At 45.8% G+C, this 70,228-nt stretch overlaps 3 protein-coding genes across 5 annotated transcripts in view; 1 reads left to right on the top strand and 2 right to left on the bottom strand.

Moving 5' to 3' along the window:
• The first annotated feature begins 13,423 nt into the window (after window positions 1–13,423).
• On the top strand, window positions 13,424–31,666 carry NAA30 (N-alpha-acetyltransferase 30, NatC catalytic subunit). The gene is made up of 5 exons (XM_041476585.1): window positions 13,424–13,551; window positions 13,830–14,753; window positions 22,125–22,248; window positions 24,275–24,330; window positions 31,320–31,666. Exons 2-5 carry the CDS (start codon window positions 13,833–13,835, stop codon window positions 31,455–31,457), a joined length of 1,239 nt encoding a protein of 412 aa, XP_041332519.1. The 5' UTR covers window positions 13,424–13,551; window positions 13,830–13,832; the 3' UTR covers window positions 31,458–31,666.
• Window positions 31,667–52,058: 20,392 nt separating this feature from the next.
• Window positions 52,059–64,627, bottom strand: CCDC198 (coiled-coil domain containing 198). Its single transcript, XM_041477176.1, has 6 exons — window positions 64,414–64,627; window positions 61,505–61,581; window positions 56,255–56,341; window positions 53,518–53,616; window positions 52,974–53,139; window positions 52,059–52,291 (listed from the first exon to the last, which is right to left on the bottom strand). The coding sequence occupies exons 1-6, from the start codon at window positions 64,607–64,609 to the stop codon at window positions 52,059–52,061; spliced, it is 858 nt and encodes a 285-aa protein (XP_041333110.1). The 5' UTR covers window positions 64,610–64,627.
• A 4,566-nt stretch (window positions 64,628–69,193) lies between these two features.
• Window positions 69,194–70,228, bottom strand: part of SLC35F4 (solute carrier family 35 member F4) — a 114,340-nt gene continuing 113,305 nt past the window's right edge. For all 3 annotated transcript variants that reach the window (XM_041476896.1, XM_041476887.1, XM_041476905.1), the window contains exon 8: window positions 69,194–69,487. In XM_041476896.1, coding sequence (XP_041332830.1) covers window positions 69,246–69,487 — 242 coding nt within the window. In that variant the 3' untranslated portion in view covers window positions 69,194–69,245. The remainder of the gene's footprint in view (window positions 69,488–70,228) is intronic.

Consider the following 70,228-nt stretch of genomic DNA (forward strand, 5'->3'; position numbering starts at 1 on the left):
AAGGGGAGCCAAGGGTGTTTATTCCAGCTCTAGGGGTTGCTGCCTGTAGATACTGTGTTTGGCCAGCCAAACTGATCTAAAAATTCACTCCTGTTGTCTGAGACCTGCTGTAACAGAACCACACAATCATTAAAGTTGGAAAAGACCTACAAGATCATTGAGTCCAGCCTTTGACTGATCACCACTTTGAGCCCTGAGTGCCACATCCTGTCATTTCTTGAACACCTCCAGGGCTGGGGACTCCATCACTTCCCTGGGCAGCCCATTCCAATGCTTGGCAACCCTTCTGTGAAGAAATTCCTCCTGATGTTTGACCTGGACCTCCTCTGATGCAGTTTGAGGCCGTTTCCTCTTTTCCTATTCCTTGTTCCCCGGGAGCAGAGCCTGATCCCCCTTGGCTGTCTCCTCCTGTCAGGGAGTTATGCAGAGCCAGAAGATCCCCTGGAGCCTCCTTTTCTCCAGGCTGAGCCCCTTTCCCAGCTCCCTCAGCTGTTCCTGGTGCTCTAGCCCTTTCCCCAGCTCCATTCCCTGCCCTGGACACGCTCCAGCCCCTCAATGTCCTTCTTGTCCTGAGGGGCCCAGACCTGGCACTCAAGGTGTGGCCTCAGCAGTGCCCAGAACAGGGGGGCAGTCACTGCCCTGGTCCTGTGGCCACACTATTCCCAATTCAAGCCAGGTGCCGTTGGCCTCTTGCCCACCTGGGCACATCTGGACTCATGTGCCAGCAGCCCCAGGTCCTTTCCTGCTGGGCAGCTTTCCAGCCATTCTGCCCCAGCCTGGAGCACTCAATGGAGATGTTGTGACCCAAGTGCAGGACCCAGCCCCTGGCCTTGTTGAACCTCACGCTGTTGGTCTTGGCCCATAGATCCAGCCCGTGCAGATCCCTCTCAGAACCCCCCTGCCCCCCAGCAGATCAGCTCACTGAGGGTGCAGTGAGTCCATCCAGTGAGTCCCTGAGCCCACTCAGTGATTCCATGAGTCCATGCAGGACCACGGACACCACTCAGCTACCTGGGAATGACTGCTCTGAGCGTGGTTTGGTGTCACATCCCTTCAGCACCAACCCCTATCCCTCACTGCAAGTGCTCTGCTCTGCCAGGGTGCTCTGAGTCTGCTTGTGCCGGTTTCTGCCAAAAGTAGGAGGTGGTGGAGCAGTGAGTCAGTGCTGATGGCTTCTCCCTCGGCACAGATGGGCAGCCTTCTGCAGCCAGCACCAGCTGCAAGGCCCAACACCGAGGGGTTTTTGTGCAGGGGCTTGGGAGCAAAGCTCTGAACCTTTAAATTCACATCCAGACCAATATCAGTGACTGCTGACTTCCACAGGGCTGGGAATTCCCACAACACCCACTCCATCTGGAGGGCTCCCAGCGAGGAACCGAGGAGCCGCATTTCTCTTCACAGAGAAAAGCAAGGCACAATTTCCCAAGGACTTTGTCCTGGATTGCCAAGCAAATTTTATTCTATTTACCATCTGTATGGCAGTTGTCTTCTGTTCAGTGGGCAGTTTTCCTGATCTCTTCCACAACCACTCCTCCCTCTGGGGAGACATCTGCTGATAACAGGCTATGGAATGTCACTGCATGACTGATAAGAAGTACAGCATCCACTGGGAGATGTGAGCCCAGGGGAGGAGCCAAGCATTCCTACCTGGATAGAATCTGGAGTCTCTGGAACACCAGCACGGCTTCCTGCTCCCATATTTTTTTGTCTGAGAGCCCCTTAATTTAAAATTGATGGCAATTCAGAGGCAGGGGGTTTTTACATTTTCCATTTCAGGGGAGGCTTCTGCCTTCCCTAGCAGGCACCTGGCTTTCCAAATCAAGACAGATATTTTCTGGGAATCACAGCGAGGAACCTCAGAGAAAGAAGAAACAATTCTTATCTAATTTGCTGGTCATGTGTTTGTGCCAAAGGAGAATGCAATATGGAGATTGTTTACCCAAAGTGATGGGGTTTTGTTTCCTTGGCCTGTCAGGGCCAAGCGCTGTCAGTCAGCAGACAGTCACGAGATTCTGTTCAGTGGAGCTGAGTGCTTGTGCAGTTTTTCAGTTTAGATGCAGTGTAAAATAGTACAGAATAATATAGTATAATGAAGTAATTAATTAGCCTTCTGTATAAATGGAGTCAGATGCACCATTCCTCCCTTCGATGGGGGTCGGTTTGAATCCTATAGAGCCGAGGTCTGGTTTGGAGCTGAGCGCTCCCACGTCCCTGGGAATTTGGGTGGAGCTGTTTGGGAGCCACTGAAGGAATCAAGCCGAGCTGCCAAGTCTTGGGCTTGGTGTGAAGCTGATCTCCCTCCCAGCAAGGTGATGGGGAAGCTGGGTTGGGGCTGGCAGCAGCTCCTGTCACCTTCCATTTGTGAATGAAGACCTAACTCTGCCGGCAGCTGCCATCTGCACCAGCTTGGACACGGCCATGGCTCCACACAGCATCCAGGAAAAACAGGACAGCCAAGACAAATACTTGGTTCCAAAAGGGCTCACAGCTGACATATTGCTCATCTGAAGGCCAAGGAACCTCCTGGTCACTGCTGACTGCTCCAAAACAGGACCAGTGACCAGCCCTACCTCACTGCTCACTGCTCTTGATATCACATTTTCTTGCACAAATACATGGGAGATTGGAGCATGTGAATGTTCATGCTGTGAGAATATTAGAGCAGAGAACATTTTGGAAGCTACCTGGCTACTTAAAGTCTATTAGTAATTCAGACAGTATTTTTTAAAAAAATAAATAAATTATTAGGACATAGATTTCTCCTTCTCTGCCTAGTGGTTTATTTATCTTCTTGCATTTTGCAGGAATGAAATTCTTGTCTCCATGGAATTATCAATACTCCCACCCAGATTTCTTTCCTGAGCAGGTAATACCCACCAGAGTCTATGATTACATATATATGGTTAATTACTCTTTCCCATGTTTATTATTTGGAACTTACCAAGACAGAATTTCCCTGGAGTTTACCCTGCAGTCACCAGGAGTGGGGACCCATTCTCTTCCCTTGACTCAAATCTTTAGGTTAAACCATCCCACGTAATGTTGTGATCCCATCAAGCTGTGGTACCTCAGAAATCCCCTTCTTTTCTGGTCAGTTCCTGAAGAGTTTATCTAGACCTTTAGGGGATCCTGCTTGATAACCCCTCTGCCGTGAAAAATGACCATTGTTTCTGTATTTTCTCTCCTTTCTTTAAACAATTAGAAATCCTTGACAGGGCTTTCGTCTTACACCATAATAAAGCAATTTCTTTTTAAAATGATTGCAATAAAACTGCTGAAAATCTTTCTGCAGTGTCTGATCTTCCAGAGTCTGCAGTATATCCAAGTATCCCAGGGAATCCCTGCCAGTTTGCCTCTACAGAAAGAAGAGCTGCCAGGCTGTGGTTTCCAGGGCACCTCCTGCCTCTCCCAGCCCCACAACCACACTGATCCAGACTCACCCAAGCCACACTCGCTTTTTGTCTTGCCTCCAGCACGGGCCAAAGTGAACATGTAGGAAAAGTACAGGAGCAGGATGAGCATGAATTGATGTTTCCTCTGATACTCTCTCAGACTCCAATAATTTTCCTCTTGGGAACTTCTTGAGCCAAGTACTTGCAGATAGTTGGACACCCTCAGCTGCTGCTTCCCTCTGGTTCTCTTGAACACACATAAACAGTTGTCATTCCCAATTCCACTTTATCTGCAGACTTTTGCCAGCCCCCTTTATGTATATATGTACCCTCCACATCCATAAAGGAACCAGAACTGGGGTACCCAAGAAGGATTTATGAGTTATGGATTTCCATCATGACACAACAGTGTTAAAATCTGATGCCACATTTACCACTTTCCATTCCTCTGCTAAGTATCACCACATCCAGGAGATTTCTTGGTTACACTTCTGATGCTTATTTTTTTTCTCTTTAAAAGATTCAAATTCAAGCAGTTTGACATTTTCTACCCTGAACATTTCAGAGGATGCTGGAAAGCATCCAGTACTCATTTTATCACTTTACTTTTTGGCCAGATTTCAGTGTAGCCTTTTTTTCTTTTGCACAGAATTAAAAGATCACACAACAGGTTAGTTTTCCATATGTTTCATTGTTTTAAATTATTAGCTTAATTTAGGCTCCTTTGGTGTTCTCCTTTCACAGACTTTGCAATCAACGTGTTTACTAGCAAGTGAAGACATCATGAATGTATGTGTGTATTAGAGGGTAAATGCAAAAATTACATTCTGAATTCACTGACACGAGCAGTCACCCCTACAACACAGTTTTGAGAGTTTAATCAAGAAACAAAAACTTGTGAGCCCAAACAAAACATCTTGACTTTCTCATTTCAATTGCTAAACACTCACCCAGGCTGCATGTGAATGAATTACCGACCCCAAAATTATGTGCATAAATTATTTGGCAAACAAGTCTGAGTAATGAACAAATGTGGGTGAATTGCTGTGTTGGGGAAGAGAAAGTGAGGCATGATTCATGCAATCACCCACTCGTTATGGCTGAGTCCCCAGGCTCAAATTAGGCAATAATCAAGGATCCTTCAGTGCAGGGGCTGGAGTGAGCTCAGCTGGGCTGTCAGCCTGCAGACACAGGATTTGGGAGTTCTGTGTGCTGGGGCCAGTGTCTGCAGCATCCAACACTCATCCATAGTGCTGAAGTGCTCAGCCAGTCCTGATGCAGCCACTTGGACACCCTTCATGGATCAGGAAATTGCAATTCCTGATGTCACTGCAAAATCACACATCTCTGGGCCAAATAATGGTCAATCCATGGGCTAACCAGTCTGACTGTTCTCATGTAGTGTAAGCAGGGCTCACATTGGCAGAGAGTAGGATTAGATTGGATATTAGGAAAAAATTCTTGGCTGTGAGGGTGGTGAGGCCCTGGCACAGGGTGTCCACAGAAGCTGTGGCTGCCCCTGGATGCCTGGCAGTGTTCCAGGCCAGGCTGGATGGGGCCTGGAACAACCTGGGATAGTGGAAGGTGTCCCTGCCCATGGCAGGGGGTTGGAACTGGATGGGCTTTAAGGTCCCTTCCAACCCAGGCCACTCTGTGGTTCATAGGAATGAGAAAAGCTCACCTTGTGCCATCACTGATTGTCAGTACTTACACTGGGTATCACCACCTGGAAGTGTGGAAATGATGCCCACACCGAACTGGATCCAAACCTGCACTCCCATTTGTAATTGTAGAAGAGGTTTGAGTTCTCTAACTCTTTAATTAGGCTGGCTTCTGACCATTTCTTCTTTTCCACTCACACTTATTACTCCTTTGGGTTTTGAGGTTTGCATGGGACATCTGTAAACCTTGTTCTTGATGAAGGGTCTGACAAACTTGTGCCCAGTGTGACCAATATCCAACAGCTGCTGTCCACCCAAGCATGCCCTCAGCCCCACCTCCTGCCCTCTGAGCCAACAAAACACACAAAGTTCAGCTTCCCAGCTCCCCAGCTGCCCTTTGCCCTCACCAGGCTCATGTTCAGACCTCTGATGTTTTGGGCAGAAGCATTGCACTGCCTGTGCTAGGTGGTCACTCTGTGCATGCACAGAGCAAAACCAGCATCCAGAGATCATCCAGGAACCAAGGACCAACAAAACATCCTCTGTCCTGAAGCTTTGTGGTTAAAGCCTCCCCAGTCAGACTTTTGAGAGAAAGAACAGAGTAAAAGCACTCAGAGCAAAAAGTGCCTCGTTATTTTTCTTTGGCTTTGCTGAGCATCAAAAGTGCAAAGGTGACATTCCCAGGGAACTTTTATTCCAACCATCCTCCTTCAGCCACTCCTGATTTCCAGAGTATCACTAGCAGGTGGTGCAGAAGACACTGCCAAGGCTCACTTGGAGGATATTTTTGAAAGTATTAAAAAAATTCCCTTGAACTATTCTGAGCACTGCAGGCAGCTCTTCTCTGCCTCAGAAGGGAGTGTGAAAACTTGGGTTTCCTCCCCAAAAACAAAATACCTCTGCCTATCCCTGGCCCCACATGAGCCAGCTGAGCCTCAGTGTAGAATAGTCACTGTGAGCTGGATTCCTCCCCTGGGGAAACCAGAGCTGAGTTATTGTTCAGTGGCATCAGGAATTGATTCAGTGTGAATGGGAGAATAAAAAATCCAGGCAAAACTATGAGATTCCAGCCAGCAATACACTTAAACCCACATCTAAGTTTAAGGTCATGAACAGTCCCAAGTAAAACACCAGGACTGGATGTACTGGCCTTAAGTGCATAAAAATGGGTTTATGCATGCACAGTAATACATTTTAGCAAGGATGGCGTTTTAAGTTGCCTAATTCCCTGCAGCACTTTGGAGTTTCTGTTTCTGGTTATCTCAAATATCTATGCCATGGTGAAGGGAGAGTGACAGGCCCAGCACTGGTGCAGGAGTTTCACTTCCCAGGCCAGTTATTTTCCCTCTGCTTCCTGAGGGAACACTGTTGAAAGGGGAATTTGTCATATAAGAGAAGAAAGTAACAATTTGGTACACCACTTTACACTGGAGCACTGATTAATACTCAGGCAATGTAACTTTTACTAAATTAGACTGGCAGTCACAAAATGCTTTGCTAATTCTGTTTTCAGTGACATTAATGTGAGTGATATGGCCTGAGCTTCCTGTTGCACACGTGATTCTGTGGTGCAAAATCCACTTCAGACAATCAAAGGTTATTTTATGGCTGGAGTTTTACTAGAAGCAGAGTACAAAAAGACCTCAAGAACCTTCTCTACTCTGTTCCTGTGTAACAGGGCAAAATCTGCTGAGTGATTTTTGTTCTTGAGAGCTTTCCATGATAACTTACCTCTCTAGGGGCTTTATTACAGGACTTCACTGTTCAAACAGGTCACATTTTTCAGAATTCTCCTGGCCAGTACACATCTCTTACACCTTCCTGGTCAATCTCTGAAACACTTTGCACTCAGCTCTTTGTAACTCCATATTTATAATATTTCCTTGTCTTGTTTATGTGTTTCCCAACAAAAGTCTAACTAATGTCAAGACTCACAACCTGAATATTTTCCCCTCTGTCCCAAAGCCTGGTACTGTGCCATGGAAGGAAATGAGGTTGATTTGACATGATTTGTTCTTGACAAATCCATGTTGACTGTCTCTAATCTCCTTGTCTTCTCTTACATGCTTACAAGTTGTTTGATTATTTGCTCCAGGATTTCTCAGGAAATTGAAGGTAAACTGATGTGTCCATAATTCTCTAACTCCTTTCAACCCTCCCCTTTTTTACTAAATTTCCATCCTCACCTTCAGTTTTTTAAGGTACTTACTCATCAAATATTTAATTCCTTAGAGAATCTATCAGCAAATCAGGAACTAGCAGAGGACATTCTAAAAAGATGATCATAGTTTAATGACTTAAATTGCTACATGGTATTTTAATCAGTTTTAGGCAGATTATTATGGGGGTTTGGGTTTGGTTTGCTTTTTTTTTTCCAAAACACTACAGTTTGGGTCTGTCTCTATTGTACAGCTTTCAGCAAGCTCACTTACAGCATCACATGATTTTTTAATATGCTGTAACTGTTCTCCTTGACAGCTATAAAGCAAAGCCAGCCAAGTGATCAGACTGAGCCTGACACTGTTGCTGGCTGTTACTACAAGAAAGAAGGCCTGAATTTCCTGCCACTCTGCTCCTTTCACACCATGAAGTGGGGTGGGTCACAGTGTGTGGGTGAGCAGTTCATGCAAGGAGATCAACATATTGGCTTGCCCAAGTGCAAATCCCTCCTTGTGCAACGCTGGGAGCAGGGAACAATGATGGATGAGAAAGGCAGACATGCCCAATTCTCACAGCATCATCCCTGCTGTGCCAGGGCTGCTCCCAGTGCAGCTGGGTCCAGCTGGGATCAGCTGCCAGCATCAGCTTTGCAGCCATACATTGAGCTTTCCTGGAAGTCACACTTGCACCTTCCCCCAAACTCTTCCTTCTTTCCCCTTCTCAATTAAGGTTTGGGAAGAGGAGAGCTGTCTCCAGCTATCCACAGTGCAGTGCATCATTTGAAATTAATCATTCTCTATCAGCTTTCCAGGCCAGATGCCAGGCACAGTGGAGTCAATTCTCTTCCATGAAATCATCTCTGAAGCAGCATCTCTGCTCTTAAGTGCATTTTCACTTGGTTTCTAAGCACACATCAAACCTGGGTTCAACAGAAAGACATTTTCTCTGCTCTTTGCATTGTTTTTTCCAATACTATTGAAGGGCACTGTGTCCTCAGGAGACAGGGAGAAGTAAAAGTAGTCTTGGCAGGGTAATAGACAGAAGGAAACTTCCTGAAAAGCTTAAGAGCACCTTATCAGAAGGAGAATGAGGTTATGGACACACCTTTTCCTCCTGCTGAGTCATGATTTCTTTCTGCCACTGACAGTAGACAGGGAAAAAGCAGCCAGCTCCCAGTCAGTGATCAAAGACTCTCATGATTTCACTTACAGGGTGAAAAAAGAGGTAAGACCAAGAAATGAAATAAATGTTGTCATGATTGACTCATCCTTCAGACATCTCTGGTTTGTATTCCTTTTTTTTAACCTGTCAAACCTCTCTCACTGTCGTTTCACACTTGGTTTCAACACAGCTACAGAGGTGGAGATGGCAATTCTCCTGCTTATTGATCTTGACATGACAAATCCTTGTCTCACACGGAAAAAAAATGTTCCTGCTGTCAAAAGAGATGCAGGCGGTGACTTTTGTATCTTCCTCTGGTAAAACAAACTTGGATTATGGCACGGGGTCAGTGCTGTGGGAATTGCAGATGCTGGAGTGCTGTACAACACTCCCCTCTTGTGATTTCTCTCGTTACAACACTTCCCAAACCGCAGCCTTTCCCCATTAACCTCTTTTACATGGCAGATTCCCTCCCTGAGCACCAGCCCTGCCCTCAAACAACCACTTTCCTCAGTGGGAACTGAACAACACTATTTGAAGCATACACACACATTTTGGTTTTCCTGATTTCCTCATTCCCTGTGCCTATAACACTGTGTTGTTTTTTATATTCTAAATTCTTAGAATTTAGAATAAATTAAATGTTATAATTTTAAATTACAAAAAATTCTAATTTTTTATATTTTAAATTATCTATTTGCTGCTTCAGAAACTTGGACAGGTCTGGTATTCCCACCTCTGCCAGCACACGTTGCATTTCCTTTCCAAATGCAGAATTCAGTGCAGAAATTTCAGATCTGCAGGTACATCTTTGCTATTCTCTTGTATTTATTGGAGCTGCAGAGGATCAGAGCCAGGCTGCTTCAGTGGAATGACAGCATCTTTGCCCACACAGTGCCTGTCTCTAAATTTTGAAAGCATCACAAAAAAAAAAAAAAAAAAAAATAAAAAAAGGAATCAGTGCAGTGCAGGATTCCTGCTCACCATGGCGAGGTGTGGGCTCGCTCTCAGGAAATGGCAGAGTTGGACACTGCTCCAGAAGGGAAGGGAAGCTGGGGACTGAGCGTGGCAATGAGGTGGGAGGGGTGGAGCAGGTGAGGACACCAAGGTGGCCTGGCTGTCACAGGCACAGCCCAACACAGCTGAGCAAAGCAAGCAGAGACACCTTGGTGACAGTGACCAGGCTCAGCTGAGAGCCCAGATGGCCCAAAAAGTCCATGGGGAGCACAAGGTGAAGCAGGAATGGTCATGCTGGACCTATCTTGATGCCCCAGGTTTTAGCTTTTCTATTTTTCAGATTCTGAGCTGCTTTAGTGTGGAGTTCTGAGCTTCACATCAGGGGATGGTGAGCTCTGTGCACAGAGCAGGGAGACAAAACAATTCCTGCTCCAGCTGGGGACCAAGGACAAATGATCCAAATCTCAGCCCAAGAGCACAAACCTCATGGGCTGGAGAGAGAAAAACAAGGATGGGACTTGATGGGCTGGAGCTGGAATTGGACAATGAACTGCAATGTGCACATGGACCAGAACTGATAAAAGTGAGAGACCCCGTGAGCTGTCATCCATTTTGGGACCATTTGGGTTCATCTTGGCTGCAGCCCTGGCTGGGCTCTTGTGCTGCCCAAGGTGGATCCATTGAGGAGATCCTTTGAATAAATCCCTGCTTTATTCTTTAACCCTGACCTGTCTCTGTTCTAGGTCAGCCTTCACAAGGCATCAATCTCAAAGCTGATCTTGACCCCAAATGGGCAAACCCCAGGAAGGGGGATACCCTCAGGGCCATAGCACTGACAAGTCCCACAAAAAATTTTACTTGCCCATGTGAAAAAGCAGATTCCAAAACATATCATTTATTTTTGATTTGGACAGGTTGAAAGGAAAAATACACTTAATTACTGCTTTGCTGGTGTGCTCAGAGCTCAAGTAATGCAGTCACCATTAGGAGTAACTTTTTAAAAGAATGTTTGTTAATAAGTGAAGAACAACAGAGAACTTTTCAGTTCTATTTCCATGTTACACACTCATGTCAAACTACTTCCCCTTCTTTGAGAAAAAAACCCAACAACTTCTTTATTAAACACTGACCTGCTCCTATATTTTATTGCCCAGACTAAGCACAGCTCAGTATTTTGCCCCCAGCATCCTTATTTCTGGTGCAGCTGGGATGTCACTTTGTTACCACAAGGAACAAAGGCAAGTTTAGATGTATAATTTTCTATTATAATAATACCTTGAGAGCAACTGTGAAATTAAATCCAATGTAGGTACTTGCCTTAAGCACTGAAGAGAAGAGGAAGGCCACCAGCAGCTCCCTTTCTTTTCACAGATACTGGAACTAAGTTTCCAAAGTTTGCTAAGTCGCTGTTTTCTTAACAAATTAACCATGGACACCTCCAAGGTCACAGAGTTACTGAACAAAGAACAACAAACAGCAAGGTCTGCGTCTGAGCCCCATCCCTGCCTCAGAGCATGTGGTTTGTGATGGGCAGTGTGCTCAGGGCTGAGTGATGTTCAGAAAGCAGTGAGAGGAAAACTAAGGAGCAAAATGTACCTAAAATTAAGGGGAAAAATAAAAAGGTGTGGCTTCTGGTTGAGAACATGCATTTTCAAAGCAGCTGTTTTCATAACAGAGAGGAGAATTAAGACAACCTTAAGCATAGCAGGAACTTAGACTGAGCATATCTCAGCAGTTGCAAGAAAATCATAGAACTGTGGAATGGTTTGGGTTGGAAGAGGCCCTAAAGATCTTCCCATTCCAACCCCCCTGCCAGGGACAGGAACACCTTCCAGCAGACCATGATCATTTAGATCATCTTCACCCTCTCTAATGATGTTTCCTGGCCTGGATTGTCTTCTTCACACAGACATCACCCTGACACATGGCTCTGACTCTCCCATAGCAGCTACATGGCAAGTGAGAGCAGAATTTGGTCCAGTCCTGCACTGACATTTGTTTGTTCTTTCTGTTTAAACTACCCCAGGCCAGTGAACTTGTGCCAGAGCAATTCCATCGGGCCCACAAGGGTCCTCTGGTGCCTGCTAAAACACACACAAAAATAAAAAGGAAGCCTTTGAGCACAGTTTTGTAAGTGAGCACCTCTGTGGAGCAGAGAGAAGTGGTTAAAAACAGATCTGCAGAGCACAAAGCCAACATGGATAGAGATAATATGAATTAACCTTTCTGAATCGTAGAATAATCACTGAATGATTTGGGTTAGAAGGGACTTTAAAAATCCTTTTGTTCCAAGCCCCCTGCCACTGACAGGGACTCCTTCCACTAGAGCAGGCTGCTCCAAACCCCATCCAACCTGGCCTTGGGCACTTCCAGGGATGGGGCAAAGGAGACTTGGAAAAGAAAAATTAAATATAAAAGGATTCAGATACCCATTTCTTTATCAAAATTTCAGTCTTTCCATAAGTAATTACTTTGAATAAAAGCCTTTAATTCCCTCAATTTCCAACAAGGTCTTTTACTCTTTTCCCACTTCAGCATTAAGCAGTTAATAAACAGGAGGCTGTAACTCCACACTATTTATTCTTCCTAATTAAAGAGTCCTGTTAGGACACGTAGAGCAGTTCCTGGATTTTACTTTTAAGCCCAGACCTGTCATCTCCTTGAAAAATAACTGTAGCAAATGAAAATGAGCAAGTCTTAAGAGGGCCCTGAAAAGCTTCATATGAGAAAAAGAAAAAAACCCACAATTTCTTTGCATTTTGAGGGGCCTTGTGTGCACATCAATATAATATTCACATCTAAAGGACTTGTTTGTTGCTCTGGTATCCAGTATAATTCTTAAAAGAATTTATGTGAGGCAGAAGAGCAGCAGAGAGTGTCTTTCAGCCTTGCTGAATTTCCACTGTTACCAGCCACACAACGCAGCCCAAGCCTTATCCAGGCAGGAATGACATCCCTCGTGCAGCTTTTGGAAAGAAAAGCAACAACTCCTGAGCTCTGGATCTGCAACAGAGTGTCACCCAAACACCCCTGGCCCCTGTCCCCAGACTAAACACAGCTGGGAACGTCCTTGTGGGCAGCGCCTGTGCCTGCCCAGGCTTGGGCTGATAAACAAAGCCCAGAGCAGACAGCCACTGTCCCTTGTGCTGGGCACTGCTGAGGCCACACTGCCAGCCCTGGGTCCCTCCATCCAAGGTGACATTTAGGGACTGGAACAGGGAAGGGAATGGAGCTGGGGAAGGGTCTGGAGCTCAAGTTTGATGAGGAGCAGCTGAGGGGGCTCAGCCTGGAGAAAAGGAGGCTCGGGGGGGACCGTGGCTCTGCACAGCTCCTGCCAGGAGGGGACAGCCAGGGGGATCCCGGGAACAGACAGGACAATGGGACATATTCTAAGATGTGCCAGGGGATGGTCAGGTTGGATGTCAGGAAGAATTTCCTCACGGGAAGGGTGATCAGACATTGGAATGGACAGCCCAGGGCGGTGCTGGAGTCACCATCCCCGGAGGTGATGAAAGCAAAAGACTCGGAGCTGTTCCACGGGATCCAGAGGAGGCCACAGGGATGGGGAAGGGTCTGAGGGGCCTCATGAGGACACTTGGTCTGTGCAGCTGAGCAGAGGTCAGAGCTCAGAGCAGCCAAAGCTCCCTCAGGAGAGGCAGGGCACGGGCTGATCTGGTCACTCGGGGTGACAGCAGCCGAGGGAGCAGCAGGAAGCTGAGGCACGACAGGTTTAGGTTGGATATCAGGAAAGGTTCTTCCCCCAGAGGGTGTTGGGCTCTGAACAGGCTGAGCAGGGAATGGGCACAGCCGCAGACGTGACAGAATTCAGAACGCTCTCAGGCACAGGGCGGCATTGTCGGCGTGTCCCGTGCAGGGCCGGGCGTGGGACTCCACGATCCCTGCGGGCCCTGCCAGCTCAGGACACTCCGAGCCTGTGAAAGACTGGATGTGTTCGGCCATCGGCTGGGCTCAAGGACCTCAGAGGGCTTTTCCAGCCCAGCTGGTTCCGTGATTCTGTCACCGATCCCGTTCCCTGTCCCGGTCCCCTCCCCGCTCCCCGCCCCGCGTCCCGTCTGAGGGCTCCGGCCCCGCCCCGCCGTCGCCAGGCACCGCCGCCAAGGGAGGAAGCGTCGTAAGGGCCGACAGGAACTGGCCGCGGGTTTTACGGCCGCGGCGGCCGCGCTTGGCGGCGGCGGAGCGGGAGCTGCCCAGACGCGGCGGTGAGTGGCGGCGGCGGGGGGACCCCGGGCCCCGAGCGCTCCGGGAACGGCCCCGCCCGCGGGGGGAGCGGGGCAGCCGCCACAGGGGGCGGCGGGGCGGCGAGGGGCGGCCCGGGCACCGTGCGTGCCTTTGTTCCCGCCCCCCCCACTTCGCTCCCCGCCGAGCGCGGCCCGTGAGGCCGCCGCGCCTCCCCCCCACCTTCCCGGCGCCCCCGGAAGGTTTGGCGCCCTCCTCCTCCTCCTCCTCCCCGGTGAGTTTGTGTCGGTCTCTCCCGTAGGATATGGCCGAGGTACCGCCGGGGCCTAGCAGCGTCCTGTCCCCGCAGGGGGACACGCTCTCCCCCTTCCCCGGAGGAGGAGGAGGAGGGGGGGCTGCTTCCTCCTCCTCCTCCTCCGCCGCCTCCTATGCCGCCGCCGCCGCCGCCTGCACCGGCGCCCAGGACGAGGAGGCCGAAGAGGAGGAGGAAGAGGAGGGACCCGCGGGCGGACGGGAGCAGCAGCAGCGAGGAGGAGGAGGAGGCAGCGACGGCGGCAAGGGGGGCCCGCAGCACCGCCACCATCACCGCCACCACCACCACCCCCCGCACCACAACCACCAGCTCAACGGCCTCATCAGCCCCGAGCTGCGGCACCTGCGGGCCTCCCTCAAGGGCAAGATCCTCGGCTCGGAGGCAGGGGCGGCCCCCGAGGGGCTGGAGAACAAGCGAGCCAGCAAAACAATGGGCTCCGGACAGCAGCAGCCGTCGCCCCCCAGCGCAGCGCCCTGCTCGTCCCCCCACGCCAACCACCTCCCTCCCCAGGGAAGGACTGCACCCTCTCCTCCTCCTTCTCCCCCGGCTAAAGGGGACAGGAGCCAGCCTGCTGCCACAACCACGACTGCTGCTGCTAAGACTGCAGCCCGCAATGGGCTGGCAGGAGAGACTGGCTTGGAGGAGGAAGAGCAGGAGGAGGGGGATGAAGGAGGGGAGGAGGAGGAGGAGTCCCTGCAGCTACTCTCCGGGTCCTTAGCAGCAGCGTGCAGTTTGAAAGGCTCGGGAACGGACTGTCAGCCCGAGGAGGACCTAACGATACGATACGTCCAGTATGAGTCAGAGCTGCAGATGCCCGATATCATGAGACTGATCACCAAAGATCTGTCTGAACCCTACTCCATTTACACTTATAGGTATTTTATCCACAACTGGCCACAACTTTGCTTTTTGGTAAGTGCCGGAGGGAGCAGGGAGGGCAGGAGTTGGGAGTGGTTTGGGGCTGGGGAGGAGAGGATGGAAGGGTTGGCGTTTGTGGAAATACTTTTAATAGTCTTTTTGTGGGTAAGGCCAAGGTTTTTTGGAAATGCCTGTCCCCCTGTGACCCGTGCAGGTACAAGTAAAGCACGTGCCCGAAGTTCTACATTTGTTAACACATGTTTTAAATGGTGGGGAAAGGGTTTGAGCACAGGGCTAGGATCCAGGAATTCAGGGCTTCTAATCTTGGTTTTGACATTGACTTTTGTGACCTTTGGTAGCTCATTTTATGATTGTCTCAGTTCCTGAGCTTGGATTTCAAAAAGAAAGTACTTAGTCCACTAGTGCCTTGTAACTGCTTGCTAATTCTTGCACAATGGTTTTAAAACTGACTGAAGCAGGGTTGGCACATGAATGTTAAGTGATAGGTGGAGAGGCACTGTGAAAGGTTTAGCAGACTTTTTGATCTGTGAGCTTACTTTGACAAGGACAAGTCCAGCTGTGTTGCTTTTACAGGTGTGAGAGTGCTCGCAGCATGCAGGAATTCTCTCGTTGGCTCCCTGCACTAACAGCATATTTAGTGTTGTATTCTTCCCAGTGCACTGTTGAAAGGCTGGTTTAGCTGCCCCCCTGCCTTCCTAAATGTTTGGCACTTTTTGTGTCTCAGTTGCATGCTTTTAGGATGACAGTGCATCCACAGGTAAAGGAAAGTGAGCAGAAGCTGGCCTGAGGAGTGTACGTGCATAGCAAGAGCTTGGCTGTGCTTGATTTACTCACAGGAACACTCACAGCTGCAAAACAGAACGTTTAGGGGAGTTTGTGGCACTTCCTTGCTAAAGAAAATGATGAATTCTTGTCTCTTGATGTTTTAATTAACCCTCTGAAAGGTGTGATTTAGCCAGAGCCAGGACACCCTCCAGTTGAGGGGTAGATCTGAGATTTTGATAGAATATGGGTACAAGAGGTGAGGCTAATGGAGTCCATCTGGCCTTCAACTTCCTGAATGTTCCTGGTTTAGGATCTGCTAGAATTTATAGTAGGATTGATATGGTTCATAGGAGCATTTTCAGAACTGTACAGAGGGAATACAGTAGGATTACAGGAAGTTGAGCAAAGCAAAATGTTGACCTTCTGGAACAAAACAGAATATGAAAATATTGGAGAGCATTGTTGGATGCAAAGTCATGTTTGCTATTACAAGGATGCTGATCAGAGCACAGTGATGTTCAAACACTGAGCTCTGCCTGTGACAGATTTACCTCATACTGAGAGTAAAATACTCCAGAACTACAAAAGTCCATCCTTTCAGCTTCAGGTGTAGCCCTGGAAATGCCAAGGAAATGTTGGATACTCTTAGATCACAATGCATTTGTTTAGACTTTCTCTCATTATGGGTTTTTTTGGTGAGGGAATAAGTGGAGAATTTTGTTGTGAGAAGAGCAGTGACAAGTTGTTTGACAGAGAACTAAAACAGATGATTTCTAATAAGTGCATTTAAAGAGTAAGATATCATTCAAGGGAAAGAAAGCTTATTTTGTAGTGACAGCTTCATTTTTTGATAGCCCTAAAGAATCAACAAAACTTTTCTTGAACTCAATGTATTTGCCATTTTTTTAGAAAGGTGAAACAATGTAAAGTACATAAAAGTGTAGAGAATAATATATGGCTGTGAATGTCTAAAGCCAGCAAATTGTTACCTGCTTAATTATTTGAAGATCTTGCAGCATGCTGAGTCAAATTCATGTGTGGAGAGGTTGGGGTTTTTTGTGACTGGTTTTAATATTTTTGAGGTTTGTTTCTTAGAGGATGTCTTGAAAATTTTCTGATCTATAAAATATAATTTGTTCCTGCAGTTAATTGACTCCTGAACTACTTCTCTCTAATAAATCACTTTAAAATATTTATCTTCAGTCAGGGACTGCATATTTCAATTAGCAACAAGTGTCAGGATGGTGAACGTGAAGTTTGGTGCCTGATCTCACAGAATCATTTGATTTAATGCATTGTGGCCCCATACCCTTTTGCTTTCAGGTTTTGGCTGGGTTTTGAGTGTTTTGGGAAGAGGGGGTTAGCCTGTGATTTGACTGTATTTGGAAAAAGATCTGCAAGGGTTCAGCCAATTCCTTTGCTGAATTTCACCATCACCATTTGAAAACTCTTCCAGGGCACATTCACCTGTCTTCCCTGTGCTGTCATGGCACCTTTCCTTTCCTCTCCCTCCTCTCCCCGTGAGGGGAAAAGACTGACACCACTGAAATTGAAGATGGGATGTGTATTTCCCCTAAATAAACAGCACTTGTCTCTTTCTGGTGGGTTATTTGATGAACCTCTAAACCATCATTTCCCTATTCTGACAATGCAAAGCTGATTTCTGGGGACATTATTAACTTTACTGCATGGATTTGAAACTTGCTCAATTTTGGTTTGGCCTTCCCAAGCTGCCCAGTTGCTCTAAAGGCTGGTGCAGCCCAGGCTGGTGCTTGTTTTCCCTTTCTCTTCAACTCCCTCTTCCTGCCTTGTGCCAGCCCCTGTGTTGCTGTGATTTTGGGAGCAAAGATACCCCTCTGACCAGCATATAATTGTAAATGTGTTTGTATTTAGCTGTTTTAGGGTCTTGCTCTGTTGGTTTAGAGCTCCAAATCTATTCTTGTAGGATGTCCCAGGCACTGGTACAAGAGAAGAGGTGGGAGTGCACAGCTGGAGGGAAGGCAGAGACCAACCCTGACTGGTCAGTACTGAGCAGTTTTTCAGGCTCAGAGCACTTCCTACCTGCACACTCAAAGAAGAAGTTGATATTCCACTATGAAAGGACCTGGAGATACTGGAAGTCTTAAAACCCTGTTAAATTCAATAGCTAATTTATGCACATAACTGTTATCCTGACTTTAGGGGTAGCAGCTTGGGAATACTGCTCAGTGCTGAGGTGTCCCACTGCAGCACTCTCTGGACTGTGGCAAGGTAATAACGTTTTCCTCCATAAACTTCCAGTGGAAGGTGTCCCTGTCCATGGCAGGGGTTTGGAATGTGATGATCTTTAAGGTCTTTTCCAACCCAAACCATTCTGGGATGTAAAACTCCAGCTGTGTGCTTCAACTCATGTTTTGCCTGTCTTCAGAAGAGCAGGTTTGCCCTGTGTGTTAGGTGTGGGTGCCCAGTAAATGCCTGGTTTTTACTTATTCTCAAAAGTTCTGTCAGCCCAGTTTCTCCTCAAATGATACCCACTTCTCTCTCAAAGAATGACAAGGGGCAAGGGGCATCTTGTGTTTCATGAGAAGTATTTTTAAGCAGTGTTACATCTTTGTCCCCAGATGGATTGTAAATGCATTTTCGACGTTGTAGCTTTCTTTCAAAGTGGTTTTGAAGCTTCTAGTCTTAGCAGTGCTAAAGTTCTGAAGCTTTCATTTCAGACTGATAAATTAAATATTTCAGAAAATTGTTTTCAAAATCCTTTAGCGTGGGAGAGGTGAGCTTAGGAAACCTTGCTCTGTGCCAGAGTTTGGATAAGAAAAAATGTAATAAAAGGCTGAGTGTTGTAACCTCTCCTGTAATTCACTGTACCACTCAGCTGCCTTTTAAGAAAAATCTAGAAAATCTATGCTTTTATTGGGTTCTTAACTTTGCCACCAGCTATAGCAGCATTTATAATTTAAACTTTCACAAGTTTAAAAATAACCTATTAATTCCATGTAAGTGGTTTTAAATGTGTTGTAAATCCTAAATGACTGCAGTTAAGTCTTGTTTTATACTAATGCTTTGCATTTTTTGAAATTGGATTTGATTCAAGAGTCTTGGTGTGTTGAAATTAAGACTTGTAAGACATCATCCCTGTTCTTCAGTTGTGGAAGACCTGGGGCTTAAAGGAAGAAAAGTCAGGAGGTTGTCTGAGAAGTCTTCCTGTTCTCATGGCAGATGTAGGAAGAAGTTTTGAAGGAGAATTTGCAAACTTTGTATTCCAGTTTGTTTTTAGGAGTGATCACACTTTCAGTCTCTCACTGAAGTCCCTGCAGCACCTGAGCAGGTGACAGCAGCCAGGGCAGCTATTCCAGGGACTGTTCCTCACACAGGAGGGAGTTGCTGCTGTCCAGGTTCATGGAGGGAAGCAGAGGGAGGTGGGGATTCGCCAGGAACTGGGAAGAGCTGTGGCTGAAGTGGCAGAGTGAGGTTAAAACCATTACCCTGAGTGTATTCTCTAATGGCACTCGGTAACACGATCCCTAAATGTGAGCCAGCTCCTACCCAGCTGTGCCTGGGATACTTTGGGATGGACTTTGGTGCAGGTGTGAAAGGAAAAATGCAGTGCAGCAGTGCAGGTTCTGCTGTGTTTGAATTGCAAAATATTTCCCTTTTGGGGCTAGTTGGCTGTTTTCATCTCCTTTAAACAAAATTCACAGGATCTGGATATTAAATGCATACTCAGACTGTGGCTGACAGACATAATGCCATCTTTGATAATGAAATTAATACAAATTGATTAATTCTATGAAAAGTAATGTTCTTGCTGATTTACAGACATTTCTCCACCAGCTCTTCCAGTATATTAAAATCTGTTTGTTTTAAGCATTTAAACTTATTCATAGGAACAAAGATGATGCAAATATTGGATTTGGATTCATGTATGTTAATCCTGCTACTAAGAACCTACTATTGGAGTAAATCTTACAGTACTCTGTGGAGTTTATAATATATAATACTGACTTAGGCTGAATTCTGTTTGTAGAAAATTGCATGTTTAGAAGTACTCTTGCATACCTGAAAGGAAAATTTGGCCCATGGTTATCTTTTCCTAAATGATGTTGTGTGGGAGCTACTTTTCTTCCCTCCTCACAACTCTCCCTATTTCAGTCTGGGTTTTTTTTTTTTTTTTATTCGCACAGTTTAACCTTCTCCAGGAAATTAAGTTGCAAAGTTTTGCATCATTTTTGTTCAGGTTCATTTCTAGCTTTAGATAAGGTTGAAAAGAAGGAGAAAGGAGAGGAAAGGCAACAAAAATCCCTCTAAATGAGGTGGAAATGCAGCACTCCCTTTGTGAATGGAACAGCTGTAGATTCACTGCCAGACTTACCTGCCTTAAGACAGAGAAGTAGATTTAAGGGTTTGGAGAACTGGTAACAGAGTCATTCTTTATTCAGCTCTCTGGCAGCAGTGGTAAAACCAGTGGGTATTTGCTTCTTTGATCACTGAAACAAAATTCTTTGCTGTTCATTTAGCATTTTAAATATATGATTCATGAATATAACTTTTCAGAAAAGTGCCCTGGAAAGAGGTCAAGGTATGAAGAAAGAGCTCAGATGTGAAGTGTCTAGATTGCCACTACTCCTGAAGCATGGAAAAAAAATAAATATATATAAATATATCCTAAAAATTGTCCACATAACTGTTTGGATCAACAGTTTGCACGTGTTCACTCCAGGGCAAAGCACAACTATAACATTATAACATGCTAGTTTGTGGTGTGCTTTTTTTTTTTTTTTTTCAGTGAGGTATAAGATTACATCTAGGTACTCTGCATAATTATAGCAATGTTCTGAGCAGTTTGTCTGATGATACTCTTTATTTAACTCCCTGCTTTTCTCAGGTCTGAGCCGAGATACAGAACTTGCCTTGAGCTGAAACTTTGCATGCACTGTTTGAGTATGGGCACAGCTCCTCTTTTCTGTGCAATAACCTGTGTTTTGGAACAAATAAAAGACTGCTTAGAGGCTCTGTGTTTCAGTCCAGTTAGATCATGCTGGAGATTTTGTTTGTTATTTTAAAAACCACTCGTTAGATTGTTCAGGGTTGTTCTTGGATACTGCTGAAATGTGTTTTCCTGCCAAATAAAAACTTAGCAATAGTTATATTTGCTTCAGCTACATTAGAAATGGGGTTATAATCATGCTGTATCATAGGGCTTTGATACTGCAGCTTATACTTTTTTTGGCTGCTTCATTTCACCTTTGCTGCAGCTCCTGGTTGACAGCTGACTTGGTTAATAACCCACATCCAGGTGGAGATGCTCAAAGACTTGATTCTTTTTGGGGTGAAGAGACTGTGCCTGCAGTATGACCTGCAGGAAGGAATCTCCTGTCCATGGAGCTTCAGCCTCCAAGCTGTGCACGAGGGTTCAGGTGGTTGAGTTTATACCACAGGCTTTGGAGCAGTGAGCTCTGGCTTCACAGGTGGCTGCTCTGAGGCCTGGCAGTGCTGGCTCTAGCAAGTCCTTTTCATTTGACATGTCTTAGAGTTGTAAATTTGGATTATCTACAGCTCTTGTGGCAGCACATGCTTGTGCCAATCATGTGCTGTAGTCCTGGTTTAGCTGCTGCACTTGAGCCCAAGGCTGGTCCTCCCTGCAGGTCTGTCAAAGGCTGTGGATCCACTCACACAGCCATATGTAAAGTTATGAGTTTCTTTTTATCTCTGCCCATCTTTCCTGAGTGCACAGGAATTTGTTTTCCCTTTGGATGCTGTCCCATTCTGCAGCATTACTCAGTTTTACTGCTGCAGGTTATAATGTCATTAATCCCTTGTGCTGCCTAATCCTTCAGTTAACATGACTTAGTTTTCCTTTCTCTCATGATAAAATTTTGGTGAACACAGTGGGTGTGCAAGTGGTTTGCTGAGTGTTTGAGGAGGAGTTGGGTCCTTTCCTTTTTGGGGTTTTTCTTGTTAATATTTCAGGATGCCTACATCTCCTTGACCACGGTTACTGTGACAATGCCACTGGGATTAACTGCCAGTGCATAGCTCTTGACAAACAAAATCCCCCAATAGTTAAAATGTGTGAAATTAACTGTGCTTTTTTGTTTGTTCTCTGGGTGTCATATGACTGAAAACGAGTGTCTGAAGATTAAATGCAGCAACACTTTTCTCTGATCCTTTGTGGCCTTGACATTAAAACCAGACAAAAATTAAGCATGTTATCTAGCACAGCCCTTATACAGGAAAATTCAGAGCACTATAAAACAGGAGTGGACATTTTTCCTCTGTAGAAACCCATATGAAAGGATAATTTATGCCTTAACCTGGTCTTTTATTTTATTTATTTTCCCTTTTATTTATTTATTTTCCCTTTTTAATCACACGTGTTCTTGCCTGTAGACTTTGTGAAATGATAATGTGGTTCTCTCCAGGAGTAATTCATTGGTTGTTAATTTTCCTGGAACTTTATTGGAAGGTAATAAAGCAATTAAGTCTTTTAATCATAGTAATACTTTTGGAACACTTTTCAAATTTACGTCGTTACCTTTTCATAGCTTTAACAAATTCTGTGTGGCTCTTTCACGTGAAAAATGAAGTGGTTTACTGCTTTTGGTAGCACTGTGGATCCCAAACTGAGAATTCCATCCGTGTATGTTTGTCTTTAAGGCCATGGTAGGTGAGGAGTGTGTAGGTGCCATCGTCTGCAAGCTGGATATGCACAAAAAGATGTTCCGCAGAGGTTATATAGCCATGTTAGCAGTGGATTCCAAATACAGAAGAAAAGGAATTGGTAAGAATAGCCTTTTTTCTTCTTTCTTCTTTAAATCCTCTCTGGCTGGGATAACTGTAGCTGTCATAAAGATTTAAGCTGAACTGAACTTCAGGATGTGGTGCTTTGTGTGTCATCCTCGCCTTACTCAACCACACGAGCTCCCCAGTGGCTTTTCTGATTTTGTTAAAATAACCTGAAATGCCCTGTGAGGTTCACACCTGGGATCTGATAAGGGTAAAAAGAAAGGCAGGCAGCAGCCCCTTACCTCTGCCTCTACCACTGCCAAATAACAGTGGGAACTGCTTTGTGGTTTTATGTGTGCCCTCATCACTGTATTTCCATGTTGTGTTCAGGCTCCTTTTTTACAGTGAACTTATTTCCTGACTTCCCCCTATAAATTATGCATATATTACCCATCAGGGAGAATGTATGGAGCTCATTATTGTATTAATCAGGGAAGAAAAATAGCTGTGTACTGTTACTTGAATGATTGAAATGGAGATCTGTTTTGTTGGGAAGGTACGTGGTAAAGAAATCACTCTTGGCAGGGAGTTTGCCCTTTCTCATTAATCAGTTTTGCCCTGGTGAAGGGATTTTCATTCTAACTCCAGTTAGCCAAGTTGGCTTAATTAAATATCTGTTCTTATGGAACTTAATTTTTTCATGCTGGTTATTGTGAAATTACATTGTGTAAGGTTTTTTTTTAACTAAATGTAGACGTCAGCTCCAAAGCTTAGAACTGTGCTTCACCACTCATCCACACTGAACAGCTCATGCTTCTGTGATTAAAGACAGAAATTACTTGCAATCAAAAAATACAGTGATCCATTGCAGAATGTATCATTGTGTTTGCTTTCTTCCAGAAAAAACCCTCCAAAAAAACACATTACCACAACTGTTCAAGCATGTGCAGATTTTTTTCTTTCCCCAGTGCAATTCAAAAGCCATTGTTGGTTTCTGTAGTGGAGCAGAGGAAGAGGATACTGAGGAATCACTGTCTCTCCTTTCCTTTTAGCTGAGTCATGAAGGAGTCTGCCATAATTTAATTGCAGGTGCTTGGATTCAGAAGTAAATAAGAGCTAATGCTGTTATTATGAAGATCACTGCAAGACTTCTCCCTCACTTTAGTCAGTTTGTTAAATTAGAAATACATACATGGAATTTGTCTTTAAAGCCTTGCTTACTGTAGCATTATATATGTTGACTTTTTTCCTACGTTTGCCACCTTGCTGTTTCTCAAAGTGTGCTCTTAGTCTGGAGACCTGCATTAAATGTAGAACAGTTTTATCATCACATTCAGTGAAAATCTTTATTGATTAAAGTTTTGAGAATATTTTAAAACATTCTGTAGATTCCTTGGGGTTGTTTTTACTTTTCCATAGCCTTCTTATGGAAGTGAGATTTATGCAATTTCACTGAGCAGCAGTTTTTTCCACTAAAAAATTTGAAATCAACTTTCAATTTCACCTCAATTCTACAGACAGGTAGGGATATTACATTTGTAGAACCGTGGTGAAATAGATGAAAAATAATTATTTCAAAATTAAACTAATGCTTGACTTAGGGGAAGGGATGGGCTTCAAGAATATTATTAGATACTAGCAAACCCAAATGGTAGTGAGCCATAAAAACAGTGGTTTCATAAGTTCTGTTACTAATACAAGTATTTGTTTTAGTAAGAGGAAATTCCCATGGAAGATGAATGTCCTTCAAGCACATGCCAGCAGATTTTGACTTCAAATGCAACTAAAAGGAATGAATCACATCTTGGAAAGCTATATTTAACACCATGTTGAGCAGAGCAGCCAGTTTCTAATATCCTTGTGTTACAAGAATCTTGCACTTGAGCTGAGTCTCTGGATAACTTCACAGATTATTTTAGTGTTCAAACTTGAGACTGCAGCTTGACTGCAACTCCTTGTTTTTCTTTCCTCCCTGCTTTCCCCAGGTGTCATGTCATGTAGGTAGCACACATTAGTCATATATAAACTGGCATTTTTGTTTTGCACTGCAACTCTGACACTTACTGAAATCTGTGTTTCAGGTACAAACTTGGTTAAGAAAGCTATTTATGCTATGGTTGAAGGAGATTGTGATGAGGTAAGATTTTATAATCAAAACTTTCATAATGTAAATGGTTTGCACTCTGTTGTATGTGGATTCATTTCACTGGTTTTTCTTCTACAGGACTTTTTTTAGGTGGGAAATAAGTTGGTAAGAAGCTCCTTTATATTAAAAGGGGAAACAACCCCAAAAAATAAGTATGGCACAAATAGGAGATGAACTTTCTAAATTTGTCCTAAGTGCTGAAATTCAGCAATTTACATTGTGAAGCTGCCTCAGCCTTCACTCAGTCCCATTTTCCTGCGAGGGCCCCATTTGAGGTGCAGCTGAGCAGTGGGATGAGCGTGTCCTGTGTGGCCCTTCAGAGTACAGCCAGGCACAGAACAGTGTGTGCTGTGCTGCTGCAGAATGTGGATTTATCACAGCCACTCATCAGGCTGTTCTGACACTGCACAGGGCAGGGCTGCAGTGGGTTTAGCACAGCAACACAGACATGCAGGGAGAGTGACTGAAGCACTGGCAAACTTCCCTGCCCTACAAGTTGTTACTCTTTCACCAGATTACAATTCCTGCTGCTTTTTTTTTTTTTTTTTTTTTTTTTTTTTTTTTTTGAATATAAATATATACCTAAAGCAACTCTGTTGTTATATGCCTTGTTTAACTTGTGAGGAACTCTTCCTCCATCCATCCATCCATCCATCCATCCATCCTCCTTAACCGGGTTATCTGTCCCTTTAACTTCCAGCTCCTTGGCACAGTGCAGTTGTTCCTGATGTGTGAGCACTGTCATTTCAGTGTCACAGTTAATGAGCCTTTGATCTCTCTGTTATCTCACTTCAGCTGCTCCCTGCATTGTCCCACTGCTCCCTCCATTGTCCCACTGCCCCGTGGGGAAGTTTCTTATGCAAAGCTACAATTGGTGTCACAGCACTTTTGGCACACACTCCAGTTTATTTTTCCACTTGTTGTGTTTCTCTTCCTGCAGCATCCCTGCCTGTGCTCTGGCTTCATTCATTGGGAGATTTATTCTTCCTCTCAGATCCCTTCATGCCTCTGCTTGCTGCTGTCTTCTTCCCCCTCACCTTCTGATTTATGTTGTAGTTGGGCAGTACAGTGCAGTCTGTAATGCTTTTAAGTTCTTTATTTTGGCTTCTTGCTTCTATCCTGGTTGCTAAAATGCTTTCCTCTAATCTCTTTTACTACTTGTCTACACTGAACTAATGAACAAGAGGTTGGTTGGTTTGTTTTCCCCATTGCTTTCCACTATGGTTTTGGGTTGATTTCCCATTTCTAGACTAGTCAAGATTTTCAAAGAATTGCAAAATACTTGAGGATCAGGGTTACAGTGTTCACACCACAGCTGCAGAAGTGAGATGCAGAGAAGGGAAGTGAATTACCCACTGTTATTAGAGAGTCAGGACTAGAACTGGATGTTTCTACTCAAGCTCTGAGTTGCAGTAATTACTGTATAATTTCTGAATGTCTGTGTGCTACTCATGTAAATTCATTTCTAGATTGGACTATCTAACAGGTGACCTCTAACAGTAACCTCTTCTGTGTCTGTCTTTTTCCTCTACCACTGTTACATTAATCCAAGATCCCTTTTTGCTGTTTTTTTAATCTCCATAAACATGAAATAAATGTGGTTAAGGGTTGCAGGTCTGCAGTGAGGTCTCATTAAGTCTTAGTCACAGATTTTCCTCTCTGGTGCTGTATAAATGCTTTGGACCAGGGGCAGAGGGCATTTCTCAGATTCCCTTTATTCAAAGGCACTGTAATTCAGACTCCTTGAATTGTGTGCTGGATGGGGGCAGCCATGGTTTTGGAACTGCTGTTTCTAGAATGATTATTCCAAACTCATCCTCTGCTTTTTGGGAGTTTTTGCACCAGCTGAGTCTTGTGCTGGCACTAAATTTTAAAGTGGGAGCCCTTTAGGGAGCATGGAATACAAGCAGAATTTTACTGATTATTTTTCTGCACCATCAGCTGAGGCATACCCACACTTATTTATGTTTTTCTTTAACATAGGTTATCCACAACCAAGCAGCCAATGTTCTCATGGTTTTTGGTTTTTTTTTTCCTTTGCCACCAAGTAGGCTTCTTCCACATACCCAAAATGGTGCAAAATAAGGATGTTTGTTACTTGTACTACATGATGGAGTGCTGAGCTTTCAGTCAGATCAGAATCTGAAAAATCTAACTAGGCACCCATGAAAAGCTCTGCCCAACTCTTGGGTCTCACCAGTTTTCACAACAGTTGTCAGGAGATCAGTTTCTGATTAATTGATGCTTAAAGCTCATCAAACACAAAGTAGTGCATCACAATAATTTGTCTGTGTGAGGCGTAGAAATAATCATCCCTGCAGGTTTTAAGGCATTTTTCTACATCTTTTAATGAAATCAGAATCCTGATGAAAATAAAAAGATACTGCTTTTTGAGATAAGATGGAGTGCAATTAAAAACAAAATGCTATTTTCTGAAACTTGCTTGGAATAGGATTAAAAACATGAATATGCAGCTGTGGGTGTTGTGAAAAATTTCCAAAGGCTGCTTGGAAACTCTTCCCTTCAATCTAATTACGGAATAGATGCAGTAAATAGACTTAATTTTAATAATTTGTGGCATATAATCTGATAAATGCCTCACTCAGTGTGTTGCTTTTCAAAGTATCACAGATTTGGCTTTGGAGGTACCAGCACTGAGTCCTGAAAAACAAAGGATTTATACAACACCACAGATGAAAATCTTGACAAATCACAGCTGATAGGTGGCATTTCAAAGCCTGCTGCAATGTTCTGGTGTTTAAGGACATTTTTTTCCCCTGTGGGCTGTTTTAGTAGGAATAAACCAAGGCAGGCCTATGGAATGAGTGGTTTACAATGGTCAGCACCTTGCCTGAGAGGCAGAGTCTTCCTCAGGGGTGTGGAAGATTTTCCCTGGGAAAGCTGTGGAGTGAGTGAGTGAGGAGGTGAATTGACTGGAATGGAATCTGTGTGCAGGGGAGGAGCTGGCCATGGAGCTGGCCATGGCCTACATTAGAATAGAAACCAGGGAAGTGATCTGCTGTTGGGGGTGGGTGCTTGAACCAGAAATAACCTTCAGGCCTGGAGAAAGCACTCACACAGCAGCTTCCAGCTGGACTGTCTGCATATAACATTACAAAACTTAGGCATCTCTGATTTGTGGGGTTTTTTTTTTTTTTACCTTTGTGACTTTCTCAAGTATTTGATGTTCATGAATTCTGATATTTGGGGTAGTGAACTGTACTGGGCTGAGTTTCCGGTGGATCACAGTGATTTAGGATAACTCTGGGCTGGTTGCATAGAAAAGGGGAACTATGGAAATAAATCAGGTGAAGGTGAATAGTTCTACTTTCAGCTCCAAAGTTTTGGAAGTATTTTTCTTCCAGTTTAAAAAAGAAAAGCATGTGCTGACTGCAGCAAGGTGGGTGTCTGGCTGCTTTTTGTACTGTTTTTGCTGGCAAGTAGTTTCCCAAACCTCCACAGCTGAAGACCATCCTGTGGAACTGTTACATCCCTTAATTACAAGTAGAAAGGAGGAGTTGTTCATATGCAGGTTTTCCATCTGTAACAAATGACTGAGGAATCTGCATCCATTATATGTATATATATATATAGATACAGTAACATTTATAATATATATTATAAATGAAATATAATATATATTATAAATAATATATATAATATACATTATAAATAATATAGTATTTCAGTAATATGAAGTGAATGGATCGGTAACTAATGGTGAATAATGAAAATCAGACTCCAGTAAGTTGGACTTCAAAGACCTTTTCTAAATAAAAAATGTAGAACATGAAAGGGAACCACAGATTCTCCTGGTACTTCCCATTGGAACTTCAGGGTGATTTAGAGTGGGGATTTTGACCACACTAGTAGGTGTGTCATTTCAATTCAGCACCACACTAGTAAAAATGAAATGTGTATTTTTATGGAATCCTATTTGAAATCATTACATTACTGATATTTTTAGTTTCTCCTTAATCTACAAAACATAAAAAGTACGAACTTTAAATTTTGGGTAGTGCCTGTCTTTGAAAGTTGAGGCAGTTAAATTGATTAAGGACATTGGACAACCTCTCTTGAGTCTGATGATCTGTCAGACTTGAAAGTAAGAATAGCAACCTCCTCTGTGAGTGCTGAGACAACTTTCTTCATTTGATTTGGCTGTATCCATTCCATGACTTGGGTTTTAAACTTGAGTTCCTTCCAGAGTTTGAGCTGAAGAAGCAAGAAGGCTTGACCACTCCAGTTGGCTTCAGTTCAGGAATAAATTAAAGGTGTGAAAATGTAGCAACAAGGAATATTGCACTCCACTCTTAATATAGAAATCTTTTTGCTTCTAAACCCAGTTAATGTTAGAGTTGAGCTAAAATTTTTGGTTTATGAAATTTAAGATAAAAGAGAATGTCACAACCTTCAGAAAGTTGCAACTTGAGCAGAAAACGCTGTTAAATCTAATCAGAGCTTTGCTGCCCTTCGGGGGGGGTGTTGCTGTGTTATCAGAGGATTTAACAGGCATATGTGCACAACAAAATCGACCACAAGAGCAGAAATAAATGTAACAATTGAAGGTTTGGAGCTTGATTGAAAAGCTCACACAGGAAGAGATGCATTCTTCACCAAAGGAAGCTAATGAAATCTGAATAAAATATGCCTGTGTTTCCTTTTCAGATAACAGGAACATGTCTTCTGCTGCAGTATGTTGAGATCAGGGAATTACTTTTCATTGTGCTGAGACTTCCTTAGAAATACCAGAGCAAATCTCTTGCATTTGCTTTCAAGATGAGCATTCACTCAGGTAGTGGGATTCCAACAAACCTGTATTTCAACATTTAACCACTCCCTTCAGCTCAATCACCTGCAGTGCTGGAAGTGTTTTAGCATTGGCAGGTGTTGGTGCTTGCAGTTGAATAGAGAGTTGTTACATCACTCTGCCAGGTTACTGAACCTTAGAGAGAGTGAATGCCCTTGGTAGCTGAGAGTTCAAATAAATAATCCTCTGCACAGGTCAGATTCCTTCTTTGGCGTCAATGTTTTGTTTAAATTGGAATTAGGGAGTTGTACAATGTGTAGAAAATAGCCTTCTCCAGCAAAATGATGGTGCTCCCATAATTTCTTACAGACGGATAGTTACCCATTTTAATGGATGAAGGATGTTAGGAGTACTCCATCAGCCCACAGGACTTGCTAGTAATGTTCTGGGAAGTGCCAAACAGAGAAATTCAATCTCTCATTCTTGTCACAAAACTAAGAATTGAATTAGGTTGTCTTAAGTGTTCAGCTGCAGCACTGCCCTGCTGTAATTTAAGAACTCTGATGATTAATATTTCAATGTGTGACTCTTAGTTCCTTTTTGTAAAACTAACTGTTTCCAAGTCTCATATTCTTCACTGGGTTGTTATCCCCAGCTTTATTGTTCTTTCAACATGCTTACACTGAGAAACACAGGTGGAATTGCCCATTGGAATGTGGCAGCCAGAGGTTAGACTGGAGGTGTCCAATAAGATTTTAAAATACTTTTAATGTATATATTTGACTCAAGTTTCAGGCCACTCTAACCACTGGCTGCCTCCTCCTTTCACACTGGCCTAGCCGCTCCTCAGACTGCAGAAAACAAACCCTGTGGAGAGAAAAGGGAAAGGTTTTCTTCCAGGTGGCTTTGGAAGGAGCTCAGGGACAAGCCTTGAGAGCTGGCAGGAGAGGCCAGGGGGAAAGGAAGTGGGAATGTGTGCCTGAAGGGAGGGAGGCCACAGAAGCCATAAAGTAGATGGACTGTAACTGCTTTACAAATCCAGGCTGATATTTGGTCCTCTGTTTTCATTCTATGGTCTTTCTACAGTGACCATCAGCTCCAGTTTAATATGTGGGTGTTCACTGCCAGGGGTGTATGGAGCCCAGGCTTTTTTAGTTCAGTCTCTGTTCTTGCTAACAGCAGAACCTTAAATTATTGAGTTGGACACCAGTCAAGAGGCAGAGTTAGTTTTTATTGCATGGAGGCGATGCAGGGCTTGTCAGTTATGGCAGAACTCTGTTCAGTGCATGTGGAGAAAAGAGAGAGAGAAACAACTCTGCAAAATTCTGAAGTTTTGTGAAGTTGGCTTGTTAAGGCCAGTGTAGTTTTTTGCCTGTGCTTGAGAGTTCTGAGACAATTTTGAGTCTTTATTTGGGCTACAGTTGGACTTGGGTTTGGTCTGAGTTACTTCTGGCAGGTCTTTCTGCAACTGAGATCTTACCAACAGAGGGGGAAAAAATATGGAAAACTCTGCTTGTCCTTCTGGTGTGCACTGTGATTTGGGTTTAGGGTATTTGCTGGTACCAAGTTGGATCAGGCTTGGAGCAACCTGGGATAGTGGAAGGTGTCCCTGTCCATGGCAGGGAGTTGGAACTGGATGATCTTGAAGGTGCCTTCCAACCCAGAGCACTCTGTGATTCTTGTGCTGAGCACAGATATTCACTGCAAATGTTGGGTTCCACAGCTGGTGTCAAAGCTTTTATCTACATGTAACTCCAAGGAGTCAGGGGTCAAAGATATTAAATCATTTAATCCTCAAGTGCCAAGTTCTTGTGACATGTAGAAGTTCAGTTACTCACTCAAAATATGTTCTGGACCCTAACCTGTTTGGTAGCTTGGGTTTTGGGGGAGGATGTTTGGGATTTGTTTGTTGATGTGTGTTTTACCCTTGTTTTGAGGTGGTGAACTGAAATACTGTTTACAGCCAAGAACTAAAATCTTGAACGTTGTTTACAATTACAGTTGTGGATGAACTGCTATATTATATATTTTTTTTTAATGTGGAAATGGATGCTTAATGTGGAAATATTGCTTAATTAAGTAAAGATAAGAAGAAATTAATTCCATTCACTGGTAACAACCATACCTTTAAATAAACCTTTGGAATTGGTTCAGCAATCGTGTACTTGCCACTGCCGACTAACACGACACGCTTTTTTTTCTTTCTTTTTATTTCTTTTCTCCCTTAAAGGTTGTATTGGAAACAGAAATCACAAATAAGTCTGCTTTGAAACTTTATGAAAACCTTGGTTTTGTGCGAGACAAGAGGCTGTTCAGATACTATTTAAATGGAGTGGATGCCCTGCGTCTGAAACTGTGGCTGCGTTAGGAGACCCCATCCCAGCCAGCAAGCGACGTCCCAGCAGCGCAGAGTTGTCCTTTGCATGCAATGCAATTTGTCCCAAATTGCTTTGCAAGGTGGACTTTTAGTACTTTCCATGCAGCTCTTAAACCTGTCAGTGTCCCATTGAGTGTCGCACACATTCGTTGCACTTTGGCATGGCGCATTTGTTCCGAATTAAAGCCGATTGTCTCAGACTCCGAGTCCTTTTGGTACCAGCCAGATGTGCCAGGTGATAGCCAAGATATGTTCATTCATTTGCAAGTCTGCTGACTCTTTAGGACATCCACACAGTGAACGTTTTAGCAGAGAAAACCTGGATGGGAACGCCGCTTTTGGTTCCCGAAAATTCAAAATAAAGCCAATGTAGATTGTAAAATTCTATAAGTATACTAACATTTCATACAAAAATTGCCATAGTTTTCTGGGGAAGAAGAAGAAAAAGGAAAAAAAAAGGCTTCAATTTTAGGTTTTATTTTTCAATATTGAATTTTTCCATTCTTAAATATTGGTACCTCAGTGATTAGTGAATGAAAAAATGTATTGTAGGGTGGGGTGTGTGTTACAACAAGTAACCATTAAATTGCGTCTGCCAGTGCCTGTATAGATAAGTATATTTGTCTTCACCTCTAAGTTTGGAGTGCATGCTTTTATTCTTTTACTTTCTTCAGTTGTCTTTGCAAGAAAAAAAAAAAAAACAAAACCTGCTTTTATTTCAATTCTGGATTTGATAATAAATTATTTCAGATTTTTATAATTCGGATACTTCTCCCAAACAAGGGTTTGGAAGGCCCTTCTTAAAGCTCGAAGTGTAAGCTATTTTGAAAACCTTGAGTAGCTGCTAAAAGAACCTGGTGCCACCAGTGAATCTCTGCTGGGTTTGGATGCACTTTTGTCATTAAAAGAGTGAGGGACTTCTTTTAAAAGAAGAAGATACAGAAAATTAATGTAAATTGGTATGATTTTTATTTAATCAAAATTATTGCTAGAAGCTCTGAGAAACAGCTATTTTAAGATAGTTGGAACAATTTTTTTTTCAGATTCAGATTGCTTTGCTTCAGTGTTCTAAAATGCTTCAGTCTTTGGTTCTTGGTCTTGGAAGTGAATTTCAAGGTGTATCATATTCATTTTCAGCTGCTCTCATTTTCTCAACTTACATGAGCTAAATTATTGGGGGAATTTTCCCCCTCTAAAATCAAAGCAGCGGGGAAGGAATTCTGTCTCTCTTTCTTGCATTCATTCTTGCTCTGTTTTTCTTTCTTTTTTTTTTTCCTTTCTTTATTTGGGCTTGCATAGGTTTTACCAATACCCATCAATTTTTTCAGTAATGACAGCGTCAAGGCTTTCTTGTTCCGTGTGATTCCATAGCCCAGGTCTATGAATCAGTTGGGTTGGGTGGTTTTTTTGTTTGTTTTGTTTTGTGGGGGTGTCTTTTTATTTTGGTTTTTTCGGGGTTTTTGTTTTGTTTGGTTTTTTTTTTTTTTTTTTAAAGACAAGAATAAAGGTATTAGGTGACTTGTGGAAGCACCTCTGTAATCAGAGATCTCAGAATATTCAGAGTTGGAAGGGACCCACCAGGATCAAGTCCAGCTCTGAGGTGAATGGTCCTTACAGGGATCAAAAGGATGAACTCTCAATGAATCCACTCTCATGGAACCGAGCGAATTCTCCAGATTTGCCTTACTTCACTTTTGGTTTTTTTCCTTTTTAAACTTTGGTTTGAGTCATGGGGTCTGTTAGGGGCAATGAATCCACTCTCATGGAACCGAGCGAATTCTCCAGATTTGCCTTACTTCACTTTTGGTTTTTTTCCTTTTTAAACTTTGGTTTGAGTCATGGGGTTTGTTAGGGTTTTTTTTTTGTTTGTTTTCATTTTTGCTAATTACTGTACACTAAAAACAAAACCAACAAAACCCCTACCTCCAGTATCATTTGGAAAAGAGCCCTGTGCAGGAAAACTGGATTTGAGCAAAGCCGCCTTTTGCACAGACCAATCGCACATGGTGATGGACGTTTCTTGCCATGTACAAATCATGAGTTGTATTTGAAAATAAAGATTTTTAATGGAAGCTGGCCCTGCTGAGTTTTCTGCTTGTAGAGACACCATCTGTGCTGTCGAGGGGCTCTGTTCCCCTCAGTAAAGAAAACTCATCCTTAAAAGGGTGCCCAAGACAAATGTTGGAAGTGGGGTCTGTTACTCCCAGGACGTGCTGGAGCTCATCCTAAAGCCTGTGTGACACCATAAAACCTCTTGTTACCCTGCTCCCTCAGGGCTGCCAGTTTTTCTGGGTGGCTTTTCAGCAGTTTTCATCAGTGTTAAGGCTTCAACGTTGGTCGCCAATCCCTTGAGTCAGGTTTCCCTCAGCTGTGGTCCAGCATGTAGGGACTGCCCTGGAGCTGGATCAGGGAGGTTTCAGACCTTGCAAGCAGCTCTTGGGCTTGTTTCACAGATTGCAAACTGGGCTGCCTTGTGTGTCTTGCTGGGGTTTCAGTCTGCAAAGCCAGACAGACAAGTTTTCTATTGGTTAATATTTAAGCCGTGGGTGTCTTCAGATTCAAAAGCCGACTGGCAAGTGAGCTGAAATCCCTCCTCACTGCCAAAAAACATCCCTCTGGAGCAAACTTCAAATGCAATTCTGGTTGGTTATTGTAAGAAGTGGTTGCTGCCATGCCTGTGTTGAAAATACTGAGCAAAATAGGTGTAGATCTCTGTTTTTTTGTTTTTCAAAGAGCATGTGGCCTGAAAGGTTCTGCCATGGCTGCTGTGTCACAGTTCACTGCAGGAGACACTGAGCTGCATGTGCTGGGTCCTGCCAAACAGATTTGTTCTCTGTGCTGCTTGGGATTAGGAAATCAAGTGGGAAGCCTTGAATTTGCATAGGTTTTCAAAAGGAGTCTAGCAAGGAAAAGTTGGTTATTTCTCCTGTCTCTTGCTAAACACAGTTCTCTCCCCCTCGCCTTTTTGCATTGACAAATCTAACTAAGGAGTTGATTGCTTTTATATTTAAATTTGCCCAAATGTTGCTACTGGCTGACATGTCGGTCTGGATGTTTGCATTCATTATGTTGTTTTTTAAGAAATGATCAGGTTCATCACCTTCAAGGCATCATCAGATTGGTGTTGCAGAGTATGTCACAAACTATTTTTCAGGGCACTGCAAGACATTGCTACAACTCAGTGCTGTGTTGAAAAAACTTCAGGTCTTGTATAAACATTGCAACCTATGTTGGAGTTCAGGTATCAGGTGGGCATCTATGAAAATAGCAAGTGTATCTCAAAATACTGGACTGCTGTTTTGAGTGGATTATATTCTTCTGTCCCTTTATCCTTTTTGATGAGAACAAAACCAGTGGGGTTACAAAATGTACAAGTTGTCTAAATACAATGCAGTCAAAATAAATGGTTACGTTGTTTATCTATTTCCTTTTCAAGGGGAATGTTCTAATGCTTGTTTTGCTTTGTCTACAAAATACAAACACACACAGTTGCTCAAGGCCAGGCTGGATGGGGCTTGGAGCAACCTGGGCCACTGGAAGGTGTCCCTGCCCATGGCAGAGGTGGTCCTGAAGGTCCCTTCCAACCCAAACCATTCTGGGATTCTGTGACGGAGAAAATTTTCTGTGGGGAAAATTTTACAACACAAAACTGTCTATCATGACTTGATTTAAAAACTGCCATGCCTGTGTCAGGGGCATCTTGAACACCATTTATCTGAACAGTGTCACAGCTGAACTGAAATGGGTCCTTTTTTATGGCTGTTAAGTCATGACTAACACAGACACTCTGGATTTTCCTGGGTGGTTAAGGAGGGGGGTTTCTTATTTTGGTTGCAAGTAAGCAAGAATTGAGAACTGCTTGCAGCCCTTGCAATGCTGAGAACTCTTCAAAGCACACAGGAGGAGTCCTGTATGTACTTAGAAAAAATGTACTTTCAGAATTCTCTCAAAAGTACTTTCCATGTACTTTGAGCTTTATTCCCTCTACCATTTTGTGCAGGCTCCTAAAACCCTGGGAATTTGCCAGCAGTTGTGGCTGTGTGCGGTGTGCAGGTGACTGAGGGCTGTGACCAACCTGCCAGGGTCTGCTGCTCATCTGCCAGGAGCTCCAAGGCTTTCCTCCTTCCAGTTTCTCCTATGATTCCTTACAGCTCCCAGTACCTAAAGAGGAACTTTTTAACAAGGGCATGGAGTGACAGGAAAGGGGGAATGCCTTCAAACTGACAGAGGGTGGATTTAGGTTGGAGATGAGGAAGAAATTCCTGACTGAGGGTGGGGAGGTCCTGGCACAGGGTGCCCAGAGAAGCTGTGGCTGCCCCTGGATCCCTGGAAGTGTCCAAGGCCAGGCTGGACAGGGCTTGGAGCAGCCTGGGATGGTGGAAGGTGTCCCTGAACATGGCAGGGGGTGGAAAGAGATGGTCCCTTCCAACCCAACCGTTCCATGATTCTGTTATTCCAGTGAATCATTCCCCAGCTGCTCAGCCCTTGCAGGTGGCTGCAGGATGTAACCTCCAGGTGGGAGACAGATTGAAATTCCAGCTCTGCATCCACCACAAGTTCCACCCTGGATTTAAGAAATTATCTATCACAGTCAAAACTGAACCCTGAGAGCATCAGCAAAAAATGCCCTAAACAGCTTCTTAGCTTCTCTGAGAGGTGTTTTTCCTGTTTTCTGCACCAGCTATTGCCTTGATTTGGGGCATTTTCTTTAAAAAAAAAGAAAGCAAAAGCAGGAAAGGAAAATTACTTTCTGCTGAAGTGAATGCTTCTCTCCAGGTGTCAAAGACTGGGAGAAGGTGACAAAGAGGAAGTAGTGGCTAAAGATTGAATACAGGAGCTTAATAACAACTGGTTTTCTACTTTCTATCTGTAACAAGATGCCACCTGCTGCTGTCTTTTTTTTTTTTGTTTGTTTGTAAAATACCAGTTAAGAAGGTTGAAAAAGTAGGTGACCAAGCAAGAAAGATTTATGCAAAGCTGAAGTTATTACTCATATATAATAATAATAATAATAATATTATAGACTTGTTGAATAACCTGAGTTGGAAGGGACCCATAAAGATTATTGTACTCCAACTCCTGGAAAAAGTAATTATATATTATATTATATTATATTAATTATATTTTATTCTAGTATTTTATTATATTACATCATAATACATTATAATACATTATAACATATTTATTTGTTATATTTATTATATTTATTATATTAATTTTATTATATTTATTATATTAGCTATATGTATATATATATATTAGCTATATAACCCCTGTCCAGACAGTACCCTTACAATCCCTGCCCTGTCCACGTGAGCACTCTCCTTTCCATGAGTAATTTAGAGCACACAGTTAATTGAATACTCTGGTGCTGCCACAGCTCCCTCCCAAGGGATGGAGAAGGCTCTTAGTCTAAATCAAAATTAGTCTTTAATATCAGCAAGAGCAAACAAAGGAGCCCTTGGAGTTGGGTGCATTTGATGAAAGGAATTGATGTGTCACTCCTGAGCTGGGCTGAGTGTGCTCCAGCCCCATTGACTCCGAGCAGGAGGCTTTGCTGGAGGAGATAATTACAGAAAGAAGAGAACCAGCTGCTCTTCAGACAAATTAAGGATGTCCTTGTCCCTCATCTCCCTCTCCACGCTGATCTGGGAGTCCTGCAGCTCTCCAGGAATTAAGAGCAGTTTCAGGCTCAGCCCTAATGAAGGGCTTGCACCATCCGTGGCTCCTGCTGCAGGTCAGTCATAGAATTCACCACAAAATGGGATTTTTTTTTTTTCTTTTCCAGCCATTTTTTTACTTGGGTGACTTGATCCAAAAGCCTTTTGGTATCCCCAGGTCCGAAGTCTCTCCTGTGGCTGGCACAGGGCTGTGTTTCTTGCAGCAGTAAACTGAGCTTGTTAGGGATGAGTGAGCCTGAAAATGTAAACAGCTCAGAAGGTAAATAAATTGGGAAGTGGTTCAAGCCACAAATGGCAGTCAGAGCCTTTTCCTGCAAACAGCAGAGATTTTTATCTCGCTATCTGAAAGTGACATTCAAAGAATTGCTCTCTTGGGATTGGAAAAAAAGTTCTTCATTACAGGAAACAGGTCTGGATATGATTAAAAAGCTAAAGTGTTCTCCTTGGGTTTTTTTTTTTTTTTTTTTTTTTTTTTGTTTTGTTTTATTGAAGGGAAATTGAAAATCTGGTGATCTCAGTGAAGCAGAGATTACTCCAGTGGCTCCATTTATGAACTGACAAATGGAATATGGAGCAGACATTTACAGAGGTGCTGCCTTGCATTGGGCTCTATAATCTCAGTATTCTCAGTCCCTCCTACTGTGTTGAAACAGGCCAAAAAATACATTTATTGAAATGTCAAACTTCAGTGTTCTGGCTCTGTTCGTGTGGATAGAAAATAACTTTTGTATCTCTCCAACAGGAATTTTGTAGTTCTCTGTGAGATTGTTTTGCAGTTTACTGTGTGTTCTTGGAAAGTCCTTTGGAAGAAGTGCTCTCAGAAAACTCTCAGCCTCAAAATCCCAGGAACATTTTGAACCTACAGAAAAAGCCATTTTTATTTTTTTCTCACAGATCCTGAGAGTGACTTCTCCTGATTTTTCTTCACCAGCTGAAGAGCTTAATCCAAGTGTGGAAATAAAAATCAAATTCCGGAAAAACATTTTAAAATATCTTCTTAATGATCTTTTGCCAGCTTCATCCCTCTTCCCCTCCTGTAAACTTTTAGTTTCAAGCTGTTCTGACACTCAAGGGCCGGATTACTGTGGGTAAGTTTTCCTTGGTAAATAGTTTCCAGGGAGATTTAGATTTCTTTAAGCTGCAAATTTCTGCTCCTTGAAATGCAGAGAGAATTTTCTGGGATTTTTTTGGGTTGTATCCAGCCCCAAAACTCCTTTCTGCCAGCGTGCATTGGGTGCATTGTCAGTCAGCACTGGGCAAACTGGCTCAGGACAGGGGAGGAAAAAGGGGAAACTGAGGCAGGAGAGGCTGGGTATGCTGGAATCCTTTGGATTAATGAATTCTGGAAATCAGAACTTGCTGCTTCTTCATGCCTTGGAGTACATGGATTGTCCAAACCTCATACAGATGGGAGGCTTGGGATGTGCTGGACGGGTGTCCTTAGGAAATCTGCTCATCCTCCACCCTTTTCCTCTCTCTGTGCAGACAAGAATGGCCTGGGCAAGCATTATCCTGCTCAAAACAGCGGCTCACATGGCAGGGGAAAGGCACAGGAAAGGGCAAAGCCAGGATTTGCTGTGGGAGTTACCATTTGTCAGCACTGGGTTGTTACAGGAGCCAGATCTCATGGACTTGAGCCAGAGCAGGTTTTGCTGGGGACTTTCTGCAGCCACAGGGTTAATCCTTAAAGCTGGTCCTGACACAGGACCGGGATGGGGCCTCTGACTCTGTGACTCAGTGAGGCTCCAGGCTTGGACTGCCTCGCTTCACCAAACAGAAACTGAATTTTTCCATAAAATTAACACTTAAGTTTTGTATTTGTGGGGTTCTTAGACGAAGGAAGGAAATGATGAATTTGACTTTATGTTCCTAGAAGGTTAATTTATTATTTTATGATTTGTACTGTATTAAAGAATACTAAAGACAGAAGGTTAGAAGATACTAATGAAAAACTCTTGACTCTTCCTAGAGCCTCGACACAGCTTGGCTGAAATTGGCCAATAAGTCAAAACAATTCACATTAAACTAATCAAACAACCAGCTGTTGGTAAACAATTTCCAGCCACATTCCAAAGCAGCAAAACACAGGAGAAGCCAATGAGATAATCTTGTTTTCCTTTTTCTCTGAGGTTTCTCAGCTTCCCAAGAGAGAAATCCTAAGCAAGGGGATTTTTCCAGAAAATATGATGGTAACAATGAGGGGGAAATGGTGAACCACAGTAGGTTACAGCTAACAAAGCAGTAATAAAGCAAACCAGCTCCTGAAACAGCAGCTACACCAGAAGCTGTCTCAGCTGGGGCAGCTCTCTGAAACCCCTCTGCAACAGGCAATAGATTTTAAGTGGCACTTCCAAATCCCTGCTGCCCATCACAGCCATCCTGGTTGTCACCCTGCCTTGGGACACGGCTCCTCTTCTCCAGCAGCGAGAGCAGAACGACCTCCTGGCCATGGAACTACAGCCACAGTCATATCCCCAGGTATGCCGGGCTTTTCCCACATTTCTCCTTGTTTAGCAGCAAGAATTTCACCCGTTTGCCTGCAGGCAGTGAAGGCATTGATGGGGTTGGCATCAGTTTGGCTGTGAACTCTTGGCTGGGGGCCTTGACTCCTCCTGGTCTCATCTCCCAGGTCACAAGGGACAGGAGGAAACAGCCCCAAGTTGTGCCAGGGGAGGTTGGGTTTGGATACAGGTGAAAAGTTCTTCACTGAAAAGATTGCCAAGCCCAGGGAAGGGATGGAATCCCCATCCCTGGCGGGATTTCAAAGCCACTTGGGGACATGGGTTTGTGGTGGCTTTGGCAGTGCTGGGGGAATTGGATGATCTTAGAGGGCTTTTCCAACATAAATTATTCCATAATTCTCCACATTGTTGCTCTGAGTACATGGTATTCACTCAAAAATCCCATGATACAGGCTGTACACAAAGGATTAGTATTGTATTATTTTTCAGAGAATGTGAATGTGACAGATTAGTCTTTTCAAGAGAAACCTTGCATCCAGAGCAAGGTGGAGCCACAAAAAGTGGAGCCACTTTTTGCTCCATGTGATCACCTGGGCACCTTTGGAAGTCAAAATTTACAGCAAGACTTTCCTCCTTCTGAAAGGTTCTGTAAAGCTTCCAGCTGCTTTTCCAGTCCTCTGGCTCCTTCAGCTGTGCCCCCCAGTGCTCTTTATGTGGCTCAACAGGTATCACCAGGCTGCTTCCTGGAGATCTGGAGCAGCTGCATCCCACCTGGATTCTGCTGGGAGCCTGCTCCACCACTGCCTGGGTGATCCCACTCGTCTGTGCTGGGAGAATTATCTGCAGCAGCAGCAGCAGCTCGGGCTTGCTGATAAGAGCTTTACACAGAAATGAGGCAAGAGAAGGTTGGGATGCCCAGGTCTGATCTCTGCAATTGGTTTTTAATAGGAAATGTGGGGGGAAGCAGGGAGGCAAGGCTGTGCTGATGGATGAAGCTGGGCAGAGGGCACAGAACTCCTATATTTTTTATATTTTATAGTTTATATTGTTATTTATATTTATATTTGCTTTACACACTTGAGGCAAACCAAGCCTGGTGAAGCAGATTCTTCCTTGACAGTAACTGCCTCAAACAGGGTGGGGTAACAGAGGTGTGGAGAAAAGGGGTGAGGGATAGGAGGAGAGGGAAGTGCCAGGGATGGGAAATCTGAGGTGTGAAGCTCGTGAGCTGTCCCCAGTGTCTCCTGCATGCACAGAGATGGACACTCTGGGGGGTTGGGAGGGGGATTTCACAGATAATTTGGGGCTGCAAAGCATGCCAACAAGGTGATGCCTCTTGCAGAGGGATCAGGAGGGTCTGCTCTGAAAGGGCAGCACCTCATTCAGCTGAGCAGTTCTGCGTGGCCAGAAGGAGATGCCTGAACAGGTTGAGAGGTGGTGAACAGAATGAGCTCCTGGTGCAGAATGGGCTAGCAGAGCCCACAGAGAGACAGAAGCAGGGTGGAAGAGCAGCCCTGTCTGCAGCCAGTGTGTGCCCTCCTCTGAGATTGTGTCCCCCAGCAGCAATACACACCTGGTGATGTGTTTCTGCCGGGGTGATAAACTCAGGCAGCTCCCAGAAAGGTTCAGCTAGGAGAGGAAAAGCTGGGAACAAGGGCAGGGAGAGGAGGACCTTGGAATTTTGGCTGCGAGAGCAGCTCAGCCACAATAAGTGACCGCTTCCAGCTCCCAGCTGAACCCTGGCAGTGCTGGCTGCCCTCCCTGGGTGTTCCCCCAAGGAGCAGCTTCCATCTCAGTTATAAAACAACCCAGACTGAGCCCTGCTCTTGTGTCCATCTCCCCCAGGAACACAATCAACTGCCCTTCAGCCTCTGCCTTTCCAGCCCCTTCTGATTAATTTTTCTTCCTCCAGGCTGGTGTGGCAGTGAGGGCTCTCCCAGAGGAGCAGGAAAGCAGAGGGAATTCTCCAGAAGCTGCTCCCCGCCAAACCCCTGATGCCTTAAGTTTTGGCTTTCATATATTTCAGATTCTGTACTGCCTTAGTGTGTGACTCTGAACTTCATATGGAGTGTTAGCAAGTTCTCCTGACAGCTCAGTCACACAAAACAATCCTTTTCCAGCCCAGAACCAAGGACACCGCTGCAGCTTCAGCCCCAAAAAGTGCAAACAACAGGGAACTGAGGAGAGCAGCCTGGGAGGATGGGACTGCACAACCTGGAGCTGTAATTGGACAATTAACCCCAATATGGAAATGGACCAAAACTTATAAAAGTGTGAAAACTCATGACTTGGGGTCCATCTTGGGTAGAACCATGGCTGGGCTCTTGCACTGCCCAAGGTGAATCCTTTGAGGGCCTTTTAATAAATTTATTTATTCCTTTATTCCTCCTTTATTCCTTTAACTGGCCCAGCCTCTGTTCCAGGTGGCCCCTCAAGGCATCACCCCTGACATGCTTGTGGCCAGGGAGGGATCTCCTCCTCATCCAGGGGTGCTCAGCAGCATTTTATGATGCCCTCAGAGAGCTGAGCCTCCCCTGGGATGGTGTAAGCAGGCAGATAAATGTTCTCCTGTTTTGGAGCAGGGAATTAATCACATCTCCCAAATCCATCTTGGTAAAACAAGCTTAAGCTTTACCTGGGAAACCTGAAGTGATAAATCCTACTTTTCCATTTGGGACCTTTGTTTTCTTTCAGTTAAGCTTCCTATGTCCTTAGAACACTTTTGGGGTTATTGTCTGTTTCTGGCCAGGCACTGAGAGGGGAACAAACTGAAAATTTGGGCAAAAGTGTTTTCTTCTGGAGGCTGGAGGTGTGGGCTGCATCCCTCTGAGCCAGCTGTGTCCACTCTGAAGGACACCAGGGAGATGGATGCTCAGGGATCCCTCAGAGCCTTCACCATGGCCACAGCTTTACCTCATCAGCTTCATCCTGGAACGGGGCCCCAATCCATGAACTTCTCTGACAAAACACTGGGGAGAGATGCTCTAAAGGACCAAGGGGCTCCAATCCATAAACCTTTGGGGAAAGTTTCACTGCAGCAGGAGGTGTGGCAGGTTAGGAAGCTGCTCAGGGCTGATAAGGTCACCTCAGGGGATGGGAAGAGCTCTACGCTGCTCTCTGAGACTCTGCTCTCCCCATCTCCCAGAGCATTTAACCCCAGACCTGTGTCTGGGATGAAAGGCTGGGTTTCATGTTAACAGCCTTTAATGGTGTGGGCAATGTGCTGCTTCTCCAGGTGTTGGGTTACTGCCTGTCCTCTGAAAGCAGGGACGTTTCCTCAAGGTCAGGGGCTTCGTGAGCATTTATTTTGTCACCAAAGCAACACCTTCCTTCTCCTGGCAGCAGTGGGAAGGTGGTGGTGAGAAAAAAACACCAGCAAAAAGCCTGAGCTGATGTTGCTCACAAATTTGGGGGTTGTTTGCTTTGTTTTAATATCTGAGGTCTTTCTTTGTCTTTTTTTTTTTTTTTTTAAACCATCTTTCTTGGGCTCTTTGAGACGTGCCAAGAGGATGATTAATTGCAGGAAGCATCCAGGCTCCGGGCGTGATTTGCGTGTTAATCAGTGCAATCAGCACCGCTGAGTCCTGTTACACCTGGCAGCAGAGCAGGGAAGGGATGGAAGGTGATAGCCACGGGCCTGGAGCAGGACAGGGAGCCCCGAGGGGAAAACTCGATTTTACACCTGACTCTGGCTCTGCTCCTTCAGGGATTCTGCTTATGGCTGCCAAAATCTGACACTGAACGAGGTGACTTCAGGGAAAACGTTGCCCTAAAAGCATTTCATTATTTCTCTCCTGTCTGATGGGAAGTGCTTTGGGACATTGAGCCAAATTTTGTGATGCTCTCACAGATTTTGTGAAACCTTTGCTGCAGAAGAGCCACACTTTCAAAAGCAGCTCTTAGTGACCATCAGCCACCAAAGGATCACAGGATGGTTTGGGTTGGAAGGGACATTAAAGATCATCTTGTTCCACCCCCTGCCATGGCAGGGACACCTCCCCTATCCCAGGTTGCTTCAAGCCCTGTCCAGCCTGGCCTGGAACACTTCCAGGAATCCAGAGGCAGCCACAGCTTCTCTGGGCACCCTGTGCCAGGGCCTGCCCACCCTCACAGGGAAGAATTCCTTCCCAATCTCCCATCCATCCCTGCCCTCTGGCAATGGAAGCCATTCCCTGTGTCCTGTCCCTCCATGCCTTGTCCCCAGTCCCTCTCCAGCTCTCCTGGAGCCCCTTCAGGCCCTGCCAGGGGCTCTGAGCTCTCCCTGGAGCCTTCCCTTCTCCAGGTGAACATTCCCAGCTCTCCCAGCCCGCCTCCAGTGGCTTCCCTCAGCACACAAGGCAGGCAGGGTGGCCCCAGGCAGGAGTGATTTTCCTGGAGCTGGACACATCTGTGCTGAGAGCAGTGATTTTCTCTGGAGGTTTTTCTGCTCACAGGTTCACTCCCTGCTCCAGATCTCAGTGCCCCTCTCCAGTTCCTGGTGTGAGCACAAAGCCAGGTCTCATTGTGCTTAACTAGAACATCAGGTACAGAATCTGAGTGCTCAAGAGCTGGGAAATGAAGAGGTAAGAACTCACTCAATTTAACTATTTCCACAGCATAACCACTTACATGACTTTTCTTGCTGAGGAGAAAAAAATAGCCTTTTCCCTCTCTGCAGCTGCCTAATTCCAACTCAGATATTTCTCTGTATTTTTGTTGGGGTATTAAAAATCTTTTTAATATTTTGTAATTATTTTTTTTCCTTCTTACACAGATGAAGACTGGACTCCTGACATTTTAATACCTGGATCAGAAAACCCTTCAGTGTGTTCCATCCAAAGAGGAAAAAATTAGGGTTAACCTTGTAAAATGTGCGGCTTAATATCCGTGTTCCCATGGTAGGGGAAGATCCCAGGGATCCAGGGGCAGCCACAGCTTCTCTGGGCACCCTGTGCCAGGGCCTGCCCACCCTCCCAGGGAAGAATTCCTTCCCAATATCCCATCTATGTCAATTTAATGCCATTTCCCCTGTCAAAAGTTCCCCTCTAACTCTTCTGGGCACCCTTCAGGTTCTGGAAGGTGCTTTAGCCCAGCTGTGGATTCACTGCTGGGTTTTCCTGTCAGCTGAGAGGGAGGAAAACCTCCAGTTTTAAACACCAAAGGTTGGGATCTCACAGGGGTTCTTGCCATGGGATGGAAGAAAGGCAGAGAACGGGGCAGAGCTGGGAAAATAAGTCAGAGCAGTGACCACTGGCTGCTGGGGCAAAGCTGGCACTGACTCCAGCCCCAAAAACCCCAATTTTTGTCCCACCTGGCTGTGCAAGGCTCCAGCACCAGCAGGACCAGGACTTTAACTCCCCACCGGTCTCCTTCTCTAGGAGATGGACGGTTTTGTTTATGCCTGAAGCCACCCCTGGATATAAATGGGGCTTAGCCAGGCTGGGGTGGTTTCCTGTCCCAGGAACAAGTGACAGGACAAGAGGAAATCACTTCAAGTTGCACCAGGGGAGGTGTATTAGGAGGAAATTAGGACAAATTGAAATAAAAGTTGAAAGCAAAAGCTGCTGCAGAGAATAGGCCTTCTCTCTTTTATTTTTTTTCTTTCCAGCTTTAGCATTTTCTGCCACATTTTTGTGATTACTTTCAGTAATATCTTGCCAGGTCATTGTTACGAATCATCTTTTCAAAAATAGCAGCAGTAACTTGTTGTGGCTGAAAAGTGGGGATTTCAATAAAGGAAAGCCAGAGAAAAATCCCAACCCAACCCCCTGCTCTTAACCTCAGTGGCTTTCTGTTTATTTGGTTTTTAAGAGCGGGAGATTCTTAGGGAAAAACAGGATTTCTAAAATACATTTTGCAATGACCTATAGAGACATTTTGCAGATAATTAAGTGTTTTATTTTGTCAACCCCCACCCCAGGGCAGCAGCAATGGCCTCACAGTCCCTGTGTACTGCAGTGTAGCCAAATGAAGCTTCAGAAGCTTTTTCCTAAGAACATTGCGGGGAAAAAAAAATAAAAATCAGCTCCAGCAGCTCTCAAAGGCATCTTTGTGTGGCAAAAAGCTGTATTTTTAGGTCAACTTGGCTAAACTGAAGGAGGTGGTTTGTGTGTTAAGTAGAAGTAATGCCTGGTTTTTAAGCTCAGCCTGAATTTGTGGAAGTCCAAAGCTGTGCTGGTTGCTTTGGGTGCTGCTTGGAGCTGGGGAGAAGTGGCTACCAGTGAGAGACAATTGTTTGGTCCTCAGTTTTAATCAGAAATGTGTAACTGCAAGGGGTGACTGCAAAGCTGCTCCTTTTTGTCCCTCTTTTCTCACGGAACAGCGGTCATTTAATATTTTAATGGAGTAAAATGGATAATTTTGGGTGTTAAATCAGAGCTGCATGGACCAGCAGTTAATGCCAGGGTGGGTATCAGCCAGGAGGAACAGGGAAATTTGGGGGTGGATCAGGAACACAGTAGGGCTTGCTCTGCCCCATCCCCAAGGGCGTGAATTGATGGCAGTGAACAAAAGTATGGAGCAAAATATGGGAGAAGCTCTGGGCAGATGGGGGATCCCCCAGATTTACAGATTTAGGATCCCCAGCTTCCCTGACTGGCACTGAGATCTCCTGTGGGGACATTTTGTAAAGCCTTATGCCACAGAATCCCAGAATGGTTTGGGTTGGAAGGGACCTTAAAATCATCTTTCATTCAAATTCCACAGGCTGGGATGCCTCCCACCAAACCAGATTGCTCCAAGCCCCATCCAACCTGGCCAGAAAGGGAATTTAGGGGGAGAGAAAGGGGGAAAAAATAAATGAACTGAGGCAAGATAGAAGGGGAAGAAAGCGAGGCTTAGTTTTGCCTGGAGGAAAAGTGATTTCTCACGTGTTCCTCTTCTCTGGAATGATGAAATGAGGTGCTCAAAGGCTGGGACAAAGAGGGAATTACAGCTAGGACCAATCACATATTGGGCCCAAGGACTGGCAGCTGTGTCAGTGGGGCTCAGATTGGATATCAGGAAAGGTTCTTCCCCAGGGTGCTGGCACTGCCCAGGCTCCCCAGGGAATGGGCACAGCTCCAGGGCTGCCAGAGCTCCAGGAGTGTTTGGACACTGCTCCCAGGCACAGGGTGGGATTGCTGGGTGTCTGTGCAGGGCCAGGAGCTGGATTTGATGATGCTTGAGAGTCCCAGCCCTGGATGATGCAGGATTCTGTGGGATAAATGTGGCTCTCACCAAGTGCCCTGTTCACTCCTGGTTTTATTTCGTGTCCTGCTCAGCCAGGGCTGGATGCAGAGCCCGGGCAGGACTGAGCCTTCCTGCAGGAATTCTCTGGGTGAGCTGTTCCCACAACGTGTCAGTAGGTGGCAAAAAGCTCCAATCCTTGTGCTAAGCAAGAAATAAATATTTTTCTCCTGCCTGTTTCAAGTGCAGGAGGGATTTGTGGCATCACTGGAGGTGGATTGTGTTCCCACTGGGACAGAGATCCCTGCTGCAGCACTGCCAGCTCAGAGTCCAGGAACAGAGCAGGTAAAGAGGCTCAGAGACAAACAGGAGCTGCCTCCTTCCTCTGAATTCACCAGAGGACCCTTGTGCCATGGCTTGGCCTTACCCAGGAGTTATTTAAAGGAAGCTGGGAGCTGTGGGAAAACAGCAGCTTTGGGGCTGTGCTGTTGGAGCACTCTGAGGGTGCCTGGTGAGGCAAACAAAAACCTGCCAAGCTTGGTATTATTTCAAGCTGGTGATGAAGCTTTAATCTTGGTGTACAGCCTGAAAAGGAGCTGCTCCTGGGGGCTTTTCCCTGCAGCTTTGTGTAAGCAGATTGCAGCAATCCCAGGCTCCTGACACACACCTTCCAGGGAGGCAGGGCACATGAAGGCATTAACAGGGCTGCTGGAGTATCCCAGTGGCTCCGATGGTGGGGTTTTCCCTGCTCTGGAATGCCTGTGTGCACTGGGGAAGGAGGATGGGATGGGATGGGATGGGATGCTGGAGACTTGCGTTCCTGAGGAGGTCAAATGCTCTGAGCACCAGGTGGGACTGAGCCCAGGGAGGTTAGAAAATCCCATTAATCCAGGCTAGTCAGTGAGATCCAGTTACAGTGTGGCTTTGTTCAGCTTTATTTACCTAACACCTGAGTGTAATTAATTTTTTTTTTCCCTCAAGGACAGTAACAGAGGTGTTACAGCAACCCCAGCTCCTTTTTTAAATACTGAAGTGCAATTCATTGACACTTCCTCTTATAAATTGTACATTTAATTGCTACTGGTTTTGCCAGGCTGGTGCTGACTTCAGGCTGAGCATTATTATTTTGATTTAACATTTCAGCAAAACCAGTTCAGCTAACCCTGAGCTGGAAGAACTTGGCTTGCTCTGGCCATGTTTGACAAAACCATCCTGTAACCATTTCCCTGGGGAGATCCAATGTCCTTTGGGGCAGGGATCTATCTGACCTACACCTCCTTTAGGGGCTGTACCATTTGCTGCTATCCATACCCACATCATTACCTGTGTAAAATCTCCATTCTTTGCTGTTTTGGTGAAAAATGATAATCTGAATTCCCTGAAGGTGCTGGATCTGGGCTGAGCAGGTGCCCCAGCACATTCCTATGTGGACACCCCTCTGACCTGCAGGAAGGGTCCAGCCTTGCCTTAAAGCTTTGGGTGGTGGGATATCCACAAAAACACATTTTCAGCCTGGGGAAGCACAGGGGGATGAGGGGCTCTGCTGAACACAGACTCTGGTTCCTGTGGGTGTGCTCAGGTGTGCTGAGTGACAAGCTGTGCCCTCTGCAGAGCTGCCTGTACTGGCTGAGCCTTCAGATGATTCCAGCATTTGGAACTGGGAGCTGACAGCCTCTCCCTGAAGTCTCCATTGCTGAGTTGTAAACACACATTGTAGGAGCTTGGTTGGGGTTTTTTTTCCCCCCTTCTGCAGTTTGTAGAAAAGTCTGTGTTTCACCTTTAGTAACGAAGAAAATGTTTTCACTTCCAGTGTCTGGAAGGATGTTAGAAAACATGAGCAGAGGATGAGATGCCACCTGCCTCTCTACAGGTTGTGATGAATTAATGCAATCAAGAACAGCACAGTCAAACAGTTTTGAGCACCAGAAATATTTCATAGACTTATAGAATATTTTGGGTTGGAAGGGACCCTAAAGCTCACCCAGTTCCACCACTTGACATGAGCAGGGACACCTTCCACTATCCCAGGCTGCTCCAAGCCCCATCCAAGCTGGCCTTGGATGCTTCCAGGGATCCAGGGGCAGCCACAGCTTCTCTGGGCACCCTGTGCCAGGGCCTGCCCACCCTCAGAGTCAGGAATTCTTCGCTAATCCCATCTCCCCCACCCTCTGCCAGTAGGAAGCCATTCTCCCTGCGATGGGAGCAGCTTTGCTGATTTTATCCCTTCTGTAAGAGCAGGTTTTGCACGCTGCAGATTGATAAATTAATGCTCAGAGAGTCTCTCTGCACAGGCTCTGATGTGGATGGAGTGGTCCACAGACACTTCTCCGTGGGCAGCACTCTTCCCCAAGGCTGGCAGCACCATTATTGGAAAACTAATCAGCTCTATCTGAGATAAATTGCATTTCCACCAATTATAGCTTAATTGTTGACAGATGGGAACACAGAAGGACGATGTGTCACATCATTAAGAGAACAGGTGTATAGACAAGTGCCAGATTAATTGTTCCAGCCCATTAAATCATTGACCTTTTCAGCACACCCTCAACACTGAGTTCGAAGCTCTCACGGTATTTCCAGCTCACACAGACTGCCTGTGTTTGTCAGCAAAGTTCTCAGGGCATTTTTAAAGCACACAGACTCCAGACATGGACTCATTAGCCATGAGCAGCTCTCCTTCTCATTAAAATGATTCCTCTTCTTCTTCCTTCCCTGTGCTGGGGTTTTTGTGTTTTTCTGGTGAAATCCCACATGGTGTGTGGGCTTTCTCCAAAGTGCAGTTTTCCCCACGGAGCAGGCAGACATTCTGTAATGGGCCATACATTTAGGGATGTCAAAAGGAGGTGAAGTCAGGACACAGCAGCTCAGTCCTGGGCAGCTTGGCTGGAGACTCCAGCTTGATTTAGGGCTTTGTGATTTCCAGCTCCTGCTCTGCCTGGGATTTTCAATAAAGATAAATACTGGTGAAAGTGAGTCAGCCATGGGTGTCTCATTCCCTTAAATAAGTGTAAAAATGCTCTTTTCCTGGCTGTGGAAATCAGGAATCTGAGGGTGCAGTGCAGACACAACACAGCAGCTTTGTGGGAGGCAGCACAGGTTTGGGACAGGGATGCAGGACAAGTTTCATCTGTCCTGAGCTACCCGAGCCCTGCTCGTGCTGGGTAACCCAGAACTGACTCCAGATCTCGTTCTTCTGCCTTGAAAAATGAAAGGATCAGCGTTCCAGCTGAAAGTGCTGTGATGACAGTGATGTTTGTTACACCTGGAGCCCCTGCCCTACAGCCAGGAGCTGATCTGAAGGTGCTTTGCCCCCCTGGTAGTTCTGGAAAAGCAGGTGGGAAGGGAGGGGACAAGCAGGAGGCACAAGGAAGAGTTGGTGCCCTCTGTCAGCTCTGCAGCTGCACACAGAGGCAAAACTGGGGCTGGCAATCAGAGCTCTGCTCCCCAGGGCCAGGGCTGGTGGTGAAATCTCTCCCTGCCTGGTGTTTCACCAATCCTCTGCTTACCCAGTTTGCCACGTTAAATGTAACTGTGATATTTAACTGAAATCTCCTTTTAGATAAATGCTGTGAATCCACAAACTTGGTGGCCTTTACGGACCTCTGGGGACAATCAGAGAGGATACAGGAGAATTGGGTGAAGTTCCCTCTCAGGTAACAAATTATTTTGTAAGGAAAATGAGATCATTTAATAAAAAAAATTCAGTTTATGTGAGATGGAAACTGCAAGAGAGTTTTTGATAGATCAGACACCTTCATATAATCATATTTTTCAATATGGTTGGAAATGTCAGATTGCAACAGGGCAGCTTGTTAAAATCCCTGGGAGGTGCTGCAGCCTTGATCAGCATCCCTGGGAGAGTGTCTGCAGGAAAAGATGGAGATTTCTCCATTTCCATCACTCACTCCCCAGCACTGAACCCTGGACAGGGAAAAAAAGTGAACCAAAGCCAGATTTTTTAGATTATATATAAATCTGGAGGTTAGTTCTGAAGGAAGTACATGTATTTCTGTGTGCAGGACAAGGGAGGAGAGGAAATTGTTTAAAAAACCCCCAAAATAGGAAAAAAACCCAACCACAAACAAAACAAACAAACAAACAAAAAAAACCAAACAACAAAAAATGCAATCAAGAACAGCACAGTCAAACAGTTTTGAGCACCAGAAATATTTCATAGACTTATAGAATATTTTGGGTTGGAAGGGACCCTAAAGCTCACCCAGTTCCACCACTTGACATGAGCAGGGACACCTTCCACTATCCCAGGCTGCTCCAAGCCCCATCCAAGCTGGCCTTGGATGCTTCCAGGGATCCAGGGGCAGCCACAGCTTCTCTGGGCACCCTGTGCCACCAACCACAAACAAAACAAACAAACAAACAAAAAAAACCAAACAACAAAAAACCCCCCAAAACCCCAAGCAAACAAAAAAAAAAGACAAAAAAAAGCAAAAAAAAACCACCAAACAAAAAAACCCCCACAAAACCAGCAACCAAAACTCCAACCCCACCCCGCCCCCACCAAAAAAAAACCCAAAAAAAACCCCCAAAAAAACAAAACCAAAAGTCAAAGAGGAATTTTAGAAATGTGAAAAAATGTAATTTAAAGACTTTCTAAATGAATCATTTTACCTTGCATTTTGAACTGTGGTTTGTGATTTAGAAAAGGTTAACCTCAATTTAAACAGGAAGATTGAGTAACTCAAAGGCAAGAGAAACATTTCATTTCAGTTGAAATTTAATATCTGGGGTTAACCCAGAACTTTCCCCCGCTTCTGCTCAGTTTTGTTTCTTTTTTTTTGCCAGCCCCTTCCTCCTCTCTCTACCCCCCTTTCACTGTTGCTCCATCCAAGGCTTTCTTCCCCAGATATTTTGATTTAACCACACAACCCAGAGGGTTTTTGTTCACCCCACATCAGTGAGCTTCTCATTTCCAGATGTCCTTTCCACTGGCCCACACTCACAAAAATTCTACTCCCAACACTTACAGAGTTGGAATTAGATGATATTCAAGGTCCCTTCCAATGCAAACCATTCTATGATTCTATAATAAAATAGAAGCCACAATTACATCCCTGGTTTAGAAGTCAGGGCACTGTGGTCTAGACCAAGGATGGCATCTGGGACAGGTACAGAACTTAATTGCAATGTCCCCTTTAGCTCAAAATTGTATTTTTTAACTAGAAATATCTGCCTTTTCCTATTTTCCCCTCACTCCTCCACACTCACTGTCTCCACCCCCAGCCCATCCATCTGGGGGATTCCAGCCCCTCCAGAGCTGGGGCTTGTTTCTTTGGCACATGCCACTAGAAATCCCTGTCAAAGAAGTCATCAAAGAGGGAAAATCTCTCTGTCTTGGTCCTCACAAGCCTGGGTTTGTGGTGCATCCTCTCTTCCCTCTCCCACTCCTCTGAGCTGGTGCTGGAGGAGTCCCAGAACGGATCCCTGGTCCGTGGCTCCCTGCAGAACCACAGGTCAGCCTTCCCCCTCCTGTCTGGAGAGGGTTCCACCCTGCAGAGTCCTCCACCCCACGTGTTTCCTGGGGGAGAGAAAATAAATAAAATATCATGGCTTTGCAGAGCTGCTCAGTCACCTGGAGCTGAGCTGGGAATGGCTGTGGACAGCTAGAGGCACGTAAGGAAAATCCTGAGAGCTCCCTGTAGGACCAGACCCCATGTCTGGGGCAGGAGTTACACACTCAGGATCATGTTTGGAAATTATAGAGTCTGGCAATATGGCTTTATCCCCAAGGGGAAGAGAGATGAGGTGGAGAACCACAAGGGAATAGGAAGCCAGGTTTGTTCCCCTTCCTCCTGGTGAAAGTTCACCTTCAGGAGAGTTTTTCACTGATTTAAGCACTTTCAGCCTCGGTGGAACATTCCCAGCCTGTGCCAAAGGTTGTCATGTGCAGGCAAAGCAGGACAGGGCTCATGCCTTGGACAGGTCAGGATGAAGAGGTGGCTGAGATTTCTGTCGGGACAGTGGGAAAAAAACCCTAAACCTGAAAAGTGATCAGCCTCAGTGAGCATCACATTTACCCCAGAGAGCTCTCTGAGGCATTCCAATGCTTTGTCCTACAAACACAGCCTTTCCCACCCTGAACCTGCTTCTCATCACTGCAGGAGGTGGAGCAGTGGAAGAACCTTCCACAGGGAAACTTCTCTGGTGACATTTAGGAGGGCTGAGTGAGTTTTACAGCCTTGGAAAATCATTCCACTTACCAGGGTCGTCTTCAGGAAAACGCTGATTGTGCTCAGCAGGGATGGGGTCTGGGCTCCTGGTGCTGTCACCTCTCTGGGGAGTGTCAAGGACATCCTTGGGGCTGAATTTCTTGAAGTTTTGCTCATTGATTTTCGCCTCCCTGTGGAGATTCCTCTTCAGCTCCGCCTGGGTTTGCAAATGAGTTGTCAACACAAGCAGCAGAGGCTCGAATGTGTTTTAACAGCACAGCGTTAGGGGGTTGGCCCTGGAAATAATTGCACAGTCGAGTAGTTTAACCCAGGCAAATGGAATCTGCCAGAGTGGGTGTGTGACAGAACACGACTGGGACAGGGATTTTTGGTTTCTCCGTGAGTCATGGCCAAATGAGGGCAAAGGGAAAATCACAGGTAATTGCTGATCACAGGGGCCTTGGGGATGCTCCCCACCAGCCCTCTGCCTAAGACTCAGGAAAAGCGTCCTTTCACCTTCCCAGCACCAGGTCTGAAGCCTCGTGGTCTGGGGAGAGCCACCCCCATGCCCTCCCCAAACCCACCTTGGCATTACCTCTCGTCGCTTGCGGGTCAAGTCCAGCATCTGAAGCTTGTGCAAGTGCTGCCTCCTGCCAGGGAGGGGATTCAGGCTTTGCCCCCTCTTCTCCAGCACCTACGAGGTATTTAAAGATGCAAATAAATACACCTGCACTTTCTGAAAGAGAAAGGAAGAGCCACCAGCTCACAAACCCCTCAGGCATTCCCAGATAAAGGCAGGGAGCATCTCTGGGTGTAGCCAGCTTGCAGGAATTCAGCACAGATTTCCACTGTGCTTGCAGTTTATCCCACAGCTCAGGGGCAGGAAGGGAAAAAACTTCATTAAAACAATGTATTTATGCTTCTGCCCCCCGAGGTGTTACTGCCTTGAGTCGGTTCTCCAAGATAATCTCGTTATCCAAAGGGAAGAACAGCTTTTGCATGTCTGGGGCTGCAGGGGCTGTTTGTGGCACACAGTGTTTGCAGCCTTTACATCAGACTTATGGAATTGTTGAGGTTGGAAAAGGTATCTAAGATCATGGAGTTCAGCTGTCCCCTCAGCACTGCCAAGGCCACCACTGCCCCATGTCCCCAAGTGCCACATCCACATGGCTTTGAAATCCCTCCAGGGATGGAGGCTCCATCACTGCCCTGGGCAGCCTGTTCTAATGTTTGACAATGCTTCCAGTGAAGGAATTTTCCCTGAAATCCAGTCTAAACCTCCCCTGGCACAAGCTGAGGCCACTCCCTCTCATCCTGTCCCTTGTTCCCTGGGAGCAGAGCCTGAGCCCCACCTGGCTCCAAATTCCTGTCAGGGAGAGCGAGGAGGTCTCTCCCTTCTCCCCACCAGCTGCAAGTGTTGGGTGCTCAAATAAGTGATTTAAAAACGTGCCTCTCACACTTTCAGCCTCTAAAGTATTAAATATCCTGGCTCAGCAGGTCCATCTCATCCAGGGAACTGTCAGCCTGGAAATTAGGAAGCTTTCTCCTTTTTTTGGATCCTCTCACCCACATGCCAGCATTTCAGCTCAGAGTCCTGGGCTCAGCCAGGGACAGGAGCTCAGCCCATGGTTAAACACCAACTTCTGCCCTTCAGGGTGCCCAGAGGGTGAGGGAAAGGAGCCTGCAGCCAGGAATGGCTTGGGGAAGGGCACAAACTCACGCACTTACCTTTGGTTTTGGGCTTGCAGCCGCTTCTGGCTGACTCCAGGGCTTCGCAGGCATGATTGCTTGTGGAGGGATGGCAGGTTCAAGCCTCTGCAAGTCCAGCATTTATAACATTTAGCATTGCTCATTCCACAGGATCATAGAACAGGATATGAAACCACCTTGACTTTTTTCCAGCTCCAATTCAGGCCCAGCTGCTTGGGATACAGGAAGGAGTTTGGCATCTCAGGGAGATGAGCATCATTTGGTCCTTCAGGAGTGGTAAAAGTGGGGAAATCTTTTGCCTTACAGCACAGGCAGCAAAGCCCTGGTTTGGCAGTAATTCCATCCCTGCAGGCATTTCTCTTTGAGCCCCAACAGTGCCCAAAGCTCCACCCAAGACCAGAGTGAAGCCAAACCACAGCTCAGATTGTTTCACGGCAAAGCTGAGTGTGTATAATTTAATCTCAAGAATCCTGTCAGGTCATCAAAGGGCAGATCCCAATTAGAGGAGACCTGGAGCACCATTCCCTCTGTCCAGACAGTCTTTACATTGGCCTAAATAAGACCTCTCTGCAAAACTGTGCATGGTACAAAGGTCCTTTTCTGGTGGCTGGTGAAAACAGGCAGAGAGTTGCTCTACAGGCTGCACTGAGCATGGATTTTCATCTCAAGGAGCCTCCTTAAATCATGCCAGGCTCTGAGGTGTTGCTGGGTCATTCCATGGCTTGGTATCCATGGAATCACAGGTTGGAAAAGACCCCTCAGACAATCAAGCCCAACCATTATCCCAGCACTAAACTGTGTCCCCAGGCGCCACATCTACACAATTTTGGAACACTTCCAGGGATGGTGATTCCACCTGGATAATCTCGTTATCCAAAGGGAAGAACAGCTTTTGCATGTCTGGGGCTGCAGGGGCTGTTTGTGGCACACAGTGTTTGCAGCCTTTACATCAGACTTATGGAATTGTTGAGGTTGGAAAAGGTATCTAAGATCATGGAGTCCAGCTGTCCCCTCAGCACTGCCAAGGCCACCACTGCCCCATGTCCCCAAGTGCCACATCCACATGGCTTTGAAATCCCTCCAGGGATGGAGGCTCCATCACTGCCCTGGGCAGCCTGTTCTAATGTTTGACAATGCTTCCAGTGAAGGAATTTTCCCTGAAATCCAGTCTAAACCTCCCCTGGCACAAACTGAGGCCACTCCCTCTCCTGTCCCTTGTTCCCTGGGAGCAGAGCCTGAGCCCCACCTGGCTCCAAATTCCTGTCAGGGAGAGCGAGAAGGTCTCTCCCTTCTCCCCACCAGCTGCAAGTGTTGGGTGCTCAAATAAGTCATTTAAAAACGTGCCTCTCACACTTTCAGCCTCTAAAGTATTAAATATCCTGGCTCAGCAGGTCCATCTCATCCAGGGAACTGTCAGACTGGAAATTAGGAAGTTTTCTCCTTTTTTCGGATCCTCTCACCCACATGCCAGCATTTCAGCTCAGAGTCCTGGGCTCAGCCAGGGACAGGAGCTCAGCCCGTGGTTAAACACCAACTTCTGCCCTTCAGGGTGCCCAGAGGGTGAGGGAAAGGAGCCTGCAGCCAGGAATGGCTTGGGGAAGGGCACAAACTCACGCACTTACCTTTGGTTTTGGGCTTGCAGCCGCTTCTGGCTGACTCCAGGGCTTCGCAGGCATGATTGCTTGTGGAGGGATGGCAGGTTCAAGCCTCTGCAAGTCCAGCATTTATAACATTTAGCATTGCTCATTCCACAGGATCATAGAACAGGATATGAAACCACCTTGACTTTTTTCCAGCTCCAATTCAGGCCCAGCTGCTTGGGATACAGGAAGGAGTTTGGCATCTCAGGGAGATGAGCATCATTTGGTCCTTCAGGAGTGGTAAAAGTGGGGAAATCTTTTGCCTTACAGCACAGGCAGCAAAGCCCTGGTTTGGCAGTAATTCCATCCCTGCAGGCATTTCTCTTTGAGCCCCAACAGTGCCCAAAGCTCCACCCAAGACCAGAGTGAAGCCAAACCACAGCTCAGATTGTTTCACGGCAAAGCTGAGTGTGTATAATTTAATCTCAAGAATCCTGTCAGGTCATCAAAGGGCAGATCCCAATTAGAGGAGACCTGGAGCACCATTCCCTCTGTCCAGACAGTCTTTACATTGGCCTAAATAAGACCTCTCTGCAAAACTGTGCATGGTACAAAGGTCCTTTTCTGGTGGCTGGTGAAAACAGGCAGAGAGTTGCTCTACAGGCTGCACTGAGCATGGATTTTCATCTCAAGGAGCCTCCTTAAATCATGCCAGGCTCTGAGGTGTTGCTGGGTCATTCCATGGCTTGGTATCCATGGAATCACAGGTTGGAAAAGACCCCTCAGACAATCAAGCCCAACCATTATCCCAGCACTAAACTGTGTCCCCAGGCGCCACATCTACACAATTTTGGAACACTTCCAGGGATGGTGATTCCACCTGGACTTCCCTTCTAGGAGGGGAGCTCAGTCCAGCTTAATAAAAATTAAAGGGGACAACATGAAGGACTTTGTAACACCTGACTTATATTTTATTTGGGACACCATTAACTCCTTGATTATGAGCAAGTGCCCAATAAATGGGGACATGTTTGAACCGTGGTCACTGAGAATTTTGGACTTTCTGTGCTGACAGGCACTGACCCCAAAAGAACAGTGCATTTGACCTGAGGCCGTAGAGATTTCCAAAATTAAATAATAGAACTAAGATTATGAGTATATAGTTTAAATAAAAGTGTATAATATCGCACAGTAGAAAACTTAGAGTTTAAAGTTTTAATGTATATATTTAAATATTTATTTAAACATTATTTATATATTATTTCATATTCTTATATTAAATTTATTATTTATTTATTATTGATATTTACTATTTAATATTTCTACATAAAATATATTATTTAATATATATATAAAACAAGATAAAAGTTTTATAACAAAAACGAGTCCTTCTTCACCTTCTTCTCCATAAGTTTAAGTAATATTATATAATTAAATAAAAAGTCCATATTTCAAATCACAAATAATTAGTTGTTAAGTTAAAAATAAAAATAACTTGTGTCATTTCTTAATTAAACAATTTATCCTTAAAAAACCTTATAAAAAGAGATACAACTCCATTTTTAAAATTTATTAAAATAAAATACTATAAAACTCAAAATTTATAAAACTATAATATAAATAAAAATTAATAAACATCTAAATCCAAACAAAAAAAATACCATCTCACACATTTAATCCAAACCTAACCAAAAAATAGTTAAGACTCAACAGGGACATGTCTGCACTGAACTGCTGCTGAATCCTGAGCTGTCATTTTGGATCTGTGTAAAAATGCAGGGGGAAAAATCAGTGTCGTGTAAAGGGAGAATTCTCCACTAGTCCCCAGCGCCAAGTGCATGTCTCTTAGCATCAAAATAACCCCACAAAGCCAAATATGAAACTGGAAAATGGCACTAGATGGCAGCATGTGCCACCACAAGCTGTGGTCCAGGCTGGCATCGCCCCAGGAAGGCACCGAGGCCACCAGCACGGGGTGGGTGAAGGCAGAAATCCCCCATAGCCCTCAGCCCATCACCCTGCCCTGCTGAGGATGAAGGCAGAAATCCCCCCACAGCCCCCAGCTCATCACCCTGCCCTGCTGAGGATGGAGGCAGAAATCCCCCCACAGCCCCCAGCCCATCACCCTGCCCTGCTGAGGATGAAGGCAGAAATCCCCCCAGAGCCCCCAGCCCATCACCCTGCCCTGCTGGGCAAGCCAAGCTCCAGGCTTTTGGGTACAGCCCTTTCCCGGGCTGGAAAATTGACTTTTCCCTCCAGTGTTTGTGAACTTTGCAGGTTTTTGTCTGGAAATATTCTCTGACCAAGATCCTCAAAGTCCTTGAGAAGGCCACGTCATCCTGCTCCTCTGCCTTTGAGAGTATTCCCACAGGGAAAAGGCTTTTGCTGGAGCTGTGAACACACCCCAAGAGCAGCAGCAGCAGAACAGGGTAGGATTGACAGAGTCTGTGTCCTGAGGTGAGTGTTAACAATGAGTGTCTCAATAACACACGATGGACGGAAATAAAATAATTAATTAAGAATTCCGTTCTGGGCAGAGGTTTCTAAAGGAAACTGTGATTCCATGTGACACTTTGCAGGGTGTAGGTGGGCTCAGTTCAGATGCCACTGTTGCAGCATCCCACCAAACCCAGGGACACGTTATTCCACAGCTGGTGGCCACCTCTGAGCTCTGAAGCCACCAGTGTCACCCAGAGCCACAGCCCTGAGGGGAGGGGTTTAAGTAACCCCATTTGGTGGCTCTTCTGTTCTTTATTATATTTAAAATATCATAATCACAGCAAGAAGGTCTCAAGCGGAGAATCCTTGCTCCAGTGGATTTACTGTTCACAGAATCATGGAAACCTGACATTTTTTGGGTTGGGAGGGACTTTAAGGACCAACCCCCTGTCATGAGCAGGGACACCTTTCACTAGACCAGGCTGCTCCAAGCAGATTCAGGTTGGGTATTAGGAACAAATGCCCATGAATGAACACTGGATTCGAGCTGTGGCCTCACAAGTGAGTACACAGGGGAGAAATAAAGATTTGAGGAAATTTCTGAGCTTTAGCTATGTCAGGGTAGCCCTTGTGTGGAGGCAAATCTTGGCTGCTAGGTCAGGTAGAGCCATGGGGTTCAGGATTTGGGGAGGAATGGATCTGGGAAGTGCAGGATGGGGAAACTGAGAGAAGTTTGGGCAGGTACAGAGCACGCACAGCAATTCCTGAAACCCGGAATAATTGCCGTGTCTTTCACCATGCCCTGGTGCACAGTGTCTGTCTGCCTCACCACCTCTGCTCTGAAGCCCCCATGGTGCTGTGACATGTGGCCCTGTCCCCAAAAAGCCCACGGGGAGGGGTCCCTCAGAGCAGCTCCCAGGGAGCTTCCACGCTCCATGTAGGGATGTGCTCCCTGTTGACGGAGTGACAAAACTATCCTTTGTCTCCTTAAAAAAGAAAAAAGCCCAAAGGTTTCTCTCCTCAGTTAGCAAAAAAGACACCTCATGGGACCTGGGGGACTTCACCTCAAAATTAAGGATAGCCAATTAGACATGAGCCAAAAAGTCCTGCCTGTGAAGGCAGAAACCCCCCACAGCCCCCAGCCCATCACCCTGCCCTGCTGAGGATGAAGGCAGAAATCCCCCCACAGCCCCCAGCCCATCACCCTGCCCTGCTGGGCAAGCCAAGCTCCAGGCTTTTGGGTACAGCCCTTTCCCGGGCTGGAAAATTGACTTTTCCCTCCAGTGTTTGTGAACTTTGCAGGTTTTTGTCTGGAAATATTCTCTGACCAAGATCCTCAAAGTCCTTGAGAAGGCCACGTCACCCTGCTCCTCTGCCTTTGAGAGTATTCCCACAGGGAAAAGGCTTTTGCTGGAGCTGTGAACACACCCCAAGAGCAGCAGCAGCAGAACAGGGTAGGATTGACAGAGTCTGTGTCCTGAGGTGAGTGTTAACAATGAGTGTCTCAATAACACACGATGGACGGAAATAAAATAATTAATTAAGAATTCCGTTCTGGGCAGAGGTTTCTAAAGGAAACTGTGATTCCATGTGACACTTTGCAGGGTGTAGGTGGGCTCAGTTCAGATGCCACTGTTGCAGCATCCCACCAAACCCAGGGACACGTTATTCCACAGCTGGTGGCCACCTCTGAGCTCTGAAGCCACCAGTGTCACCCAGAGCCACAGCCCTGACGGGAGGGGTTTAAGTGACCCCATTTGGTGGCTCTTCTGTTCTTTATTATATTTAAAATATCATAATCACAGCAAGAAGGTCTCAAGCGGAGAATCCTTGCTCCAGTGGATTTACTGTTCACAGAATCATGGAAACCTGACATTTTTTGGGTTGGGAGGGACTTTAAGGACCAACCCCCTGTCATGAGCAGGGACACCTTTCACTAGACCAGGCTGCTCCAAGCAGATTCAGGTTGGGTATTAGGAACAAATGCCCATGAATGAACACTGGATTCGAGCTGTGGCCTCACAAGTGAGTACACAGGGGAGAAATAAAGATTTGAGGAAATTTCTGAGCTTTAGCTATGTCAGGGTAGCCCTTGTGTGGAGGCAAATCTTGGCTGCTAGGTCAGGTAGAGCCATGGGGTTCGGGATTTGGGGAGGAATGGATCTGGGAAGTGCAGGATGGGGAAACTGAGAGAAGTTTGGGCAGGTACAGAGCACGCACAGCAATTCCTGAAACCCGGAATAATTGCCGTGTCTTTCACCATGCCCTGGTGCACAGTGTCTGTCTGCCTCACCACCTCTGCTCTGAAGCCCCCATGGTGCTGTGACATGTGGCCCTGTCCCCAAAAAGCCCACGGGGAGGGGTCCCTCAGAGCAGCTCCCAGGGAGCTTCCACGCTCCATGTAGGGATGTGCTCCCTGTTGACGGAGTGACAAAACTATCCTTTGTCTCCTTAAAAAAGAAAAAAGCCCAAAGGTTTCTCTCCTCAGTTAGCAAAAAAGACACCTCATGGGACCTGGGGGACTTCACCTCAAAATTAAGGATAGCCAATTAGACATGAGCCAAAAAGTCCTGCCTGAGCAATTGAATAAAAAAAGAAGAGAACAAATGAATTAATTGCTTTTGTGAGGTGTTTTACCAAGAGCAAGAACCTCTCGCACCTAGCACAGTTTTTCCCTGTAAAGAGTTCTGTTATTTTGCCTTTTATTAAAACTTCTTTATTTCCAACACTACCACAAAAGCCATCCTAGTGATTTTATGACTTCCACAGTAGCTGAGCTATCTTGGATGTGAAATAGATCTCCAAGAGCTTTGAGACCTGGCTTGAGGAGACTCAAATTCCAACTCTCCTTACTTGAGGCCTTCGAGGTGGGTGCTGCTTGATGATGCTGGTCCCATCCTGTCCCGGCAAGGGATTCCAAGAGAGGGGCCCTTAAAGGTTAAAGAAAGGGATGAAGTTAATTTTGGGGTTTGTGCCCCGTTTTTTGGTTGGCATGTCCCGCTGAAGTCCCTGGCTGTGCATTCCAGCAACACATGGAATGTTCTATTGGCTGCAGGAGTAAAGTGGGTGTGCCTGTGATTTCTAACAAATGCCTCTCCAGCTTCCCTCTGCAGCCACTCATGCTTCTAAATATGACCATCACCGTCCTTGTGTCTCCTGTGGCCTCTCCCAGGCCTGGGGATTTGGGTGGGCAAGGGATTCTTCTCATCCCATGCCCTGTAACCATCAGCTGGCCAAGAAATCTCTGATCTCTGCTGCCTGCCCTGTTAAAGTCAGGACCAGGCAGCAGTTTGGGTCTTTCCCTGCTGCTCAGACCCTGAGACTTGATCATTGTTATTTTTTTGGTGGGGCTGAGCAATACCTCTGCTGATTTACTGCCTGTGGCAGAGCTGGGCTGCAGCAGCAGCCAGAGTAAAAGGACTGGGTGCACTCCCAGACCCTGGAAATCAGCCCAAAAAACGTGTCACACACCAGTGATCCCCTGTGAGTTATTAGGGCAGAGCTTTCTCTGAGGCCTGGACAGGATCTGGGCTCAGGTCTGTTCTGTACTGATGCTCTCAGCTGGACACCAATGCCCTCTTTGTTCTTTTCCTGCAAAAGTAAATCCTTGCATGTGCAGGAAGTGTTTCTTTCACACGACAGTTTATCTGTTTATCCCACCTTTTCACCCCAGCAGGCTGCCCTGGTGCATTCAAATGACATTTCACACATGGAGCTCAGTGAGGTGTGGCTGAGCAGCTCCTGAGGAGGTAACAGGGGAGGAGAGCTGGGGATAAAGTGCAGGAAGAACATTAGCTGATGCCAAATTTAATAGTCATATTTAACAAGAAAAGCAGTATTTTGGAGGCCAGTTTATGGGGGGAAATTCTTGAGCCTCAAGGAAGATCACCAGGCTGGGCTCTTGGAGAAGAGAGAGAAGACAATCACAGAATCATGGAATGGTTTGAGTTGGAAGTGACCCTAAAAATCTTTTTTTTTTCATCCCCTGCCATGGGCAGGGTCACTTTCCACTATCCCAGGTTTCTCCAAGTGCCATCCCTGGAACACTTGGGCTCTTCCAGGGATTCAGGGGCAGCCACAGCTTCTCTGGGCACCCTGTGCCAGTGTCCACCACACCCCCAGGGAGGAATTCCTTCCTCCTCTGAGGGTGCTGGGCTATGGGAGATGGTGACTCCTCCATCAGGTGAATGTTTTGCAGAGCCCTGGCAATGTTTAACCACGGAGTGAAGCTCTGGCTGCTCCACACAAGCAGGAATGGGAGCCTGAGGGGAAAATTTCCAGCACAGGAGGCTCCTCTGGAGACAAAGCTCATCTGCAGGGAACATGTGGTGGAATAGCAGCTTGTTAGAGAAAAAAAGGGGTTATTGCTTCTATCTGCAGGCAATTCAGGGAATTTCTGAGGGGAAAGGAAAAGAGAAGGAGGTGGCCCACAGAGATGGGAATAGGGACACAATACAGGGAAGTGGCTGTGACTTAGGAGAAGCTTGTCCAGGTGAAGGATAGGGCTTTGAGGAAGTTATTTCTCCCTTATGAGATTTGATGGTTTGTGTTTGGGAGTGTTTTGGATTTTTCCCTCCCATCCTGTCCATGGGGCCTGTGGGACATTTGCCCTCATCCTCTGCAGATGCAGAGCTGGGGGCTGAGGGCTGTCCCCACATCACCAAGCCCCAGCTCAAGGCATCCTGGTGGCTCCTGTTCTCCTGTTTTTCACCCTTGCACTTCAGCAGCAGCAGATCCTCCCCTCTGGGGGAAACTGGATTTAAAAAAGCCAAGCTGAACCCTCATAAACCAAATAAAACCTATTCTCTGGGAGGCTTTGCTTATTTAGACAGCAGCTCGAGCTAATACTTCACTCAAGTCCTTCTGAGCATACTCATCTTGTTTCTGAAAATGGAAAGTAAAGGGAGATTGCATTTATTAATTTTTTTAAAAAATAAACTTTTTTTTTAAACAAGCATTTGTTAAATGCCCAGAGATAATTTTCCAGAACAGGAATATTTGGTTGTTCTTGCTCTCATGGAGTGCATAAAACCTGCTTTTCTACAGCAAGATCTGATTTGCTTTCTCCCCAAAACCTCAGTTCTGGGAATGTCACTGCTATCACTCCAGAGCTTTATTTGCTTTCACTGCTTCCTGATGCCACCTGATGAATGATCCTGGAGGAAATATCCAACCTCTGGTGAAGCAGCAGCGCTTAACACCGCTTGGTGTGGGTCAGAAATTGATTTTTGGGAATGGAAATGCAGGGAGGGGGTGCTGGGGGTGCAGATCCTCCTCCCTCTGCCTCGCCCTTCCTCACTCCCCCCTGGTTTTCATGGATATTTCTCCCCGCGCTCCCCTGAGAGCTGTGGGAAGCATTTGTCAGCATCCAGCTCGTTGTGGGGAGCTGCACCTCCTCTTCCAGATGGATGCAGGGAAGGATTGGGTATGGATGGAGTTCAGAGGCTGCTCGCAGGGAAGCACCCCTGGAAATCTGTCACTGATTCCAGGGCTGAGCTCCACCTGGCCAGGATCCGACTGTGCTGGGCTCACAGGGCTGCTGTCAGGGCTCATCCCGGGGGTGCCTGCTGACAGCCAGCCGCTGGGCTCTGGAGAGTGAGACACCTCCCGAAGCAGTGCGAGGGGAAAAACGAGTTTTCCCAAAGCTGAAACATCCTGGAAATGGCAAAAAAAAAACCGGCAGAAAGCTGCCGAGGCAGGACGGCGCAGCAAACCCCCAGCCCCGTGCCCCGGGCCGACAAGGCCCAGCAGGGCCCCCTCACCTGCAGAGGCTCTCCCGTACCAGGTCTCCCGCAGAGGAGGCAGTTCCAGCTGGAATTTGGGCTTTCCCCAGGCTGGGGGCTGGCCTGGCTCCCCGGGCAGCTCCTGCAGGGCAGCCAGAGGGGGCACATCCCCCCGGGGGGACACCGGGGCCACCCTGGTCACCCTGGGCCGCGCCTTGGAGGAGCTCAGGCCCATGGTGCAGAGCCAGAGCAGGAAAAGCCCTCATGCACCATCCTCCCTGACCACGGAGAGGGATCTCTGGGAGCCACCCAGAGCCCTGCCAGCTCCCACAGATGTCCTGCCCAGCTCGGTTAAACATTGACCCATCCCCAGCCATTCCCCTGCAGGGAGGGCAGAGGGGAAAGCAGCTCAGGAGCCAGTGCCAAGCCCTGGAGAAACTTTGGGTTTTTACCTACAAGAGATTTCCAACCAGGGCCACCACCTCAGCTGGCCTGCAGGTATCTCTTCAAGCAGCTCTTTTGCTAAATCTTCAGGTTTTGGAAGGAAATTCAATCCCTGGAGCTTCAGAAGGGTTAAAGTGTCTCCCATCCTGCATGGGAGAAGCAGGATTAAATAAATGGGAATAAAGCCTGGCTTGGGAATAAAGTACAGGAGCTTCCCCCACATTTGCTGCTGCTGGCTGGGGGCACTGCGGGAAAAAAAGTGCAGCTTTAGGATAAAACGAACTGAGAATATTGGCAAAAATGAGTAATATTTGATAGTTCATAAAAACATAGGATTGTCAAAGGGTTTGGGTTGGAAAGGACCTTAAAGATCTTCTAGTTCCACCCCCCTGCCATGGACAGGGACACTTTCCACTAGACCAGGCTGCCCCCAGAAGAAAATATTCATCCCTGGAACAACCCAACCAGCTCATGTTTTCAGCCACAAAGCACCAACATCTCTCATGACTCTGCTTTTCCCAGCTCACACAGGGCACAAGGGCGCAGAGCAGCCTGGCCTGTACTTTTTTTTCCTTCTTTGCAAACAAAAATGTAAAATCAACACCCTGCTCCCCTCCTGAGTTTCTCAATGCTTACTGTCTCTTTTTCTTTTTTATTTTAACTACCTTCCCCCCAGCTGAGAACAGGTCACTCCTGTTAAGCAGCTTGGGAAAATCCTGAATTAAATGCAGTGATGGATGTGTGGGAGCAGTGGATGTCCAAGCCCATGGTGCATTATCTGGTGTTTTACCCAGGAGCTGCCAAAATCCTGACAGGCTCCCCGCACTCCCCAGTCCCCTCTCCTCTCCACGTTCCCTTCTCAGAGGGTTTTCCTCTGTAAAGCCAAGAGGCCCAAGAGCAGCAGCTGAAGGTTTGGGATGAGGGGAGCTGCAGGAGGATGCCCTTGCTGCAGGTCACTGGGGTCAGCTGAGACCCTGGTCAGGGATGCTCATCCTCCTCTTGAGCTGGAGGTTATTTAATGCAATAATGTTATTTTATTTTATATGTGAAGGTCAGTGAAATTCCTGAGTACTGTGCTGCAGAATCATGGGGCTGGAGGAGCTTTGGTCCCATACAGTGCCTTTAGGGACAGCCCACAGTCCCTGCCAGGAGACCTGGAAGAATTTGATCCCTTTCTCCCATTTCATTTACAGCTTTAAAGTCTCTCCCAAACTCAGCTGGAATTTTAAGTGATGATGATCCCACCAGAACTGGATTTTTCAGCAAATTTATTGCAGTCAAAATGAAATAATAGACTGCTAAGTGCTCTGATGCCCTTGCTTTTAGGAAGATGCTGGGAGAGCTCAAGGGCAGGGCAGTGCCACAATTCAGGGCAGAGTTTGTTACTCACCTTCACACAGGGCAAAGGTGAACCACGGGGAACTGCAGCATTCACATCCTCTGAAAGAATCCCTTCTCCCAGGATTTTTTCTCCTGGGAAGCTGAGAAGCCTCAGTCCTCATGGATTGGCAGCTCCTGTGGATACAGGAGGTTGGACACGCTGAGACGTTCTGTGCTCCTTCCAGTGATAAGGAGAATCTGGTAACGCAGCTGCCAGATCAAAAGTGGCATTTTCCTTGGGAGACAGTGCCACAGAAATGGAGCCTGACCTTGCTGGGGAGGGCAGAAGGGGCTGCCAGAGACACCCACAGTGCTGGAGGTGGTGATGTCTGACCCCTTGGCAGGGGTGATTATTGCTTTGCTGTTCTCTGATGGATCACCAACAGCATCAGGCCAAAGAGCCTCTGTTTGCTGTCTGATTTCTTGGGTTTGGTGGGGTTTTCTCCAGCTGAAAGGCTGGAACTGCACTCCAGGGAAAATCCTTATGTCCACGCTTAATGAGGAATTTGAAGTGGAGGCTGAGCAGAGGGAGAAGGAGGGGGCTTGAGGCACTGCTGAGGTGGATGAGCACCCTGGAAAGCATCTGGGAAGGTGCACAGAGAAGCTGTGGCTGCCCCTGGATCCCTGGAAGCATTCCAGGCCAGGCTGGATGGAGCTTAGAGCAACCTGGGATAGTGGAAGGTGTTCCTGCCCATGGCAGGGGAATGGGACTGGAAGATCTTTAAGAACTATTCTGTTGGAACCCTGGTTACTGAGAGTTTCAGACTTTCTGTGCTGACAGACTCTCATCCCCCAAGAGAGCACTGCATTGACCTGAGGCCATGGAGAGGCTTCCAAAATGGAATGACAGAACTGGGATTGTGGGTGTGGAGTTTGAATAGAACTGTGTAATGTCACAGGGTGAAAAACTTAAAGAGTTTTAGAATATAGTAATATATATAAAGCAAGATGGAGGTTTAGGGTGGAGGCTGGTTCTCCTTCACCTTCTCCTTCACCTTCTTCCCCATGGGTTTGGGTGGTTTTGTGTAATTGGATAAAAAAGTCCACATTGCAGCCATGGGTGGTTATTGGGTTAAAAGTAAAAATAATTTAGGTGTAATTTCTTAATTGGATAGTTTATCCTTAAAAGGCCTTGTGGAGAGAGATGGGGCTCCATTTTTGGTTTGTTAGGGTGAAGTGCTGGAGAACTCAGGGTTTGTGAGACTGTGACAGAGATAAGAACTAATAAACATCTGAGTCCCAACACAAAATTCTGTCTTGCCATTTAACCCTGACCCTAGCAAAAAGAAGGAAAGAATTCACACACCTGAATATTGCAACCTGAATCATTCTGAGAACATCAAGCCAAAGCAGGGGTGCTCTGCCCAAGCCTTCCCTGCTGCAATCACAGTGTTTTTAACACCCTGTGCCCCTGGCCATGGAATGTGTCAAGCAGGGGAAAGTTGACTCAGAAAATGGGATTTCACACAATTTTCCCTGCAGAATTCTCAGTGAGGTTCCTTGAAGGATCCAGTCCCAGGCCTGAAGATGCTGCCATGAGGCTGCTTGCCAAAATGGAAGTTTTGTTTTCCCCATGTGTTCAATTTGGCAGGAGCTAAAATTTCAGTAAAACACATCCCCAAAACTATCTAGCAATGCAAATGAATGTATCAGCTCCAAAACTGTGGGGAGAGGCCATGTGCTGGGTGCTTTCAGCCCATCAGTATCTTTATAATTAACTTTTTTTTGCAATATTTTTTGTCTGTCTCCTCTCAAAAGCAGCAGACCTGGAGCTGTAAGAGGCTTGTGTGTGCATGCAAACCTTCACCTCTCTCTGGGTTTAGGGCACAGGGGACACTTGAGGTGGTTTTTGCAGCCCTAATTCTGCAGCCATGAGATGAAAGAGCCCAAGTTTGTGGGGTTTTTTAACACACACACAAGTGTTTTTTCTGCAGTGCTGGCTGCAAGGAACAGTTTAGACATGAATATTAAAATATTTAAAAAACATCCAATAGAAAGGTCAAATAAAAAGAGTCAAATAAATTATTATTTACATGATTTTTTTCTCCTAGCAGAAATACCATTAAAAACACCCCTAACTATTTTCCAGTTGGTTTTATTCTTCCTTTAAAAAAAAAAAGAAGTTTGTCTGCCTACCAAGTGCTCTCAAATAAAGCCAGTCTTGAGTGGTCAATCCCAGGAATGTTGTAAACCAGCCTAAATTACACAGCAGCAGGCCTAGGGAAGGGATTGGGAGGTTGGTTGGTTTCATTTGGCTTCTGAAGGACTTTTCCACAACAGAGGTTAAGAAAAATATTAATTTGTCCCAACACTCTAGAAAATAGGAAATGGCATTTTCCAGGGACAGCAGTGATCCAGGGGGTTCCATCTCTCCTGAAACTCTTGCAGCTCAGCTGGGAGTGCAACTGTTCTGGGAAAAAAACCAAGGTAAATAAAGCTATTTTTTGCTTTACTAAAGGCACTCAAATTCCAGCACCACTTCTAGAAAGGTTTTGGAAGGAGGCACAGCCCAGTGTGGGCTGGGAGGAGAGGCCTCGTGTTCTGCACTTCATGGAATATTTATTCCGATAATAATTGGAAATATTGAAGAGAATATCAGAAATGAACTCTCCAAGATGCCAGGAGAGGCATGAAATGCTTTTCTAAAACTGCTACCTCACTGAAAGGGCACTTCACTGCAAGTAAGTCAAGATGTTAAATTTTGAGATTTAGCTGGAAATATCCAAGATTTGTATCCTCCAAAGTGGCTCTACCTCTGCTAGCAAAGAGAGATAAAGGATGCAAACTTGACCCACATTTTAAACTCACCAGCTCAGAAAGACACAAACTTAAACCTTTGTTTATTACAAAAGATTTTATTGCAGTTATTTACACCCGTTCCTCGTTAAGTGTATAAATGTAAACATTTATTATAGATGTACTTCTCTTATCTTACAGTTCATCCCCTGCTCAGGTTAGATGACATTTTTTTGAAGCATACAGGTGGTGAGGAAAGTTAAGCTATATTCACAGAATATACATCTGCCTGCAGGGAGGCTCCTCCAGCCCTACGCCAGCGGGATGGACACTGCCCCGTTGGCTCTGCTCCTGCTCCTCGTGTGCACGCTGGATTCCGTGATGTCCTCGGAGTGATCCTCGCTCTTCTTCTCCTTCAGGCTGTTGATGAACCTCAGGGTGATCTCGTCCCACTCCTCGGGCAGCAGCATCAGCAGGAACCCGATGCAGATGATGATGGTGGCCCCCAGCCGCACCACGCTGAAGATCATTTTGTGCTTCAGCAGGTCCACGGCTGGAGGAGAGGAAACAACAGCAGAATCAGAAGGGCAGCAGGAGGGACGATGGCACCAGGAGCAGCCTGGCACGTCCCTGTGACCCTGTGTCACACTCTGGGTGTGACACTGGCCGTGGGGCTCGCAGATCTCCCTGAGCCTTGATCTGACAGTGCAGAACTGGAGGTGCCACAGCTCCTCTGTCCCTCACTGCCTTGTGCAGGGGCTGAGGAAGCCTGGAGGGGCTGGATTAAACCTCAGAATTCCATGGTGAAGGGTCTGTGAGGGAGCTGAGGGGGGGGGGCTCAGCCTGGAGAAAAGGAGTCTCAGGGGGACCTTCTTGCCCTCTGCAAGGAGAGGGTGCAGCCAGGTGTGGCTCAGGCTCTGCTCCCAGGAAACTCAGGACAGGACAAAGGGAAAAGACCCCAAATTAGGACAGATTGGATATGTGGAAAAAATTATTCTCTGAAAGACTGGTAAGGCACAGGCACAGGCTGCCCAGGGCAGCGGTGGAGTCACCATCCCTCAAAGTGTCCAAAAAATGAGTGGACATGGCACCTCACTTCATGGTTTAGCGAGCACTGGGATATTTGGTTGAGGGTTGGACTTGATCATCTTGGAGCTCTTTTCCAGCCTTGAGGACCCTGTGATTCTGTGATTCCTGAGACAGAAGGCACTTTATGGTAACTCTTTATCCACAACAGGCTGCATCAGCAGAGAGGCTGCAGGAACCAGGGATGGGGAGAGAGCTCCAGGTGCCT

Source organism: Pyrgilauda ruficollis, unplaced genomic scaffold (assembly GCF_017590135.1).
Source record: "Pyrgilauda ruficollis isolate IOZ18807 unplaced genomic scaffold, ASM1759013v1 scaffold110, whole genome shotgun sequence".
NCBI classification, from domain to species: domain Eukaryota; kingdom Metazoa; phylum Chordata; class Aves; order Passeriformes; family Passeridae; genus Pyrgilauda; species Pyrgilauda ruficollis.

Bases quoted from the DNA above. Each gene is read 5' to 3' on its own strand.
- NAA30 (XM_041476585.1), top strand. From the start codon at position 13,833: ATGGCCGAGGTACCGCCGGGGCCTAGCAGCGTCCTGTCCCCGCAGGGG. The intron at 14,754-22,124 runs GTAAGTGCCGGA...TTTGTCTTTAAG, and splicing joins GGCCACAACTTTGCTTTTTG to GCCATGGTAGGTGAGGAGTG. The intron at 24,331-31,319 runs GTAAGATTTTAT...TCTCCCTTAAAG, and splicing joins TTGAAGGAGATTGTGATGAG to GTTGTATTGGAAACAGAAAT.
- CCDC198 (XM_041477176.1), bottom strand. From the start codon at position 64,609: ATGGGCCTGAGCTCCTCCAAGGCGCGGCCCAGGGTGACCAGGGTGGCC. The intron at 56,342-61,504 runs GTAAGGAGAGTT...CTGGACTTGCAG, and splicing joins ACCCACCTCGAAGGCCTCAA to AGGCTTGAACCTGCCATCCC. The intron at 53,617-56,254 runs GTAAGTGCGTGA...AATACCTCGTAG, and splicing joins CTGCAAGCCCAAAACCAAAG to GTGCTGGAGAAGAGGGGGCA.